Genomic DNA, 72,089 nt, shown 5'->3' on the forward strand with positions numbered 1-72,089 from the left:
CAATTTTTATTGGGTCTTTAATTTATGATAGCTTTTATTCTTTCATACTATAGCTAAGGGATTTTTGTTTTTCATTACAAGTGTGTAGAAATGCAATTGAAATATATTTGATCTTCAATTCTATCACCTTGCTTAGCTTTAATTTGAATGGTTTTTTTCGTATATTTTTTTCAGATGCAAATACGCATTTGCTAACAGATGAAAGTATAATAAATCTTACTTTCCAATATGGATGTTTTTAATTTCATTTTGATGCTTGATTGCACTAGCTAGCCCTTCTAGTTCTAAGTGAAAGTCAGGAAGTTGAAAGTTTGTGTTGTTCAGCATTATAGAGGAAAAACTTTAGTCCCCCATTAAGTGTGATATTGACTGTGAGAACTTTTTAATCCTGTCATTTTATAATTAAAAAAGTATTCTCTCTTCAGAGTAGTTGAGAGGAATGATTTTATTTTAAAATCATAAAATAATGATTAATAAATATTTTTATAGATAAATGACTACTTTTGGAGACTAGGTCCTGCTATCCAGTTCAAGCTGGCCTTGAACTCACTTTCAAGTTCAAGCTGGTCTTGAACGTCCAGTGATCCCTCTGCCTCAGCGTCCCAAGTGCTGGAATTACAGGCATGTGCCACCCCACTTGGCAAGGGGTGGGGTGATTTTAATTGTGGTATTGACTTCGGTAAAAACCATTTAGCAGATTAAGAAAGTTCTGTGTGCATCTGAGGACCATGGACATGTAAGCTAGAAAACTGAGTGGGGAGTGAGGGAGAGACCAACCCAGGATATGGATGGCAGCAATAATTAGTGTTGTGGCCTGCACAGAATGAAAACATAAAGAGCTGCTCATTCCCTTTTGGAAGCTCTCCAATCTTTGCTGCTGCCTCTTGACCATTGTCTTCTTTCTTCAGCCTTCCAAAAGGGGCTCTCACAGATGACTAGATGACTCCAGAGCATTTCTGGACTGCACTTCTGAATCCCACTACATGCTCAGGCCCTTTGGTAGTGAGATAATAATTTTGAGCTCTTCGGCTATTGATCCGGAAAGAGCAATTAATACATTTGTATGGTTATGTACAATTTTTACACAATGTTGTTTTGAAAACTAATTAAAAAGGAGTTATAATTTGTAAGAAATGGCACATGAAATGTAAAATAAATGATCAGAATTATTTTAAAATGTTTATGGATGGAATGCTACTATTTATCACACTTCCAGCATGACACAACACAGAGAGATAGCTCTATATGGTATTTACTTGCGTAATTCATTTGTCTGGGATTTCCTGTTCCTTTACATACAATAGATGAACAGTTGGGACAAAACTGGACATACGAGGATGAAAATTTAGAATTTTTTTCTCCACTGTTGGAACTGAAAATACTCGTAACAAATACTTTCTTCCTTTTCTTGATAGCAATTCTAGAAGAAAATGACAGAAGGAAATCTTTCAACAGTGACAGTGTTTATTCTTGCTGGGTTAACAGAGAAAGCAGAGCTCCAGCTGTCCCTCTTCCTCTTGTTCTTGGGAATCTTCATGTTCACAGTGGTGGGGAACCTGGGCATGATCACCCTGATGGGGCTCAGTTCTCCCCTGCACACCCCCACGTACTATCTCCTCAGCAGTCTGTCCTTCACTGACCTCTGCCATTCCACGATCATCACTCCTAAAATGGTCAACTTTGTGGCAGAGAAGAATGTCATTCCTTACCCCATTGTTTGACTCAACTCTACTTCTTATCAACGTTTACTCTCTCTGAGTGTCACATGTTGCCTGCAATGCCATGTGACCGCTATGTTGCCATCTGCACCCCTTGCTTTACAGTGTCACCATGTCTCCTCAAGTCAGCGGCTGGAAGGTAGCTGCAGTGTACAGTGTGGTTTTGGTTGGTGCCATGGCTCACACAGTCTGCATACTTAGGGTGCTTTTCTGTAAAGCAAATGTAATGAACCATTTCTTCTGTGATCTTTTCTTACTACTAGAGCTCTCCTGCCCCAGCAGTTTTATCAATGAGGTCGTGGTTCTGTGCTTAAGTGCATTTAAAATTCTTCTCCCTGCCTTGACCATTCTTAGCTCATATGTCTTCATCATAGCCAGAATCCTCCGCATTCGCTCCCCTGAGGGTAGATCTAAAGCCTTCAGCACTTGCAGCTCCCACATCTTGGCAGTTGCTGTGTTCTTTGGTTCTGTCACATTCATGTACCTGCAGCCCTCATCAGTCAGCTCCATGGACCAAGGAAAACTGTCTTCGGTGTTTTATACTACTCTTGTTCCTATGATGAATCCCCTGATCTACAGCCTGAGGAATAAGGTTGTGAAGTTTGCCCTAAATAATACCTTCAAAGAAAGAAAATTCTTATGAAACAGAATTTTATGTTTAGCAAAAATGCAGTATTTCTGTAGATTTGGTAAGAAAACAGTGATACAGCCCTGTATGTACCCAAGTCATAGATTTGATGCTGGTTCTTATTTAGACAAAAGGTACAATATTGCAAAGGTAGGATAGGTTTTAGAAGCACATATAAAAGACACTTGTGAGATGGCCCACAGTTTCCTGCCCGAAGTTATTTCTATTACTACTAGTTATTTCTATTACCACTGTTTTTTTTTATTTCTTTCTTTTCTGTCTTTCATGTTTTTAGAAACAGGGTCTCACTGTATTTTTCACACTCTCTTGGACTAACCATGTACTGAAGCTGGCCTTGAACTTGCAATAGTTCTCCTACCATATCCTCCTCTATACTAGGATTATAGGCATGTGGTATCACACCTGGTACCCATCATGCTTTAGAAATAATCATAGTGTATGATTGTCTTACAATCATCCCAAATTTTCAACATATATTTAAAATCAGGTCATAATCCTTTCTTTAATTATATATATCACTTCGGTTTTAGTTTTTTAATAATTAATACTTATCTACTCAATCATAAGCCCCTTAAATGTCTCCATATGACTGATTATGCTTTATTTTTATTGAACATTCTTGTTTTAATGCAAAACTTTTCTATCTTTATTCATTAAATAAATTTATTTGAGCAGCATCATGTTTTCTCAATTTTATATACCTAAGTCTTATACTAAGTGTATTTCCAAGCATTTATGAATTTGTGATTCAAAAAACAAATAATTTTTCCTTTTGAATATGTGAAATATATTGCCAACATTACTAAATGTATAAAGGTGCATTAGGTAATACATGATTCTGTGGTACATGATAAGACACTTCCTAATTACAAGGCAATAGTAGTGCAATGGAGGATATAAGTATGATAAAGACATATGGATATGTTTGATAGAGTTATAATTGCACGTAGGCAGTCTTCTTTGCTCTGCAGCTTTCTTCTCAGTGTTCCAAAAAGAATAATACTAGAAACATCACAACATCTGATATCTATTCATACTGTCAAGCAATAGTAGCAAAAATCCCAGATATTAACATAAAACTTGTCCTGTAGATCACTGGAACTGAATACAAGACCTAGAAATGGATTCTCACATATTCAGTTGGTGGAAGATCGTGCTGTTGATGAAACAGTGCTGGGAAAACTAGATATTCACATGCAGAAAATACAAACTGGTTCTCACCTGATGGAAGGAAGACAAATGTTACATATTTTCTACGATGTATGGAAAAAATAGTACCTGAATACAGAAGAGGGACTACTATTGTGTAAAAGCTAGTAAGGTGGGTGGAGGGGATTGATTGAGAAGGGAAACCTGAAAAATGTACAAAAATATTTGAGAAAAGAAACCAAAGCTACCCAATTGCTAATATAAAATGTCACAGTGAAACTCATTAAACTGTACAGTTAACGTATTGGTCTTTATGATCTTAGCAAACCTTAAAAGGATGTCTTTAGCTAATTGCTAAACTGAATTTATGAGCTGGGAATTTATCTCAGCAGTGTAAGTGCCTGCATGACTAGTGTGAGATCCTGAGTTCAATCCCCAGTACCAAAAAAAAAAAAAAAAAAAAAAAAAAAGGAAAGAAAGAAAATGTATATATCAGATTAAATGTTCACATGCAACAAAAATTTAAAATATTTCAGAGAAAATTTAGCTAAGAAACTTCATTGCAATATCTTAAGATTATGTAACATTTAATTATTTTGAATATAAAAAATTAAAAACTGCAAACATTTTGGCGTGAAAATAATTTCTATTATATGTTTTCACTGTTATTTAAAGTTTCTCTTCACTTTTAGAAGGGAGACACTCCTCCTCTCTCTGTAGCATTCTTCTGCAGACCCATGGGTCTCTAGTAATATCCACGAGTTTCATTTGGGTGCTCAATTAAAGCTGCTTTTCTACAGCATGCAAATTAAAATGTTCAGAGAGTATCACTTTAAGAAAATATATTAATTTAAGAAAAATTAATAGAAACAATGCAACTATAAACTTCAATGACCTTGGTTCATTCTCCTCAGTAGTTTTCTCTTTGAGACAGTATCATAGAAAATTCCTTTCAATTCTTAAAATCTTTCTGAAATTTTGAATTTTTAAAGTCTGGGTAAGAAATTCACTGGTGTTCTGATAATGCTTCCATCCATTTCTTAACCATATTTTAAAAAGAACTGAATTACACATATGTGACAGTGTTAAACACTTGAGAACCAAATGAGGATAATAAGAAAGTCTTTATTGTGTCTTTCCCCAGAGTTGATACTCGTGGGAGAACATTCTGGTGGGAGATCATTATCATCATTTGCTCCTAAATTAACTCTTGTACCCAGGAGATGAAACTGTTACACCAAGCCACCTCTGCATAAAACCAAATGGCCTTGGACTGCACTTTCAGTAGATGTCAGGATTTGTGACTCAAAATATAGATTTGGGCTATCACTGCCCCACATTATCAAAATTATTTTTCCTTTCAGAGCAATGAAGAAAAGCCTAAAATGCTGAATTCTGGGAAGCAGAAGGAGTTTGTCTTGATCCCTGTCCTTGACTTTTAAAATTCCAGATTCTTTTCCTGCATTTCTTTCACAGTGTTAGCAGAGATGCAGATGGGATGGATCTGTCCCTCCAGGTCCTCATTCTGAGAGCCACACTTCCTGATGAGAACAGATTCCACTATCATTTTCTGTCTTCTACAGCAAGGAATTATAGCAAACACTTCTTTTAGTTAACTTCACCCAAGGAGGTAAGAGCTTTACTCAGTCACTCTCAATTTGTTTTAACTTATCTCTAAGCTTTTTCCAACAATTTTATCAAATGCATTGTTGAGGCTTGCACTGCCCAGAACCCTGTGCCAGCAGTGCATTGAGTTTACAAATCAGAGTGGGAGAAAAGTCAGTAATGACGCATTGCTCACCAAGCTAGGTATGTGCCACATGTGACCATAAGGAACATATCTGTGTGCAGAGAGGAAATGGTCCTGATAACCTGAATTTCAGTATCAGAGATTCCAATAAAAAGATGTGTAACTGTGTGTTCATATACACTTCAATATATTATGTGTTTAGTTAGTATTTGGTGTCCTGACACAGGCTGAAAGTTTGTCCTTGGTGAAAATATTTTCATTTATTATTGATAACTCATGTATCTCAAACATGACAATGTTTATTGAGATCCTGAGTCACCGTTAAACTCAGTTGTTGATGCTTTAAACAGTTATGTGTAAGAATCTTTAGAATACTTTCATAGTACAGTTATATTATCAGATTTTTTTTCTTCAGGTGTTGTTTTCATCTTGCTGGGTAGAGATTTTTTAATGCACAATTTAAAATTTTTTTTAAAATGCACAGTTTACTCTTTCTTCAAATGCTAAGTTATGCTTTGAGTGTCTCACCAATGAAACAGTCATGAAATTCAAAGCTACGAATACTTAGTTTTATAGTTTTTGCAAGTGTTAGTTTTTAAAAATCTATTTTACAAGTGTTAGTTTTCACAAGTGTTAGTGTTTAAAAATCTATTTTATGTAACCCACATTTAATGAATTAAGGGGAAAATTTGATAAAGATTTCTAAGTTAATTCTCATAACTGTACTTACTGAGTTTTCCATTTCAGCACACATTGTTGAGAAGATTATCATTTTTCCACTGAATTATCATAAAATGCTTATAACAATTGAGTTCATCATGGCTATAAGTTAATTTCTGGACTATCACCTCTGTTCCATTGGTCTGTATGTTTATACTAGTAACAGTCCTATGCCGCCTTGTTCACTGTAAAACAGTAAGTTTATAAATAAGAAGATGTGACACATCAAAAGACACTTATCTTACAATTTGCTTTGATTATTCTAGGATCTTTGTCTTTTAACAGAGATTTGTATGATCATCGTGTCATACTGGAGTGGATATTTTGATAGATGTTACACTGAATTTTTACATCGGTTTGGAAAGTATGTCTTTTTCACAATGTTGATTTTTTGATTTGTGAAGATCTGTCTTTCCAAGTTTGAAAGACTTTAGTACTATTCAAAAACGTTTTGTAATTTTATGTGTGACAGTTTTCATTTTGTTTTAAAGTTTGTTCCTATTTCATCCTTTCATGTTACTTACTTTATTATATATCGAAAAATATAAAATACTATAACTTACATCTCCAGTCTACACTTCCACATGATGTTTAATTGTAGTTCTACAATTTTGGTATCAATTCTCTTGGGCTTTTTCTGCCTAAGATCCTCATTTAACTAGAGTGAAATGATAAGGAATCCTGGCTTTCCAATATGGATGCCATTCGTTAAGTTTTTAGCCTGACTTTTCTAGTTAGATCTTTTGGTGCACTATGAAATGAAAATAGGTTGTGGACAACTTGCATTATTCAGTATTTCAGGGGAAAATCATTTGCCCTTCAGCATTCTAGTTAACAATGAATGTGTGTCTTTCCCTATCTCTGTGCGTATGTGTCTGTGCATGTTTTATGGATGCTGCTATTCTAACTCAAAGTGATTATTTTTCACCAGAATCATTCTGAAAATTATAATTAATCAGACACATTAAAAATTAGTAGAAATTGTTTTTGTGAGTGTTCCTGAAGTTGATATTAATAAGACTCTTACAGAGTGAAATAAGAAAACCAGAGTTTTGTGTGCTATATATTTACATGTCTCTTAGAGATCTTAAGATTGTTGATATATTTATATGAAAAGTTGGCCAAGAACTGGGCATATTTGGATGAATAGAATAAAGTTCTACTTCACATATAATTGTTCAGACAATAAATATCTATTGGAAAACTTTTCTTCCCTTGTTACATAGATTTTCATAAAGAAATGACAGAAGGAAATCATTCTATGGTGACTGAGTTTATTCTTTCTGGGTTAACAGAGAAACCAGAGCTCCAACTGCCCCTCTTCCTCCTGTTCCTGGGAATCTATGTGTTCACAGTGGTGGGGAACCTGGGCATGATAACCCTAATCAGGCTCAGTGATCCTCTGCACACCCCCATGTACTATCTCCTCAGCAGTCTCTCCTTCATTGACCTGTCCTATTCCACTGTTATTACCCCCAAAATGTTGACAAACTTCATGACAGAGAAGAATGTCATCTCCTACGCTGAGTGCATGACTCAACTATATTTCTTCTCAGTTTTTGTTATCTCAGAGTGTCACATGTTGGCTGCAATGGCATATGATCGCTACGTTGCCATCTGTAACCCCTTGCTTTACAGTGTCACCATGTCTCCTCAAGTCTGCTTCTGGATGATCACTGGGGTATACAGCTTGGGCTTGATTGGGGCCACAACTCACCTTATCTGCATTCTGAGGGTGCTTTTCTGTAAGGCCAGCATCATAAATGATTTCTTCTGTGACCTTTTCCCACTTCTGAAGCTCTCCTGCTCCAGCACTTTTATTAATGAGGTAGTGCTTCTGTGCTTCAGTGCATTTAATATTCTTCTTCCAACTCTCACTATCGTTCCTTCCTACATCTTCATCATAGCCAGCATCCTCCGCATTCGCTCCACCGCGGGCAGGTCCAAAGCCTTTAGCACCTGCAGCTCCCACCTCTCAGCAGTTGCTGTGTTCTTTGGTTCTGGCACATTCGTGTATCTACAGCCCTCATCAAGCAACTCCACGGACCAAGGGAAAGTGTCCTCTGTGTTTTACACCATTGTTGTCCCCATGCTGAATCCCTTGATCTACAGCCTGAGGAATAAGGATGTGAAAGTTGCCCTATGTAAGATCTTTCAAAAATATCAATGTTCTTTGAAATAGAGTATTTTACTTTTATAATGAAGTATTTCTGTATTTTAGAGAAGGAAGTAATCCAAGGACTAATACATAACCTCATTTCTGGTGATTTCTGCTAATGCTTAAATATTTGGACAAAAAGTACCACAGATAAGGCTAGGTTGATTGCATCAAAGCCTCATAGGATGGTGATTCTCTAGGGTGCCCCAGAATCCAACTACTTAGAGTAAGCTGTATCTCAATTTTATAAATTACAAATTCCTCGTATAATTCATTATGTTTTGTGTGTGTGCAGTGTGTCTCTTCTAATTATGATATTTATATTAGTTCAGAAAATAAATATATTTGCTTCACATTTTCTTTTTTCAATAGTTTATGTACCCAGCCTTCTAAATCAAGTTAATTAGCAGGCATTTTTTTGAAGATTTAACCTCCAAAATAAATAAATTTAACACTTGAATTATACAAAAAGTATAATCCCCAATAATTAGCAATTGTGTACAACTGGGTTAGTGTAATATCATGGCATCAGATGGAAAATAAAACATCGCATACCCTCATGGAGATACTCCTCATGGAGCACGTTGGAAGACACTGACAGTAATAAACAGACCCATGAATGTTAGGCACTTTATTTTACATGTATCTATGTACCAGTCTTGAGATAATGCTGTCATTCTCATTTCCTGAGAATTCTATATTCCTTTTCCCATGTTCCAAGGAGGTTTGACTCTTTAAAAAATTTGCACCCATAGAGAGTGTCTGTTACTTTTATGTGCTATTCATTTACTATTTACTTCATACGGGTTCCTCATTTACGTGTAAAACTTAGCGTTGACAAATATTTTCCTGACTATTGACAAATTCTTCTACTACATGAAACTCAAATTCTACTTGAAAAACAAATGTTTTTTCATTGGGCTGAGGTGCAGACTTTTGACAAGTAAATTTAACTTTTTTTTTCAATTGAGATCTTATACAGTCTCTTGGAAACCCTTACTAGAAAGCTCCAGGCTGTGCTCCGGGAGACAACTGTCCTCAAGAGCAAATCTCAGCATTTCTCACACCTTAGTTTTGCAAAAACTTTTCTTATGTCTCCTGAGCAATAGCCTGTTGGCTACCAGATACATCCATTCAGTGTCAGGGCCACATTTTAAATGGCAGGTCCTGGCTGTATTCATTCCGTGCCTCTGATTTTTTAGCCTTAACAAAGGGTTGCACTGAGACAGCATAGACACCTGCAAGTAGCTTCTTGTTATTCCCTGCCCCTGTCTGTCACGGTGAGTCTGTGAGTGCAGCACAGAGGTGTTTATTGTTCTTTAACACAGTGTAAGCATTTGACTTGGTTCACATGCATTTATAAAATCCTTTGTCTCATCAAAAAGGTATATAATAAGATATAATGCACGCTTGGTTTGTCCTCAGCTTGCCTTCAAATACGTCACATGAACAGCTAAAAGTAAGGTTGCCTTTAACTTACCTTCTAGAATAAGAACTATTAGTGAGATATCAGATTCATTGCATCTTCGAAAACAAGCAGAAATCTTTGTTAGTTGTGTTGTAATTTCATATCTTCACATTTCATTTTTTTATCCCACAATAATTTCATGTTTGTATCTATCTCATTATTGACATATATTATGTGATTCATAAATGGATGCGTGCAAATTTGTAATATATATGTGTGAGTAATAAAATTGTGCTGTTTGTCCATTTTTTCAAAGTGTTTGTATATATTCTTATGGTTACTACTCTAAATACTGAATAACATTTACAAAATTTTTCATGTTACTGGGAATACATGTTAATTATTATTTATGAAAATTTATACTATTTCAAAAAATTGGAGCACTAAAATTATAAAATTGGAGCATTAAAAATATAAAATATAAATGTCTGAACTAATTGTAGTCATTCTCTGAACTGTGGGGAGATAAACAGAATATATATATATTAATTTTATTATTTCATGGGAAAGACGTTAAAATTCATAACAAAATAGTGAGAAAATAACAACAGTTATTACAATGCATGTTGTTATCTCTAAAATAGTTGCTCAGGGTAAGAGATATGGGCATAAAAATTTTCCACTTGATATTAGCACAAACCTTTTAAATTATCTAAGAGGCATGAATGGTATAACTTCTTTGCCATTTTTCCTTTTTTGCTACTGTTTTTTGCCCTTTTACACATCCCACCCACTTTTTCCTTCTGAACAATTGCTTTCCATTTCACAACTTCTATTGTACACTTTAGACCTATTAACTGTTTTGATTACTTATACAAGGCATACAATATGATATTGAAACATGTGAATCTGAATCTTACTTCACTTATACGTATGATCTAAAAGCGCATCCACTTACCTGTAAAAGTCTCAAGTTTACCCTTCTTTAAGGCTTACTAATACTCTGTTGTATAATTTTTTAATCCATTCTTCAGATGATGGCCATTTGAGTTGTCCCCATGATTTAGCTATAAAAATTGCTTTGATATAAAACTGGGTGAACATATATTGCTGTGCTATGATGTTTCAATTGTTCTGGGAAAATACAAAGAAGGGAAGTAGCTGGATTGAATAGATTTTGCAATCTAGGTTTTTAGAGCAACTTGCACACTGATTTTACACAGCAGTTGTACCATGTTACATGCTCCTCAGCAGTGGAGAAATTTCTTTTGTCCCCAAAGTCTGTGGAGCACTTCTTATTTGGTTGACTTCTTTATGGTAGTCATTCTTTCTGATGTTGATGCAATCTCAGTGTTGTTTTAATTTGAATTTCTCCAATTGGCAGTGATGGTGAACAGTTTTCAAATATTTATTTGTCATCTGTATTCCTTCATCTGAAAAGTTTGTTTTTGTCCCAAACGCTCATTTTTGGATTGGATTTTTGAATTTGTTCTTGATAGAAGTCTTTGAGGGATGAGTATTTAAAGCTATTTACCATTCTGTGTGTTTTGTTTTCTCTGTATTAGTGACTTCTGTTGATTTTCAAAAGATTTTTAATAATATGAAATTCTTGTTATTGATTCTTGAAGTGTTTTCTGTGCATTCTGGGTTTTGTTCATGAATTTCTGCCAAAATCTACATCTTCAAGATTTCTATCTAATTTCTTTTCTCGTAGATTTAGGGTTTCTCTTTTAATATTTAGATTTTTGATCCACTTTGACTTTAGTTTAGTGCATGATGATAGAAATCAATCTAGTTTTAGTTTTTGGCATGTGGAAAATCAGTTTTACCACACTATTTATTAAATAGGCTATGTTTTTTGCTGTGGAGAAGTTTGCCCTCTTTGTCAAAGTTAAGGTCTTGAGTATATTTTCAGGTGCGTCTGCATCTTCTAATCTGCTCCACAGATCCTGAGGTATGTTTTTTTCACCAGTACAATGCTGATTTTTATCACGGAAATTTTCTAGTATAGTTTCAATTCAGAAATCGCAATGCTTCCTGCCTTGCATTTCTTGCCCAGGATTGCCTTTGCTATTCTAGGTCTCTTCTAGTTCCAGATCAATTTTAAGAATGTTTTCTTTAGTTCTATGAAGTATGGTAATGGTACTTTAATTGGAATTGCATTAAATCTGTATAACAATTTTGAAAGCATGGACATTTTGCAGTGTTGGTTCTTCCTATTCAAGAGCAATGGATTTCTTTCCATTTTCTGATATCCAGCTCAATCTTATTTTTCAGAGATAATATATTCTAATTTTCAAGGCATAAATCCTTTACTTTGTTAGGTTGATTGTTAAGTATTTCATTTCTTTGATGCTATTTGGAAGGGTGTGGCTTTTCTAATTTTTTGGACAATGAGTATGTTGTTTGTATACAGGAATCCTATGGATGTTTTAATATAGACTTTGTATCCAGATATGTTACTGAAGTTGTTTATTACATCTTATATCAAGAAATCTTTGCATGCTGTTTTTGAGGTCTTCTCTGTAGAGTATCATGTCATTTGGATATAGTTATAATTTAACTTATTCCTTTTCTACTCTTATTCTTTTCATTTTTCTTTTTCCTCTAATGGCCCCGGCTAAAATTCCCAGAATTACATCAAGTAGGAGTGGTGGTAGTACACATCTTCTTCTTGCTCATAATTTTAGATTTAAAGCTTTCGGTTTTGTCCACTTAGTATGATGTTGGTTGTTGGTTTGTCATAGATGACTTTTATCAGATTTAGATAAAGACCATGTATTCTTTTCCCATCAGGTTTTTTTTTAAATCATGAATTAATATTTGACTTTATAAGATTTTTCTGCATCCAATGAGATGATCATGTAATTTTTGTCTTTGGCTATGTTTCAATGTAATATTACATTTTTGATTTGCATATTGTGGACTATCACTGTATTCCTAGGATGAATATCACTTGTTCATGATGTATAATCTTTTTGATGATTTACCAGTATCTTATTAGGGATTTCTGTATCTATGTTCAGGGAGATTGACCTATAGCTCTCCTTTTTGGTTGGATCTTTCTCTGGCTTTTGTATAAGTAAAATACTTGACTCCAGTAATGAGTTAGGGAGTATAATTTCCCTTTCAATTTCATTAAAGAGTTTGAGCAGTATCAAATCTTCTCCAAATTTGTTGTAGAATTCATCAGTGACTCTCTCAGGACCTGGGCTTTTCTTTGTTGCTTAGTTTTTAATTACATTATCAATTTCATTGACTAACATTGAATATTCAAAATTTTTATATCTCCTGATTCAGCTTTAGTAATTTGTACTTATCTAGGAATCTGTGCATTTGTTCTCTATTTTCTGTCCTTGCAGAGCAAAGATATTCAAAATAAGTATTGACATTTCACCCATTTAATTCCTCATTCCATGAATTTGAGTCTCTTCTATTTTAATATGGTCAGTAAGGGTTTGCTATTTTTATTTATTGTTTCCAATAACCAACTCTTTGATTTGCTAATTATTTGTATCATTTTATTATAGCAATAGCAGTAATTATTTCTCTGATCTTTATAATTTCCTCCTTGTATGGGCTTCGGGCTTGAATTCCTCCGCTTTTCCTAGTAGCTTGTAGTACAGGATTAAGTTATTTGTGCTTTTGCTACTTTCCTGATGTGAGAATTCATACAAGTATCCTCCTTAGGACTGCTTTCAATCTGTCCCACTGGTTCTGCCAAGTGGTATTTGCATTTGCATTTGATTTTAGATGTCCTCTAAATTCTTCTTAAATTTCACCATTGGCCCATGTGTTATTTAGGAGTGTGTTACATAACATCCATATTTTCATGGAGATTTTGTGGGATTTTTTTTTGTCATTAATCTCCAATTTTATTATACAATGATAAAATAATATATATGGAATAATTTGAATTCCTTTGCATTTACTTAAGCATGTTCTATGGGCTAGTATATGGTGTGTTTTAGAGAACACTCCATGTACACCTGAGAAGAATGTGTATTCTGATACTGTAGGTGGAACACTTTGTAAATGCTTACTAATTATATTTGTTCACAGGTTTTGTTCAGTTCTGATATATATATATATATATATATGACTGATATATATATATGACTGATATATATATATTTATATATATATATATATATATATGACTTTTCATCTGGTTGATCTCTTTTTTTAATGGAGTACTAAGTTCTATATTACAATTATGCTCTTGCTTATATGATTTTTCATGTCTATAATTATGTGCCATATAAATTAGGTGTTTCTATATTTGTTGCATATATATTTATGATTTTTATCTCATCCTTTTCAATTTTTCCCTGAAGAAACAAGCATTGACCATTTTAAAAATCTCTTTTGCTCAATCTTTGTTTAAAATTCACATTGTCTACAAACAAAATAGCTACTTCTTTTTTTCTGGCTTCCTATTGTATAGAGTACTGTTTTACATTCTTTGACTATTAGTCTATGAGTTTCATTTTGAATTAACTGTTTTTATTGTACGCAGGTTATCATTGGATCCTGTTTCTTCATCCATTTTGTCAGTCTGTTTCCTTTGATTGGTGAATTGAGGACAGTTTCACTGATGCTTTTAAGTGATATGTACTGACTTCTATTTCTCAGGTTTTTTCCTGTTTTTGGACCAGTAATTTTCTCCTCTGTTTGATTGCCTGTCCTGTCTGGTGGTACCTTTCTGTTGCTGTTCTTCAAATTGTGTTCATTTTTATTTTTCAATATGTCTGTAGTATTGGTTTGTTGGTCATGAATTTTCTCTGTTTTTCTTTGTCATGGAATATCCTATTTCTCTATTACTTTTGAAAGGTAGTATTGCAGAATCCATCAGTCTGGGATAGAAGCTGTATTTTTTTTCCATAACTTGAAATACTTCAACCTTCTTGTCTTGAGAGTTTGTGTTAAGAAGTCAACTGTGATTCTGATGGACTTCCTTTTATAGATTGTGTCTTTTATAACTTTTAATATTCTCTTCTTGTATTGAATTTCTGGGTCATTGATTATTATATGTCTGGGTGTAGATTTATTTTAATTATGGCTAATTGGTGTTCTATATGCCTCACTTATCTGAATGTCAGATACTTTCCCCATGCTTGGGAAGTTTTCTGATATTGATTCTCAAATAATTTGTTTTTCTTTAATGTTAGGTTTTTAAATGTCATTTGTGTTGACTTCTGCTTCTTTAATTGAAGCCAATCAAACTTATATTGTTTTACTTCATATCATTAAGGTCTTAGCAGTGGCCAAGAGAAAGGGGCGTTTCCCTGTCCCAAACCAACCCACAAGGCAAGACATGCACTGGCTTTGAGCAGACCCTAGCACCAATTTATGATTTGTGGTCCCCAACATTTCTCCTTTCTGTGTATTTGATTGTAGAAGTTGAGTCAGAGTTAGCTAGGGCTGGAGAGCCACTAGACATTGATGAGTTTGAGCTCTTCCATGGCTAAGAATAAAATCAGATGACATAAACAAATCACTATGAGTGTAACAACATACAATCGGAAGTGAGCCTTGAGATATTTAAAAGAATCTAATTGGTGGAAGGTATCAGAAAATTTACCTCAATCTTGTATTTTTTTATTCAAACCTTACATTTGTTCATCACACTAATTTGTAATTCGGGCTTGGTATCTATTTTGTGCTGCATCTTTTAAGCCTGCATACAGTGAGCATGAGCAGCAGAAGAGACAGCCACCCAGATCTATAGCACTGAAGAGATGATTTTAGCAAAATTAGAGTTTGTATGGAGATCATATTAATCTACATTTTTGTTTACAGTATTAAATACCTCAGTACTTGCCAAAGCATCTTCAGACTCTGACCTCAGGGTTTCCCAATCTAGATCTGAAGTTATAAAAGTAGGACATTTCAATTTCCCAACCCGCATACCTGAATCAATACAATTAGCATTCTACACAATTGGGAGATGTCTACAAAGACGTCTATGAAGAGGTCTCAGGTGTAGAAAGCACTCATAGAAATGGCTCCAAACCACTCCACACCATGATCCTCTCTTTGCTGTCCTCTGAATGAACATTTTGTGTGATCCTGGACATTTTCAGTGTGGATGAGACTGATAGAAATCTGGTGCCATTCTTTTCTTTCTAAAGCACAGTTTAGACTTTCCTAGTTCCAGAAGCACTAAAGCAGTAGGGTTGCCTTTCAAGCATTTAAAAAATAGTACTTCCCACCCTGATGCATCCCTCCTCCTGCCCATCATCCAAGACAAACCCTCACTGACCTTCCTTCCAAAGGGGGTAGAATAAAACTGCAGGTTTTACTAATCATTGACAATTTGTTCCTAAATTCCAATCAGAGCAGAAACATTTCATATTGTCTACAGTATCATGAGTGGTAATTATTCATTGAGTCATTTGAATAGTAAAAAAAGTTCTTTGATTCATAATATAGCATCATCACTGTGACATGGCTTTAAATTCTATTTTTCGGAATGAGAAGAATCAATGTATATATTCCATATGTAAAACAATAGCTTGCTTTTATTTTTGCACAAAAATAATATTTGAGATCACAAATGTATGAAAAGTTGCTAAGGAATATTTTCATTGTATATTGAAATATACAGTTGAATATTGAAATATATAGTTGATTTAAAGGCAGAATTAGATGAGGCCCTATCTCCAAGAGCACATGAAAAAAGTGCGAGGTCTCTGATTGCAGAAAGTAAGATTCTATGCTAAGAGAAAAAACATCCGAGAATCAACATTCAGCTCCAAGTAGCCCCATCATTAATTGTGAAACTGGACCATCTATAGGCAGATGCTCTGAACTTGTTCCTTGAATCTTAAGAATCAGAGTGATAAAACGGATTGAAACAAATGTCAGCATACTGTGAAAGTCAGCCCAGGCAGTGATGGGTATTATGGATTTAGATCCATTCAGTGGGTACCACAGTTTATGAATGGATTTACACAAGCTAACAAATTCCCTTTCATAACCCCAAATGATACAAAATTTTTCCATGAGGAAGAGTGGTCTAGAGTCAGATCCACAGAATATATGTATCTTTGTGATGGAAAGATTTTCCTGATGATTTTGAGACTAAAACTAGTGATCTATTAGGGCAAATAAACTAATTAGTGTTTTCTTTGCTGAGCTCGGTAGTTTGAAGAAAGTAACAGAGAGGTAGCAATTTTTATGTGTCTATAGATAATTGCTGAGTCACTTAAAAATTTCAAAACGAAACGTGTATGACTAAACACATTAAAACACCAATGTAGCACAATATCAACATGTAATATTCATTTAGTAATGTTAATTCACTTGGCCCACATTGGTAATCTGTACGACCCATGAGGAAATAACTTTTCATATGCTTGCAGGCATAAAAGAATGAAGCACTGAAATTGAAAGGGGTGGGGAGGGTGAAGAAGTTGTTAGATAAACCTGCGAGCAGCAAGAAGAGTGGTGAATAGCCACATGGAAGAGCTCCAGAAAACTATTTTTCAGTGGTAAAAAGAGACCCTCAAGATAAAAAGTTATCTAATATGCCAGAAAATTTGATCATGTGAAAATAGACATAAATATTTATGATAGTCACGTGCAAAACATTTGGTCCCCTGCCTCATCCATATGAACGTTTATTTGTTTTTAACATATTCAGCTCAAAGAGGCAGGGGAATATAAAATGTGCAATATTTAAATGTCCTATGAAAGTAATTGAATTAGCCCCTTATGGATGCTCAAAACTAATAAGGCATTCACATCTATGCAATTTCACTGAAAATGAACATTTTTTATAACCAATGAAAATGAAAATAAGCAACTACTGTTTGTAGTACTCTCTATAAGCAGAGAAAATGCTGCTTTATAGTTCTGCATACTTTTCTCCCCCATGTTTAGTGATCTATGATGTTATCACCTTTGAAGATTTTTCTGTAACTATAGTATAACACATAAAAGTGAGTGCTTTCTGTTCTGAGTCACATGAAACCATTACCAAATAACGTAGCTGGTTGTTTATTGTATCTGCTATTTAAGAATGGAAGAAAATACACTGCTCATCACATCCATCATCAAGTCACTCATAAATTTAATATATACATAAATATAAAATATGTATCTGTCTAATGGGAAAAAATAAAATTTAGTGTTTACTCCTTTTATCTAACATGTATAACTGTACAACAAACATCACAAATCACTAGTTTTTAGATATACTCTCTAGAGTAGGCATTGATGTTATTTTCTTCCATAGGAAAAATAGCATTTAATAAAAATTAATAACCTAAACTAATTTCTTTCTGGCTACAGAATACACAGTTATAGTAATTACATAAGTCCTACTGCTTTCCCTTTTAAAAAATAATTTCACTTAAAAGACAAGAAAATTGGAAAGTCAGAATTTCACATTGTAAAATCTCTTGTATTCTCTTAAAGCAGGTGTTTTTGTCAAAATAATAGGATGCTTAAATTGAATCCTTTAGGTGGTGAATGTTTTCTGAGTTTTCATGAGATTCAAAGACAGTGGGAAGGATGTCTTCCTATACAGAATGTGCTGATCTGTCCCAAGATAATGTTATGAAACACCTGTGTGGAAGTCATTAGAACAAGATCTTTATTAATTTCACATCTTTTGCTCTATGACTGAATGGTGGCATCCAAAGAAGAGTTTCTTACTTGGAGATAGAAGGATGGACTAAACCCTGACTGCACTCCAGGGTGTAGGTCTGTGTGACCCAAGTATATTATTTACCTTGGGGTTTCATTCCTCCCACAATTGAAGAAATAGCTGATGAAATAAGATCTGCTCAGAACCTTATGAATATTAGGCCCCCAGATAATTATCAGTTACTCTTGTCTTATTTTTTAATTCATACAATGCTTCATGAATTTGATTTCTGAATTATCCCAAAGCAGCAAGTACCTTAACTAGGGACTTGAATTGGAAAAGAAGCAAATGCCCTCATTGCTTGAGATGATGCAGAGAAAAGAGTGTTTGTTCCTGGTTCTCAGCAAGAAAGCATTCTTTCATTTGGAAAAGCAAACAAAACCAAAACCAACACCCAACAGAAGAACCCTTAGGATTATTTTGAAATAAATACGGATTGAAATATTTCGGGGGTTTCTACGCTGGTTGTGGAAAAATGGTCAAAATTCAGTGTTCAGGGAAGGCTATAAATAGGACACATGAGTTAGAGTGCAGAAGCTGTGTCTGCCTTGTGCCTCCTCTCTCTGCCCCGTCAGGGACATTTATGGTAGTAAAATGCTCACATTAGCACTGGGAGCAACAGGAAGATGCACACACAATTACTGTCAGCCTAGCTGAGCCTGTGTCAGCCTTTCCTGATCCAAATGATCTCAGCCAATTATTAAACACTCACCACATGGTTAAGAGCCCGGACAGAGCTTTATTTTGTTAATTTAGTAACAGGATTGCCAACTGTGCATTTTGTATGGCATGATTTAACTATTCAAAGAAATCTACAAAAATAGATTCACAGTAAACCAATATGACAGACTTCAGGACAATCAGAGATTGAAGTACTTATCTCGTCAAAATGTGTTTGACTCATTTGCGATGTTTCCAACAGGAAATAGCAACACTGAAATCATGGAATAACGAGCATTTAAATTAAGTCACCCACTTATACCCAGACATAAAATAAATAAATGAATCTGTATTACACTCAGGGTTATCCTACTCCAGTCAAAGTCTTTGGTTTACTTAGTCCTTTTTACAATGTTTTGCTGTCATTTAGAAATAGATAAATAAAATATAAAACAATAAATAAATACTGCTAGGAGCCAGTCTACCTGGAATAAAATCTTCACTTTGCCACTCGTCAGTTGTGTGACTGAGGTCGAATTGTACTACCCAAGATCTATAATATCCTCAATATTCTCACCTGTCAAGATTGCAGAGGTTTTTTTTTGTTTGTTTGTTTGTTTTTTGGTTTTTTTTTTAGAATTAAGTGAGTTATAATAAGTTAAAACATTTTTAAAATCTAGTATGTATTAATTGTAATAAAACTGGTAATACAAATATAATATATAGAATAACTAATATCGATTAAAACAATCCAAACACCATGCAGGACTGCATGACCTGCTGAGAAAGTGAAACTCATCTTAAAGCAATTACCTTCAAAATTTGCCATTCTACATTATTCAGAAATGTTTTGATGGGATTCCCAAATATACAACTAGTTCCCCAAAAGCATATGAAATCTCTCAAGACTGCGGTCCATGTGCAATATATAATTTTAAAAATGCAACATGCAGTTTAAATCTCAAAAGCTTTCATTGCCCATGGGATTGGTCTCTGTTAGTGAAAATGATTGATAAAGTATATTTTGTCCATGTAAATAACAATAGAATTTACTAAGTGTTTTGCCTAAAAGTATCATTCCTGACAAAGTTTTCTGTCTGAATCTCTTACTCTAGTTTATTGAAAAGAGCTCTGCCCGGGAAAACTCTTGAATTCTTCCTGTTTAGTAGCCCACCTGATTTCTATCATACATTCAATAAGGAAATACCAGGTGCCAAGTAGAGTTATTACTGGAACAAATTTAGTTTAAGTATCTCTCTTCTGTTAAGAATAATATTAATAATTTGATTAGTTTAGGTCACTTGTTCAAATCCCTACTTCTGACTCTTTGAACTTTTATCAGGTTATTTACAGATTTCTGTAAAACAACAATGTAAATAAACTGTTGATCCTTTCACACATGTAACTCCATCAGCTCTCCCTTCTCCTTATCTGTGCATGTTGTTTATGACAAGTTAATGCCATCTCGTTTTTACATACCCACACACACTTCTCATATTCTGTGTACAGTGAGCACCTGCTTAAAGTCACCATAACGTTTACTGCTTGCTACTCCATGGTTTTCTGTCTCAGCGCTTCATTCCTGTGTCTGTGTCCTTAACTTTAAAGTGTGTCTGTTGAAGGTTCTTGCAGTGAGAATGTGGCATAAAGTGAATGGAAAGTCCTGGGTCTTCCTCTAAAACTGCTGGATTCACCATCATACATCAGCGCTCACTTCCCTGCACATAGGACCCCAGACTGACTGCTTACTTCCTCACAGCCCAGGTGACATGTTATCCCAGGGCTGTGGACTGTGCTTTTGCTCTAGAAACTTTTCTTACTTTTTGTTTCTCTTTCATGTAGAAGTTTCTCTTTCTCTGTCTCTTGCTTTTCGATTCTTACTATCTATTTTCCTTGGAAGATATTAAAATTTTGCTATAGTATCTGCAGTTTTTGCTTCAAGTTTATTTTTGTGAGTGTGTGTATAAGGACCCATGAGATTTTAAATTTAATTCTTCCTTCCTGGAACTTTTTCATTCAGTATCAGACATTTTTTTTCTTTCTTTTCCACCACTTAGGTTATTTGTCTGGTTGCTTTTTCTTATATCTTCAGCTGCTCATCATATAATTTACTCAGTTCAATCTTTTATCTGTTTGTTCTTCAAATAAGCCTAATGTATATCTTTATTTTTCCATACACTGTTTATATTTCAACATTTGCTTATTTCTTGCTAGAAGATGCATTTAGCTCTAATTGAAATATGTAAAGATCCTTGGTTATCTTTAGTATCTCATTATCATTTTTATAACTTTATATTTTTTCATTGCTTTAGTATCTTCTAGTCAACACTGTTTTGTTTTTCTTTCTCCTTTTTGCTTTCCTTAGTACATCCTTAGAGTAGGTATTTAAGAGCACAATGCATAACATCACAGTTTTCTGAGTTCTGAACTTGGAAGAAGTACGACATGTATTTTAACACATACATTTGGTGATTTTGCTTCTATATCTTGACACAATTTGGCTTTATGGTGCTCTCAAGTACATGATTAAGTTTGTGATGTGGTTGCAAGACACATATCTTTCTACAGCGGTGTGGTAAATGCTTCTTTTAGAATTACTAGCTGTCTAAAAGAGAAAGGAGGAAGAGTGAAAGTTATTTATTACTAATCAGAGACTTTCACATGGAAAGAAACTTCAGCATTCAAGTGTCCACTTCGTGGTTCACAATAACCTTTTACAGGTTAACCATACCATGCGAACAGGATTCACTGAGTTTTTAATGTTTCTCTTTCTTGTATATAATTCTTCCCACTCATAAGCAATCATTTTGTTTTTAGATTATTTGCTTTTTCTGAAGTAATCCCCTGAAGCCTGATTTATTAAATGTTTCTAGAGTCGTTTTGAATTTTCAGGCAGCCAGGCTTATTTCACAGAATGTTGGAACAAGAGAATTTCAAAGTAACAAAGGCATGAAATAAAGACACAAATGTGAAAGCTGTCAAGAGAATTAGAAAAGTTTCTAGGGGGAAAATAAAAGTACGACTCTTGGAGAAAATGGTGTAGATTTGATAAAGGCAAAATTATGAAAGGCAATATTGATCATGGCATTACATCCAAATATTTCTACTCTTTGACTGTGATTTTTAATTTTACTCATGCAGTAGGTCTCAGTCACTTTCTTGTCTCTGGGGAAACTGTCACATATTTCACAAGCTGAAGTGAGTTTTTGTGTTTTAACTGATGATTTTAGTCCATGATGAGCTGACTCCCAGACATAAACAGCACAGCGGAGGAAGATGGTGAACAAAAAGGTGTACAACTCTTGGCAGCCACAGAGAGAAAGGAGGAGCTGGCCACAAGAGGGCGCCCTTCCTGGCCCAGCCCCTGTGACCACCTCCTACCAGCACCTTTAGCTGCTGAAGTCATCCATGGAGGAAGCGATCTGCGGAGGAGTGTAGCACACCTGTGCGCAGAACACCTCCCTCACACGTGAACATTCTGGTGAGCATTTTAGTCTAAATGGTAGCCTCTTACTCTACCAACGCAGTGTAGCTAGGAGTCCTCAAAGGTTGTGTCAAATGATTTGCGTTTAAACGACTACAAGACAAATTTGGTAAAACTAATAAAATGTCAATGTCCTGAATAATGATCCTAAAAGTTTTAGGACTTCTTGGGCAGTCTTTCAAGATAATTTTCTTCTATCTGGTGAAATAAAGCACTCTTTTAGAGACAACAGCTTATTTTCATTGTAGAGAAAAAATTGAAAATTGCTGTCACTGAAGAATTGTTGTTTCACTACTTCTAAAATTTCTTTTTCACTTATTCTTAAGAGATTTCCTGGTTCTTTTTCCCCTTCTCTAGAGATGACAAAAAAATATGCTTACCTTTTGAAAAATCTAATTTTCATTTTCCAACAAGTTCTAGGACAATTCATACTTAGCTAACATCCTGCCAGTATTCATAGGAGCCAATTTTTTGGCTCTCACATATTTTATTTGTACCTTAAAATATGCATCCATAGCAATTTTAAAATGATTTCTTAAGCTTCATGCTCTGAATCCATAAAAATGGAAATGTGCATCTATAATATATGTTGACTTTCTGAAAAGTTATAATGAAAGCATTTATTAGGAATAGCTACAAATATCAACATTACAACGATTTTATTAGCATTTTAATTATTTCTTACATTTTTATATTAAGTAATTTTACAGAATTCATTATATTTCACCTTGCAAAGAGAAAAAATGAGTTTCATGTTTTAAAAATACAACAAATCTTTTTATACTACAATATTCAGAATAATGATTTTGTCTTGAATTCAAAATAAAAAGTGTGGCAGACACCAGCATACACATGTGCAGAGATAGCACCCATTTCTCCAGATGTTCATGGTTTGTTAAGGCATCAAACCAACAAATCTTACTCAGAGTGAACTATGTCAAGTGACAGTGATTACAAAATGCTAAGAACTGTAAGGGGAAAATAGCTTCATACTGTGTGGGTAATTTAAGACCAAATTGTAAAGGCCAGCTATCCTCATGGGTTTAATTTCAAACTATGTACACTCTGGCTATCATTTTATGTTTCCCTCTAACAAGGATAAGTTCTAATAGAAATTAATGCACATTCTGCAACTCTTTACAAAACAAAGAATAAGAAGCAAATTACTGTTTGTAATTTAATGAGCAAATCTGAAATGACATTTTCGCCACATAAACTGTACTATCACACAGAAGACACATCTAGCAGAATCAGGCTGTCATCAACATGTCAGTGTGGTGCTTTGATAGATACTTTGTGATGTTAATCTGTTAAGGCATTTTTTCAAGAGATAGAAAACTTTCCAGCCTTCATCTTTATTATAGCGATAGGGTCTAAACAAGTCACTAAGTCATCCAGGATGGCCTCAAATTTGCAATCTTCCTGCCTGCACCCCCCCCAGATTGTTGGGATTAAAGATATACTCCACCAGATTTGACTTAGAAATTCCTTAAATACAAAGGATTCTGAATCAAAAGACCAATGTCTTGTATTTGATTGATGGGAATATTTAGCCATGAAGAAATCCTGGTAAAAATCCCAAAACTTCCTTGTACAATTTCCTTCCACCTGCTCAAGAAAATACCTTTCTCCTTAGAGTCTTCTTCAGAGCAAGTTTGACATCTTTGTTCCTCAAGCTATAGATCAAGGGTTCAGCATAGACCTCATATTTGTGTAAAATACTGAGGCCACTTTTCCTCGTCCATAGACTCTACATCAGAAGGTTGGAGGTACATAAATGATGCTGACCCAAAGAAAAGAGAAACAGTCACTATGTGGGAGCTGCAGGTGTTGAAGACTTTAATCCTGCACTGCATTGAGCTGATATGGAGGATGCTGGAGATGATAAAACCATAGGAGATAAAAATTTTGCTGGTAGACACCAAAGTGTTCAGGCCAACCAGAACAAACACCACAAACTCATTGTCATAGGTTCTGGTGCAGGAAAGCTGGAGCACGGGAAAGATGTCACAAACAATAATGGTTGATGGTATTGGCACCAAAGAAAGTCAGTCTCACCATACAGAGAGTGTGGACTAGAAAATATGGAGAAGAGAGGGAGCTGGAGCTCTGGGCTGTCTGTTAGGCCCTCCAAGATAAATTCTGTCACCAAGGAGTGATTTCTGTCATTCTTCTATGGGAATTCATCTACAAAGATGAAAGAAGAGCCAATTAGAGGACAAGTGAACTGTCCACGTCACTTCTTATACATCAAATGTTCATACTCAAGGGCACTTTGGACTCTGGATGTGCAGTGACATCTTCTGATTTTGCAAACTGCAGCATCAGAGGATGGTTCCGGATGCCTGAAAGTGAGAAGTCTGAGAAATTGAGATTTGCACAGAGCTTCTGGAAGGCTTAGGATTTGACAGTAAGGTTGGCATCAAGCAAGCACATGGTAATTTGGCACAGCTATTTGGATGAGGTTGATATTTTAATCTGCACATCTGCTTCACAATGTGAAAATATTAAATATTAGCAGTTTTATAACCACTAAATCTCCTTACATCCCTAGCTTTCACTTGGGTAGGTGGAATTCCATGGCAGGGTGGGACAGATCTGCAGATAGTGGACCTTCGAGGCCTTGTGGGTCAGATCCTCAGATAAATGAGGGTCAGCACTGTGTGAGGTACATCAGTGCAGAAAGGAACGATGGGAACTTCCAGGATTATTCTGCAGTATTCAGTAGGTCAGATGGTCCCAACAAAATCCTACTTCTGCAAACACCAACACTCCTCCGAGACCCCCTCATACAGGTGGCCTTTTTTTATTACTAAATGCCCAAGTATCTTTGTATCTAATATCTTGACAAGCAACAAATGATCAGATCATGTTAACTACATAATCCACCCACAATGAATATTTAATATTTATAAGAAGTATATCAAGCTGGAACTGGGATACTTAATTCAAAATTGACCTTAATTTATAGTACTCATTACTTGAACACATCTAAGAAAAGATACAATTGTGAAGAAGGTTAAGGCAAAGCAAATAATTGAAGAAAATATGAGGCAGTCTATTGTATTGCTGATATGTTAATACTTGAGCATTATAAAATATTAAACATCAAGAATTATCCACAAATCATTTTGGTGGTAGAAGCTGAAGAAAGAGAAAAGAGGACAGAAATATTCGGGGTCTCTACTAGGTCCCAGAAATGGTGCTAGATGCTTCTGATTCATCACGGTGGCTTCTCGGTTGGACAATCACTACAGATACACAGCAATGGGAAATGATTTAAGAAGGCAAAGAAGTAAAAGGGAACAGAAAAAAGAAAACCGAACGGGTTCTAAAATTCCCTATTGTCCAATACAATATGCGTAAAAAAAAGCAATACCAGATGGCAATGCCAAAAATATTGATGACCTTCTGTGTGTCTGTCACTGTTGTGAAGTCTTTCCACATAGCATACTTTGGAAATTTCATCTCATTTCCCTTTTTAAATACCATGTGTGCTCTGGTGACTCAAATAATCATATCTTAGCTAGAACTTTTTCCTGAATCCCTGACTCTGCACCGTATTTCCCACTCAACATATCTGCTGGCCATAAAACAGACATCAAACTTACTATGTGCAAACAGAAAAAATACCTCGCAATTCTGGTCTTTTACCATCACTATTAACCTGTCTGATACCACCTTCCTTGGTTCCAAAAATGTTTCTCTTCTCAGGTACAACATTCAGCAGGTGCCATCCACAGAAAGTTTCTCTGACTTCATTTTGTCACTTCTCTCATTACCAGCTGGATTGTGCATTTCTTTTAACTGAAGTATATTCTGTCTATATGACTCTCTGATTGTGTTTCTGCTTGACTTAATGAGTATTCTTGATATTATAACCTGATCTTAAGGGATCCTTTAAAAATATGAGTCAGAGCACATAACACTCTGCATACTTCAGACTGTCCAAGAGTGTCCCATCACACCTCGAATAAAAGTTCTCAGCAACATTGTCTATTAGAATCTAAATCCACCTAAAATGCCTCATCCTACTACTCTCATTTTCTTTCTTTCTGTTCCTAGCTAGCCTAAATATCTCTCTCTCCCTCTCTCTCTCTCTCTCTCTCTCTCTCTCTCTCTCTCTCTCTCTCTCTCTCTCCTCTCTCTCTCTTTCTCTCTCTCTCTCTCTCTCAACTTGATATTCCCTCTTTTGAAATGTTCTTTCCTCCAAGCACTCCTCTGCTGCCTCTTTCACTACAGTGTGTACTCAGCTCCAGGGCCTTCCCTCAGCTCCCTCCCCAGTCACAGAACTTTACCACTCACATTGTCTCATTTCTTTCAAAATAGTTCTCACTGCTTCATTCCAAATTCTCTATGCCTTTTTATATTATGATCTTCCATTAGAATGCCATGATTAAAAGTGTAGAAATTTATTTCTCAAAATGAACGTTCAGAACACAGAAAATTCTCAAAAGAGTCCTGGAGAATAAAAGACAGCACCGTACTGTAAAAGCTACATATGGTAGAAGCTGTTGTCTTTTATTTGGGAAGAAACTGCAATTCATACAGGAGGGAAACCCCCATGCTTGAAAATCCAGTTTTTTCCATTTCCCTTTCAGCCACTGGCGTTTTATCACCCCTGATGACTAAAGTACAAATGTGATACAAGATAATTTTAACGTTTTACCAAAACGTTAAAAAAAAAAAAAAAAACTTTAGGAAGGAAAACTCAAAAGGAAAATACTTTACATGGAATTAGAGACTTTGTCATCTGAGCAAAGCTTTGGAATCAGCCATGTAGCCTGGTGCACTCGGTCAGGGTGCATCACATTCATGTAGGCACGGGCTTGTTTTCTTAGTGGAAGTGCTGTTTGCTCAGTCACTTCATTTTCATCTGATAACTTGGTTATAATTAGAAACAAAGGCACATTTTCATGGGAACTTTGTGTGTGTGTCATGGGCACAGGTTTAGCTTCCAGGTTTTTTCTCCCTTAAGGCTGTTGAAAGGACAGGAATCTGCTTGAACTTGAACGTGAGGTCAAAATGCTTTCAGTGCTTATCAAAGTGGAAAACGGACTACCCTAGTATTCTCTAGCCAAAGGAAGATAATATTAGAGGAGATTATTTAGAAGTAAAATTATGAGCGACGTAGTAACTAGACCCATGCAAAAGTTACTGGAGTTTTCAGGGTTAGGAAAAAAACTGTGATTTACAGGTCACATTGATGTTAAATCAAAATGGGTAAGTCCTGAGTCTAACATTTACTGGATGACCTTGGAATGTTTTCATAAACTCATTTGTAAAATAGTGAAAAAATGTTACCTTAAAGCTTTGTGACTTACAGTAAATACTTAATCTCCTTCTCATCCCATTCATATTATGGAGATAATTACATGAACTTTGAAGTTACTTTGAAGGTTAGTAACATCATTAATACACTGCTTTTTCTACTGTGCCTGGCTCCTTTCCTTTTCACCCAGCTTCCTTCAGCGCATTACAAGAGTTGCTTTTCAGCAACCTAGTGTCACGTTACTCCTTCTATTTTCACCCTGACTCCATTCCCCTTGTTTCCACATGATAACATAATAGAAGAGAAGGAGGAAATGAATTCTCAGGACCAGGAATGGAGAGGGGCAGGAAGTAGAAATCCTATGTGTGTTCAAATCCCTTTGGGATTACAGCCCAGAACTCAATAAACTATATAAACATGCTGAAGTCAGAGGGGAAATCCAAGTGGCCTCAGTAAAGAAGTGGTCAAGCTTCAAGACATCAGAGAAAAAAATAAAAATTACTGCAGATAAAAAGTCAACTAAAGAAGAAGCACTCTGGACAGAAATTATTTGAAGGTGACTAACATAAAGATCATTTTTTTCTTTTCTATGAAAAGCTAAATTTGGATTTGTGGAGATAAAATGAGTTACACTTCTAAATGTGAGTAAAAATAGGCATCAAAAGTATCACCACCTTGATAATAATCTAATTAAAAATATTTTATTTCAGTGGTTTTATCCTATGAAATTCTGAGTTGTTAAAAAGTGTGTCATTCCTCAGATTCTAGGTCACCGAGTCCTAGTGAATGACAGTGCTTGTCTAACAAGGTGCTCTCTCGATACACTCAACTATCACAAGTGGGCGAGGTATGGAGACAGGAAATCATTCCTCAGTAACAACCACATTTGTCCTAGAGGCATAAAAGGACCATCCAGGGCTCCAGCTCCCTTTCTTCTTCCTGTTCATCTACTTAGTCTCTTTGGTGGGAAACTTATTTAATCAGGGAAACTTATTTAATTAATTAAACTCTGTTTAATCAGGAACAGCCTTCTGCATCACACTCCCATGTATTAGTTTCTCAGTCACTTATACTTCATAGATCTCTGCTACTCCTCTGTCATAATTCCAAAAATGTTAGAGAGCTTTGTGTTGGAGAGGAACTTCAGATCCTTTCTAGAGTGCATGACTCAACTCTTTTTGTTCTGGTTCTTTGGCACTGATGATTCCTACATGCTGGCAGCCATGGCGTATGATCGCTATGTTGCCATCTGCAATCCTTTGCTCTATCATGTCACCATGTCCCACAGAGTCTGTTTGCTGCTGGTCACCAGTGTGTATGCAGCTGGGGTTTTGGGAGCATTAGCTCACACTAGCTACATTTCCACTTGCTCCTTCTGTGGAACTAAAGTCATGTGCCACTACTTCTGAGACATCCTTCCTCTTCTGAATATATCTTGTTCAAGAGACTACACCAAGGAGCTGTTGGTGATGATGCTGCTTGGATTTAATGTGCTCACCTGCGCTGCAGCCATCCTCATCTCTTGTGCCTTCATCATGTCCAGGTTTCTGCATGTGCGCTCAGCTGCCGTCAGGTCCAAACCCTTCAGTACCTGCAGCTCCCATCTTGCAGCTGTTGGGATTTTCTGTGGCTCCATCACCTTCATGTATCTGAAACCAGCTACCAATGATACAACCCACGAGAAGGCGGCTTCTGTGTTTTACACCACCGTGGTTCCCATGCTTAACCCTCTGATCTGTAGCCTGAGATACAAGGATGTCAAAGAAGCCCTAGAAACAGATCTGAATTGTAGGATGGTCTCCAAGTCTGCATAGAAAATGACACATTAAAAACATGAAAACAATTTTAAACATATATTTTGTCTTTTATTTTTGCTTGTTTGTCATTGTAACTAGTATCGCATTTCAGGGTCATTTTAAACTAAAACAGCTGAGTGATTTATTTTCTCCTTTTAGTCACCTTACTGTCAACACCCAGCTCACTCTTTAAATCTCCCCAGCCTATTTTACTACAGCTTTAGGCTCCTGTTAAGTCATTGTATCCTAAACCTAATCTTGAAGAAGAAAGAAAGCAAACGCAACTTGGAGTAATCTGTACAAGATCGGCATGTTTTTGTTTTAAATATAAAGGCAGAAAATGTTATAAAAATAATTCTAGTTTAATGTACACCATAGGAAAGTGACAACTGTTCTGCAAGTTAGATGTTGGATTTTAAAACGGGAGAAACTATAATAAACATTATTGGAGCAACTAATAATGTTTAAATGTGGATTATCTATTCAAATACAGTCAACTATACATCATTATGATACTAAATTTCCAGAGTATCACAGTTGCACTGTGTTAACGTAGGCAAATGTTTCCATTCGTAGAAGATGCATGCTGGAATATTTAAGAATGCAGTGTCCTTTTGTGTAGTCTTTTCTCAAATGGCACAGCACATGTTTGCATAAGTGTATGTGAGTGTACATGTATATAGGATGACCCAGTAAAAGAGAACACTGAAATCAATATGACTAAATTTTAATGAAGAATGGAACTGCTTTTTGTTTTGTTTTGTTTTTTGTCTTTCTTAAAGGGTCTCATTATGTAGTTCAAGCTGGCCTTGAGCTCACTATGTAGCCCACACTGATTTCAAACTTGCATTGATTCTCTTGCATCAGCCTCCTGAGTGCTGGGATTACGGATGTGTGCTACCATGTCTGGCATATTCTTGGAACTTTCTCTAGGTTATACATTGAAATAAAAGACACAGTATACAGTCCCCAGTGTGCTCTGCAACCAATAAAATATTGTAGGACTGGAAGCAGGCAGATCAGTTAGGAACCTATTAAATGAAAGAATGAAAAGTGACATAGGCCAGGATGGATATAAAATGGCAATGAGAGAATCCTGGATATATCTTGAAGATTAAGCCTTGATTTAGTGATGGTTTGGATGAGGATTATCAATAAAATAAAATAAAATATAATTGAAGATTATCCAATATTTTACACTCAGCTACTAGAAAGATAGGGTTGCAATGTCCAAACACATAGAAAATTGTGAAAAGGACAAGTTTGGGCAGGATATGTTTAACCCACTTGCAATGGTCGTCTCTCCCTTACTAAAGACCTTCCAGTGCACTACTAATGTTGTAATTTCATTTATATGGCATAAAATATCAATGAAAAAATTTGGCACAAAAGGGGGACAAAATATTCTAGATTTCAATAATAAACCAATTATTAAGATAACAGTAACAAAAAATAGTGGGTGGATCATAACTCAGTCACACTTGTACTCACATAATTGTGAAAGTTGTATAGTTGTCACATTGAACAGAAAGACCTGTTGCAGTTAGATTGAGATAAAAACTAAGTTGAAAGGCACAAGGATGGGCCAGTGTTGCAAACAACAGGAACAAATGAGGTTGAAACAACATTTTCTCCTTCTAGGATGTTCATTCTTCACCTTGAAATTTATCAGAAGAAAATCTTTGTAACTGGTAGGAAATGGGAACAAACATGCTCCAAATAGCTCTTTAAAACGTTATGGTTTTTGGTATAGCTTCAGGATGCAGCTTATTAAGTTTCACAAGTTATCTTATTGCTTTTATTTTCTTAGAAAAAATAGATGAAGTTTTGTGGCACAAGAATTCATAGAAAATTATACTTCACAATAGCATTTATTACACCTGAAATTTAACACTTAATTCTAACAATAGTGGATAATCTCTGTCTACTCACGTAGAATGCAAGCATGATGACAAGAATGGCCATATGTGTCTGGTATGCCCTTTCCCCACAAGTGCTTGTTTTATTGTAGAACAAGCAATAAAATTGTTTCAAAAATATGTTTCTACATACCATTTAACAGATCAGAGAAAGCGGTTAGCATAAGTTTCCATACACCCGCCTTGGGCTCAAAGGGAGTGTATTTGACCACCGAACCATACTGGTCCAAAGAGACCATGACCACACTTCGACAAGTCCTGTACCTTGATTGAAACAAATGAAGACAGTGAAACAAGGACAAGGAAATAAACTTGATTATTGATGTAACTAGAACCTGTATCTCTTCTAGACAGGAGGAGATGAAAGAGACAATATCCACCATAAAGATATTGGACCAGTTTTTTTGTCCAATTCTTTGTTCAACATGAAAAGAACACAAAATCTAACTCGAGAGGGAGAGATCAGTAACTGAGACCCTGGTAACAATTAGTTGGTGAGCCACTTTCAGAGGTGGGTTATCCAATAACAGCTCACCCCTTGTCAACTTGGCCACCAGACATATTTCTTTAAAACAGCCTCCAGATACAAAGACATACTTATTTTTAACATTCTGTAGATTGAACATTATAAGACAGCTTAAGAATCCTAAGAACAAGCACTAAGTCTATCAACAATGTACTACATTAGTAGTAACATAACATTTTGTCCTCGGACTCTCAAAGACTCATTCACATTCCTCTATGTAAAAGGCATTTAGTCCATCTGCAAGAGTTGCCAAAGTCCTAGTTTTAGCATTCTTGCAAGCCATTGTGTTTCCTATTTCTAGTGATAAAAGTGAAGTGTTGATTTTCAAATAATATTTATTGGATTAATAATAAATAAAATCTGTAAGACTTTAAAATATATTCTCTTAGCAGTTTTGGAATATAGGAGGAATATCTAGGACCATATCATCCTGAACACACTTGATCTCATCTGAAATACAGGAGGAGTAAATTTTAGTGACCTAGCTTCCAGCATGAAAACTATATGTAATGGTTGATACATAGTGTCACCTTGAGAAGTTCAGAAGTCTAATGATGTGACTCAGTAGGGGGCCAAGGTGTTCACTTTTTAAACATCTCTTCCTGTGCAAGAGGGTGGAATAGGAGATGCTGTGAGTTTTACACCCATCCTAGGAAGTAGCCTATTACACTACAAAGAAGGAAAAGAGGCTTTTTCTCCCCCCTTTGTGTCTCCTTTTGCTTTGCTGTCTTCTGCCGCAGTGCACTGTTGTCCTTTTGCCATGTGCCACCCTGCCTTGCAGTCAGCTGATTATGAACAAAAACATGGAAAAAATGTGAGCTAAATAAACTTTTCCTTCCCCGATCTTTAGAGTGAGGTGTTTGTCAGGAATAGAGAAGTAACCAAGAAACTATAGGTACTAATAATATAGTATAAATTATAAAATACTCGTCTCAAATAAAAACACTTACAGAATTCTACACTAAACTTTAAAAATGAGATGAATTACAAAGTGATCTATTATAAAAAGTATAAATTGTGCTCTTCAGTATGTGTAGAAAGCTTGATTTACTCGTAAAACAAAAGCTCAGAGGAAAAGTACAAGGACTAATGCCTCAAATATAAGCTACATACACAAAACAGTTTCAAAGTCTGGCCCCATACAAGAAGGTATAACAAAAATGGACAAAAATATAATAAAAAATATAATAAATATAATATAAAAAATAAAGCCCCAGAGGGGTCCAAAAATCTATCTAACAATCTGTGAAGAACGTCATGTGAATTTTAGGCCATTCCATCATGACAAATGAAGGAGATACACAGAGTAATCAGAGTGAATGGGGAAGCGAAATGTCGCATGGTGACTTCAAACATTGTATTATACTAGAGAATGGGAGGAGGAGATGGGTTAGGGTTAGGGTCAGGATGACAGAACTTTATACAGGCAACGTTTTATATCTGTGAGCTCCATATTCACAGATTAAACCAACAATCTGTGAAAGATATTTGAAAGAACAATTGTAATTCTACTAAGCACACAAAGACTTTTTCTTCTCATTTTCCTTAAAATGTTGTAATTTCTTATGTAGAATTTGCATTAAATATCACAAGTAATCTAAAGATTACATAATTATACAAGAAAATGTATTAGATGCAAATATTATACATTTATTTACAATATTTGAGAACCTGTGGTTTTTGGAATATGGAAGTTTTAGAGTGAAGGTGCCATGGACATTCAGAGAGAGCTGTCCAATGTATTTATTTATTAAGATATATAGCACAAGCTTGTTAATAATTTTTGTCTGCCTTTCTTGAATAGAGCTCTGATTACTCACTTTATTTGATTATTTTTGTATATATCTATCTGTACACAATAGAATGTGATATGACTTTTGTTATTCATCGATTTTATTTTTTGCCCTGTTTAAATGTGTTTGAATTAGCATAATTTTGTTGTTTTAATACAATGGTTACACAATTTAAAAATAAGTTTGACACAAAGTAAAGTGCTGTAGAAAAGTCACCATTTCTCTGTGAAGTATGTGAGAAGTTTAGAGAAGAGGGCCTAGCATAGTTTCTTTTTCACTAATTTTAATTCTAATGTTTTTAAATTACATGGCAATATTTATTGTTATTTATTATATTTTTCAGATTGATGAACCACAGTTGCAATATAATACAATTCTATAACATCTCCTTATTTTTTTACTGAAAATTAAATCTAGCCTTGAAACAAAATAAGAATAATACTGTCAGGTTAAAGACTGGATATGTTGCTTAGTGTTCCCTGAGTTCTATTCCCAGTACTACAAATATATATTTCTGAAGAATTATAGCAAAAATCAAGAGATAAACTGAATGAAGAAATACTTACAATTGAGTTATTTATTTTTGTCCTGGAGAAACAAGTCAAAAAGATATCCAAAGCAGAGAAGCAGAAAGTGACAGAGACCAACAGATAGACATTCCTACCGACACACAGTCATACCCCAGAGGAGAGTGAGGAGAAGAGAAAACACTGAGGTAGACACAGATACACACACATGCACACACACACACACACACACACACACACACACACGCACGCACGCACACACACACGCACGCACGCACGCACACACACACACACACACACGATAGGCAGAGACAGACAGAGACAGAAATGGAGCACAGACACAGACACAGATCTAGAGAGACTGCTGGGTGCACACAGCTCTTTAACTTCTGGATGAAGGTTAGTGGAGGATGAAGAAAAACAAGAGTCAAAATGCAGAAAGCTAAGATCAGTTGAAGCCTACTCTCCTGGTGAGAGAGAACTGCCCAATGACAGAAACACATTTATTTATACATTCAGATGGTTACTGCCCTTTGAAACCCCTCTGCCTAACAACTTGTTTGCCTAGCTTGGCTCACGCATCTTGCATTCTTAGAGCTGGAATAGCGTGTTCACGTGGCTCACCTCCGGCACTACATGTGACAAAGTCTGGCTTTGCTTTATACCTGCATGTGTGATTGACTTCCAGCTTCCTCACATATCTCTTTTTCTATCTTATTTTTGCAAGCAATGAGTGATGAGTTGAAGGTGGAGGAGGTGTGATTGGAGGACTCTATTGAAAACCTTCTGATTTTTGAACACTGTCCATTCTAAATGAACTTACTTGTTTAGGCTAAAAGATTTAAGTCAAGGATTTCAGGTGTGTGTATTCATCAAATTAACCCAATGCAGCACATTAACCCATAACAGTAGTCACTTACCAATGTAACTGCAAATTATCAGAATGCATTTGTGATTTGGGTTTTATAGCTGACATATTACTGTAGCATTGTTTTATACATCTTGTGGTTATACTTTTGTGTTGCATATTCAAACCATGTTAAATCAATAACTGTATTAATCAATTTTTGTGCTATCTATCAAGTTTCATTAAGTCTCCTCAGGAATTACCTTGGAACCATGTACAGTGTTAAGTCTCCTCACGATTTACATTGGAAGCATGTACAGCATCTCTTTCTTCTGTCAGTGCCAGACAGTTGGAGTAGCCCCAGCCACTGCTTGACCAAGTAGTTTTCTGTGAAAACTTGAAAGACTTTTCTTTCCTAATATTCTCTTTAGGCACATCATTCATCTCCTTCTGGAGTCCAACAATCTCCAGTCAGAAGATCAAACACTCCAAGTTGTAGGATGTCACAGCACATTTTCTCTTAGTCTTGGGTCCTCATTGAGCTTAAAGGGCCAGAGTCAAATTATTGACTGCCTTCCTAGCCCATCTATCTTTCTAGTTTTTGGTTTCTAAAACTCAGTTGTTGAACATTCAGAAGACATTAATTACATTATAGTGTAATAAGAGCAGCGATCTTAATATTATAATTTTATCTGAATATTGACCACCTTGAAATACAATATAGAAACATTATGTCCTACCTATCATGGATATTCTAGTAGTGGAGACACTATAGAATGTTAACAGACAACAGTTTTACACATAAAATTTGATATCAAAAGCCATGCATAATAATGTAGCCTGACAACCGTGATGGCATTTTTGTAATATACCTAAGTTCCATTTCAAACTTAAAGAGCCTTCTTAGTCAATCATATTTATCTTGTACATAAGAAGGTTTTAACTAACTTTTTGACCTTGAATATAATGCCAGTGAAGAAATTTGTGACACTATCTATACTGTTTATTGTCTGGGCTTTTCTACGGCACATACATACCATATACATCACAAAAGATTTTGTTAAAGGAGGATGTCTGAGCCTGAAAGAAAAGTTTGTCAACATCAAAGATCCCTATGTTACATTTTGAAAGAGCTGTATATCTGAATCCATCTGTTTAATTCATCATGAGATTAATATCAACTGTCATAGCCACATGAAAACTTTTGTTGTCTAATTTAGTTTTGCACCAAAGTTTTTTTGCTTCCGAAAACCTAATTCATTTTTTACAAAAGTAATTTTTGATGATTATCAATGGAGACATATCAAAATAATACATTTTAATATTATTTATTAGTGGGTCTCCTATAAAGTCTATGGGGAACACTGGGACCTCCCAGTAATGATCAAGATTGTTGATAGCCTTATACTCTGTTCTACATCATGTGCTATGTCTATCCTTGGTTTTGACTGACAGCTTTGTTTTGCTATATTTGACTTTATTCTCTCCCCCACAAAAAAGTAATAAGAACTAAGGAGTAATAAAATCCAAAATGTGTAAATTTTGTTGTAAAAAAGAGAGGGGGAAAAAAAGAGCTCTAACGGATATAACAGCAAGTGTGTTTAGGGGTGTTAAATAGCTGACTATATTAATGTTTTTGGGTCATTGAACACAGCTGTTTGCAGTCTCTCTGTTTGAATGTCCACTTTGTATTCTTTGATACTGTGATTTGAGCAACTATTTCTAAGATGATAATATGTAATCTATTAACAGATATTTCTTACTGTTTTTTTTTGTAGTTCTGTATTACATGTACCCTTATACCGCTTTGTTTTGTTTTGTGTTTCTCTCTTTTTTTCCTCTTAAATAAAATTTTAAAAAAAGAATTGGATAGTATTTCCAGCAGCTTTTTATTTATACATCAACTGGAGTCCTGTCCAAAATTTCTCACCAGCCTAAAGAATTTTTTGTTTAATTGTCTAAACAAATTTTGATGACTTGTGAAAACTATGTCATAACACATTATTTTTGAACAATGAGAAACTCTCAAGTTATAATACAACATTAAAAACTATACAATGATATGGGTCACATTTATAAATCCAATTTTAACATCATTTTGATCATCTGGCAACTTTGGTGGAAGCATGTCAGACAAACACTTCAAATATCCAGTAGTACAAAAAGAAAAATTTGTTGAGCTCAAAGAAAACAGCTGTCTACAGATTAGACAGACTGACAAACATGCATAAGATAAATCTGTTTATAAAATTAGAGTTCAGTGAAATGTATTTTGACCAAATTGAATTATACTTTTATTTAATCTTAAGGGAAATAAAGTAGAACAATAAAACTAACAAAAAAGAGCTAAAACAGTAGGAAATCCAAAATAGTTTCTATGTTGCATATTGTTATCCTCTAAACAGTTGCTCCAACTACCAGCTTAAGGCTTGAAAAGTCAATTGAACAGTAAAATAATTAGGTTGTTTATGTATTTCCATTTTTATTATCTCAGTCTCCGGAATGGAACTCCATTCCTCTGAATCATCTGCTTGCTTATGCAGGTGAGAGGTGGAAGTTAACATATCTTTTGTAATGATCATGTTGTGAGAGGCATTGATAGTGGCTTGATCCATGCAAAATTCAAAAAAAAATCATTTCCACAATAAATAATCCCCCAGACTTAAAACATGTTTAGCTATTCCTTTCCAATAATTTGGGACCATAATATATTGTCCTAGGAGCCTTAAAATCAACAGGTAAAAGGTGCTGCAGGGTGAAAGGTATGGTCACTTGTTTTAGTGCTTTTGAGGTCTTAAAAGGCATAGCTTCATGAAGACATATAATGTGGGTTGGATCTTGGAGCTCAGCAACAGGGCAGGCATGCTGAAAGCCCTCTAGAGACTCTCCTGTCCACCTTGCTTTTTTAGCACTGACTGCAAGTGTGAAAGAAAGGATGATTCTATTCTGTAAGGATGGAAGTCTCAGTCCATGATGCAGCATAAATTTTCTGAACTGAGAAAGTGGAAGTAGCCTCTTGTTGTGAAGTTAAGGTTTGTGGTTCTACTTTGGACAGTTGTCAGTTGGAAGTTGCAGAGAAATACTCCTCTAGTGGGGCAAAATATTCTCCTGCCAATGCTCTTTTTTTTTTTTTTATCTTATTGAGCAGAACTAGAAAGGTCAAGTTCTACCTGGAGGAGGCAGTGAGCGCTGTTTCTCCACTATCCTTTTTCTTGCTCAGGATTTGGTGTTAAGATAGTGCTTTGAACCAAACCCTGTGTGGTTATCTCAACAGGTGCACAGTCATTGAGGTAGTGCCTGACTCAGGTCCACAACAAAAAAGTAGGTGTGGGAATCAATAATACAACAAGCATTAATATATCTTTCTGATGTTCTTGAGAACCTGCTTGCCTCACATTTACACCCGATGAAATTGGCCATGATGTAAGAGGCACTGATAGTGGACTGATCCACTTGATAATGTCAAGACATCTCTCTTTTCTATGCTCCTCATGAACCTGTTTTGTTCCTTTGCTGTCGTGAGCCTGTTTTGTTTTCACACGCATTCTCAGAGCTGTCCTCCCACCTGTTATGACAAGTTTCCTCGTAATCCAAGTTCCATTTTAGGTGCCAATTGCCACATCCAGCACAGCTCTTGAAACTCTAGAGGGAAGACAGTGGAGAATGAAGAAAACAAGAGTCATTACACACAAACCTAAAGCCAAGTGGAGCCTCTTCTTTCAGCAGAAGAGAAAGTACTGCACGTTAGGATAGTTGCTGCATGTTTATTTATACACTCAGAAGGTTATCATAACTTGAAACCTTTTTGCCTAGCAACTTGTTTGCCTGCCTTGCTTCAGGTGCCTCACATTCTCAAACATGGAATAACTTTTTCACATGAGTTACCTTGGGCACTCTGTGTTCTCAAAGCTGGCCTTGCTTTGGCACCTCATATCTAGCTTTATATGCACCCCACAAGAGACAAAGAGAGACATAGAAAGAAATAAAGATGGAAAGAGAGAAAGAGAGAGAGAGACAGACAGAGAGAGAGAGAGAGAGAGAGAGAGAGGGAGAGAGAGAGAGAGAGAGAGAGAGAGAGACTGTGTACTGCAGACAAGTTTTAGGTTTATAGAAAAATTGAGCAGACAGTAACAAGCTCTCTCAAGTTCCTTTTGTTCAATTTCTAGTGCAGTTTCCCTATCATTATCTTCCATTCCTGTGGTATATTTATTGAAACTGAGGCAGAATTATTGTGTTATTTCTGACTGAAATCTGTCATATGAATATGGGTGCACTCTTTGTGTCATTCTTTCTACTGTTTTTTTTTTTTGTTTGTTTGTTTGTTTTGTTATTGTTTGGGGTTTTTTGTTGTTTTGTTTTGTTTTGTTTTGTTTTGTTTTGTTTTGTTTTGTACCGGGGATTGAACTCACAATCTTGTGTTTACCAAGCAATTGCTTAAGCCACCGAGCTATATTCCCAGCTTATTGTACTGGTGTTAACAGGTATATAATGTAATATATCCACCATCCACATTATCATGCAAACTACCTTCATTGCCCTAAAAATTCCCCCTTTGCTCCACTTATCTATCTTTCCTATCTTTTCTCCACCCAAATATCTGGCAACTGATGATCTTTTAATGCATTTCCTATTTTTTTCCTGGCATTTAGGGATGGACCTAGGGCCTTCTCACTGAGGTACATAACCAGACCTTTTCAAAAACTTTTTATTTTGAGACGAGATCTTCCTAAATTGCCCAGGCTGGGCCCAAAATTATGACACAGCATTATTTTTTTTCAAAAAGTAATAAAGTTAGAACCTATAGAATGTTTTATACCCAAACTAGCTTTTTCTTTATAATGATTTTGTGTTTACTTTATGTTACTTTCTGTGGTTTGATAGCTTAGTTTGAAAAGTCAATTGTTATTGTATGAATGTACTACAAATTGCTCATTCAGGTGCCTTTTAAGGTCACGTTGGGTTCTTCTAAATCTTTGTCTTCCTGTTATGAAACAGATTGCTTCAGGTGTCTATGTTGTTCTGTAGACATCAGTTTTCAATTTAGTTTTATAGATGCCAATGAGCTTGACTGTTCATTCAAATTGTTAGACTATGCTTGTTTTTGTTAAGCTTGCTGTGCTATCTTAAGAAGTGGTGTATACTTTTGCATTCTCACCAACGAGAGAGTTCCTGCTATTTCACATTCTCATGTTGGGTGCAGTAAATTCTTTGAAATTCAGCCATTTTAACAGATGTGGTATGGTTTTCTATTGCTGTTTAACTTAAAATTGCATGAGATACATTGAAGATTCTTTTCATATGGTCACCTGCCATCCGTATATCTTATATACATTTATACATATGTTATTGTTGTGGACTTATGTCTGGATTCTCTATTCTATATTTTATGTATTCCATTGATTTGCCAGTGCCACACTGTTGATTACAACAGTTTTATACCTATATTTAAGTCAGCTAATGTTGGTTCTTTTCCTTCAATATTGTGCTGGCTAACCATAATATATCTGTAATATATGCCAAAGTTCTTCCCAGAAATAAAAACATGTCATACAACACTCATTTAAATCCCAGAGTTCCTATCAGAATACAAATGCTTCAACTTTGCTACTACTAGCATATTCATTCACTATTTCAAGGTGCTAAATGTTATTTGACCATAATTATAATATAGAGCTAAAAATTAAAAACTGGAGTTACTATGCTATTTTTAGAGCTTGTGGATGAGAGCAAAACTCTACGTGCTGGCATCAGTAAAAACTATTTGTAATTAATCTTACAATAATCTTCAATGGGAGCAAATTGCGCTTTGAACAAAAATTTCTTATTTCAAATAAAAGAATGCCAAATATCCAACTTTGTACATGGAACATTTCACTATTCTTGGTGTGTGTCATTATTTTGGTATACATACAATATTAATTGTGCTTCTTTTTCTCAGGAGATTTCACCTCTCAAAGTCCCCCGTGGATTCTGTACTCTGGAGAATATTTTACCTTTCCCACTCCATGGAGGTCATCTATAAACAATGAGGTGTTGTACTCTCTTGCTGAGACAGGACCACCAAGATAGTGAAGTGATTTCCTTTGCTGCTCATCCAGTCTCTTTAAATCTTTGAGCTACAATTCACCTTCAGATTATCAGCCCTAATCCTTTCTTTAAAAAAGAAACATTCGAACTTCTCACAGTCACAGAGTGATTTAGGTGCAGCGTAAAACAAACTTTAGAGATTATTACAGACCTTTATTTCTTGTTAATTTTCCACTTGATTTTCAGTGCTGATGAATCACATTCTCAGAACATCAAGTAGGCACTGAGTGGATAACATTTTCCATGAAGCTATTGATGTAATTTTGTCATCTATTACAAGACATAATATGTGAATGCAATTGGAGCAAGAATTCTGCTACTCATTACAGCATGAAGGTAAGCATTCACTGTAAAATGGAATTTCCAAGGGGCAGTTGTAAATTTATCTTCCTCAAAAATAGCTGTATCAAATATGTGGATTTTAGTTAACCTAATGCAAGGGAAATTGGAAGAAATAAGTGATCTGTTGCCTATGATGTGAAGTGGGAGGAAAGCTGTCTTAATTTTTCTAATTTTTTTAAAATGTTTCCCAAAATGCCCCCAAAATATATCCCAAAACATTTCATAGAAATACAACTGTATGGTGAAATACTCATTTATCTGAATCACAGAATTTTAGAATGAAATTCAAAATCCCCTTAACTTGGAGTATGGAGGCTGCTGAGCTCAGTGTCTGATTCTGAACCCCAATTCTAAGTTATGCATTTTCTCCCAGTTCTCTTTTTTTCTGTGATAAATTACAACATAATGCTTGAAAATACCTTCAAATTACTTTTCTAATTCTGAATAAAACCCTGATGTCAGCAGCACTCAAGATTTTAGCATTCTGAGGTGCAGGTCCTATTCCTGTTTATTTCAGACAACAACGTTATTTCTCAGAGTACAAGAATAGTAGGAAGATGTTTGGAGAGCTTCTACATATTCTTTCCTTATTTTAAAAACAAAAATGAATAAAAATGAATCTGAATTTCAAAAATAGGAAATGAATACTAGTTAATAGATTGCATAATTTTATCTCAACAGTACTTGTTCAGATTACAAGAGCTAGTTTCCAATTGTTCTTATGACCGTATTGTATTATTCGTTGTTTCTGCATTGTAAAAGTCTGACTAAAACTCAGTATTGACATGAAAAATATTTTCTCTAGCATATTATTGACAATCATTATAAACTTCTTCCTGTTTGCATGTTTCTTTCTGTTCACACCAGTAATAAGAGAACTACCCACCACAAGAACATAGGTTTTTTTACTTCTCAATTTTTCTTTTTCTTAGTTTCACATCCTATTTCCTGAAGGAAATGACCGCATATAATTACTCTACCGTGACTGAATTTGTCCTGGCAGGACTGACAGCACAACCTGAGCTCCAGCTGCCCCTGTTCCTCTTGTTTCTAGTTATTTATGGAGTCACTGGAGTGGGGAACCTGGGTATGATCCTCCTAATCTCTCTCAGTTCTAACCTTCAGTCTCCCATGTACTTTTTTCTCAGTAATTTGTCATTTTTAGATCTCTTTTATTCCTCAGTTGTTACCCCCAAACTGCTGAGAAACTTCATGTGGGAGCAAAATATTATCTCCTATCCTGGGTGCATGACACAACTTTTTTTCTTTTGTGTTTTTGCTACTGCTGAGTCCTACATGCTGACTGCCATGGCCTATGATAGATACGTAGCTATCTGTAAGCCTTTGCTCTACAATGTCACCATGTCCCCAAAGGTATGCAAGGCACTGGTGGTGGGGGTCTATGTCATGGCAACATTTGGAGCTGTGGCCCACACTGCCTCTATGGCTAGACTTTCCTTCTGTAAGGACAATGTCATCCATCATTACTTCCGTGACATCTTTCCTCTCCTAGAGCTGTCCTGCTCCAACACCCACCTCAATAACCTCCTGGTGATATTCATAGGTGGATTCGATATGTTGGCCACAACTGTGCCCATCACCATCTCTTATGCCTTCATACTCAGCACAATTCTTCAGATTCCTTCATCTGAGGCCAGGTCCAAAAGCTTTAGCACATGTGGTTCTCATTTCATGGCTGTTGGAATCTTCTATGGATCTATAATATTCATGTATTTTAAACCAGCGTCTCGCAGCAGCAACATGGCCCAGGAGAAGGTAGCTTCTGTGTTCTATACCACAATCATCCCCATGCTGAATCCCTTAATCTACAGTTTGAGGAATAAGGATGTTAAGAAGGTGTTGAGCAGAGTGCTGAAGAAGAGGTGTGGCTAAGTCTGAGCTACTGTCAGAACCACTAAAGGTGATGAAGTTAAATTGTCGCTTTCCTTTTCTTAAGATTAACTACCTTTCCTGATTTTTGAATCTATATCCTGGTCCTTTGAACACATGTGATAGCTATTAACTTTTATTGAATGTATACACACACACACAACTAGCATATACCTTGGGCAAACTATCACAAGATAGTATGATTCCCTGTATCTGTGATAAGTCTTAGAGATATTTTTTTAAGTTACCTGAATTAATCTTGTGTGTCCCTTCTGCCTTGCTGAGGAAAACAAGATAGATATTTTCTTCTATTTTTGACAAACTGATATTTATATTTTTCCTTATAATATAACTAGCCATAAAATACTCAGAATAATTCATATTAGATCAGAATGTGATGGAAAGTAATCCTGTCATTTGGGGCAAGATCATGGGGCAAGACCAAAGAATACATCTGTTTTTTGCTAATATGTCTATTGTTTTTAATATTGTTTGCTAATAAGAATACGTCTATTGTAGAAATCTCCACCATAGATTTTCTCCCTTTCTTTGTTCTACCATGCATCTTTGTTTTGAAAAGTAAAATATTTAAGTTAAGTAACCTTTATGAGATTGTAAAAATAATTTGTTAACAGATAAATAACTACATGATAGGACAGTGGGGCCATTATATGGAAGGAAGATTTATCCTAGCAAAATGCATAGAAACTGATGATTCCACTTTCAAAGCTCAGTGTCCTACGTGAAGAACTTGTCTCAGGATACTGAGATCATGGTTAGCTCCTAGAAAGTTGTCCAATGAATTCTTTTCTTTACCTCATTCCCACCTATTCCATTTCCAGACTGCATTTGCCAAGCTACTACCTGATCTGGGTGGGGGTAGAGTAGAGAGTAGAATGATGGTGCTGAACAACCTCATCCACTCAAGGTGTGAGCACCCTTTCATTCTCCGCTGTCAGGAAGGGAATGTCCATTTCCAGACCCCCATGATCCTGTGAGAGACCTGCGGAAAAGAACTTGTCCATTCCTTCCAATCTTTCTCTGGAGTCCCTGTAAAAGCAAGAGCAACTATTTAAAAACTATGTTTGTTAGGAAGCACTGAGATGAAGCTTAGATTCTATTCTCCATTTTTTCTTATTTCCAAATAGTATTTTTAAGCATCATAGACACAGAACAAACTTCACTATATGAAGTTCACAATTGGCTAAATGTTAGCACACGCACACAGATACATAGATGATAGATAGATAGATAGATAGATAGATAGATAGTCATCACAGTCATTGTAGCAAATCTACCCAAAGTCAAATGTTCCCTGTATCGCTTGTTAATATCTTCCTCATGTGTTCTCATGCTTTTAAGCTACGTTTTGTTTTTTTCAAGAATTTTATATGAATGAAACTGTGTGGGAATTAGTCTACAGTACTTGCATTACTTAGTACAATAATTTTTGGTTTAACACAATGTTTCAGCTTTCAATTGATCATTCGTTTTTATTGTTGTGATAGTATTCCATTGTGTGAATGTATTGTAATGTGTATATCAAGTTATCTGGTGATGGACATTAAATTGTGAACAGTTAGGGGTTTAATGAATTGAAATTCAGTAAGTATTTGGACACAATTCTTCATGAGAACATATGCTTTTAATGCTCTTATTTCTCTTGGATAAACACATGATAATGGCAAGTCTAATCACACTTCGGGTGTATATTTATTTAGAAACTGAAATCTTGACTTCTAACATGGCTCCCCACTTTCCATTTTCTTTAGAACTTTAAAAGAAGGTGAGTACCTCCGTTGCTTCAGCACCATTTGTGGTGATCTTTCTTTTTATCACATATTGCTCTTTCCTGATGTGCATATATTTTTGATGTGATTTATTTTGCAGTTCCCTAATGAGTACAATGTTGTACATCTTTTGTAAAAAAAAAAAAAAAGTACATGCAAGGGCAAAAACAAACACATTTTTTTCCTCATATATTCTGCTTCTTTTTGAAGATTTTTCTTTCTTACTGTTGCTTTGAAAAATATTTATAAATTCTGGATATCATGCAATAGATAACTAATTTGGAATGTTTTAGCAATGCATGTGGATCATTTTCATTCTTTTGGGAGGCAAAAGCTCAGAATTTTAATGAAATCTAATTTATCAATATGTTTTCTATCATGAATTATGCTTTCAGTTTCAAATCTAATATAGCTTTGTCTAAGCCAATGACAAAAATATCTTAAAATTTGAATTCTAGAAAATCCACAGGTTGATGTTTTGTATTTACCTTTATGATATCTTATGACATTCACTGCAAATGATAAATCTAGAGAAAATTTTTTGCTTTATTTTGGTCTAATTACTTCCAAGTTTTATTGAAAAGACTTTTTTCACTGATTTACCTTATGTAAAAAATAATTTTTCCGTTAAATATATGAATGTATTTCTGGACTCTCAAATTCTTTTGTAATATTTTTCAATCTTGACATCAATATGACACTGTCTTGTTTCACTAAATTTATAACAACTAGAAATTGAGCCATGCATGGTGGTGCATGCTTGTAATCCCAGCACTCAGAAGACTGAAGCAGGAGGATCTTTGCGAATTCCACACCAGCCTGTGCACCCAAGTGAGCTCAAGGCTGACCAGAATTGCATAGTGAGATCTTATCTCAAAAAGACAACAAGATAAAAAGAGAAAGAAAGAAATTGGATATTGATAATGTTACTAATTTTTTGCATGTTTGATTATTTTGGGCATTTTTATATAGAAATCTTAGGATGTTGACTTTTAAATACACAAATTTTGCTGATTAATTAATTAATGTGTTGATGTAAACATCACTTTGGAAAGAGTTACCTACAGAAGGATATCAGGTTTCCAATGTAGGGAGGTAGTATACCTAAACACTGAGTTAGATCTTTCAACAATATTTTGCAGTTTTGATTTTAGAGATTTTATATTTTGTCAGATGTATACATAAGTATTTCTTACTGGCTTTATGCTCCAGTAATTTGTTCTCCATTTCAATTCTTGGTTGCTCATGGTTATTATTTAGAAATATCATTTCTTTTTGTATACAGATTTTTGCCTTAACTGAAATAAATTGATTAATTGAATAAATTATGGTTGCTATTTGGAGGATTTATTAGATTTCCTACAGACAATTTTCTTTCTTTTCAAAATTGTCTACTATGTCCCCTATAATTTCTCAACTTATTGTAATATTGGAAACATCTAACATAAATTGAGTGGAAGTGATAAAGGCAGGCACTTTTATCACTAATGTTCTTAGAAGGAAATCATTCGTGATTCACAAACTTGATGTTACATGTTCTGCGTCTGACTGTGGAATTTCTCTATTATTACAGGTTTGTTGAACAGTTTTATTTTTAAATCAGAAAATAGTGTTATTAGATTAAATAATAATGCTTGATTTCATCATTTTGAGATTTTTGTTTCAAAAATATTTTAAACATTGATTGGTTTTCAGAAATTTTTAAAAAATAATGAACTATTCAACATAATCCCACTGTGACATGATTTTGTATTATATTTTAATCTTGCATAGCATAGGGAGATAAGTATAATTTGCTTTTTGACACAATGGTCATTTAAGGTTACTAGCATTATTTATTAAAATAATCAATATTTTCTCTGCTACTTTAGAAGCTATTTATATTATAAATTTAATTTTTGCATATTTTAAATTCATTTTAGACATAATATTCCATTATTGTTACTGTTTTTTGTGGCAATTTTAGCATATTTTTTTTTAATTTCAGAAGTTATGTGATGTTTTATTACATAATTTTTCTCACTCTTCCTATACCTTTTAGCTTCATCTTGAGATATTTTTGCATAGATGTTTTTCTACATAAAGTTAGTATCATATAGTCTTGCTCTCATGCTACAGGAAAAGCTCATTAAAGCACATTTTCTCAGTAATTACAAATATTTATCTAGACAACATAAAAAACAGTTATCAGAAGACATTTAAAATAAACAAATCTAGCACCAAAATGTTCTCAAAATGGATCATATGCCTAACCATACAACCTAAAAAGCTTTTAGAGGGAAATGTATGATCATAATTTTATAATTTTGAAGTATATAAGTAATTTTCATATAAACAATTTAAAAATGATAAATTGAGATCAAAAGTAAATACATGTTTTCTCTAAAAGACACCATTTAGAAAATGCTGAAGAAGTCATAACTTGGGATAAAATACCTGCAGAAGACATCTTATAGAGGTTTTGCACCTATAAATGGTATGCATCTAGGATAATATTTAGGTACAACTCAATGATAGGAATTCAAACAATAAAAAATGAGTAAATAAGCAAAAGAATTTAATCAAACACTTCCAAAGAAGATAAATAAGTGAATACTAAGATACTATGTATCACTAGTCACTATGAACTAAGAAAGCAAACAAATGTCATTATGTGCTAATACAAACTGATTAGAATTTATAAAAGTAAAACAAAGAAGTGAAATAAAGTATTGGCTATGACATAAGCTTGCAGCATCTCTCACAGATAGCTGATTTAAAGTTCAAAATTTCCATGTTAATCAGGGTGGCAGTATGTCCATAATACCAGCACTTGTCCGGCTGATGAAGGAGAGTGACCCCAATTTCAAGGCAAGTCTAGGCTACATAATGAGAGTAAGGTCACCCTAAATGGCCTATTTCTAACCTCTCTTATTAAACCAGAGCATACATACATTTGAAAAAAAAAAAAAGAAAGAAATCTGCCACATGAGAAAACAGTTTGTATACTTTTTACTTAAGCTTGTAGCCACTGTATTATCCAGCAACTCTACCTACAGGTGTTTTCTCAAAATAAATGACAGTATGTGACCAAAATGACATATTGGAAGATTCAATAAGGCCTCAAATAATCAAATGATTAACAACAGTGAAATTAATATATTGTAGTATATTCACAGAATACAATTCAACTAAGCAGCAAAGCTGAATTCCTGAGTGAATATTTAAACCACCATTTTGAGTATTTAATCAAGTACAAATTAATGCATACTTAATTTCATTTACATAAAACTCTATAAAATGCCATTAGTTCACTCTCATAAAAATGCAAATCAATTACTGCCTTTGAGAGGCTGAAAGAACAGAGACAGAATGAAATTGTGTTATGCTGAGTGTGGTACAGGATTCAAAGTTTTACACACATGTCCACACTAGTGAAATTGGGTATTTGCATTCATGCAGCTTTATGTACTTTAACTGTACCTCATTAATTCATGTGTACTAATTCTTCAATAAGATTGAAACATTTTTAAAAACCAAACCATGAAAGATCTTTTGATGATTTTATTGAATTTGCAGTAAATATTTTTTTAAATATTTAAAAGGAACCAATATATATTTTTTAAAATTTTAGCGAGAAAAAAAGCACAGAAAAAAATCAAGAAGCAGACAAACAAACAAAAAACCACAAAAGCAAAGCAAAAACAACAAAAGCAATACAGGATTTCAATCCAAGACGATAGAAATTTAACAATGGTTGTTCTACTGCATATTGTAACCTTCAAAATAGATGCTCAGGTCACCGGCTACTAGCATGCTAAGTTGATCAAATAATGTAATTTCCCTTTGAGTGATTTCTTTCCATTTTACTATATCTATTGTAACTTCTGGATTCTACTCACTCTTTCAGTTTCTCACATTAGTAAGACAATACAGCTTACACCTGTGAGTCTGAATTATTTCTCTTATGAGTATAGTTTGTAGTTTCATCCTTTTACCTCAAAAGCCTCAAATTTATCATTCTTTATTGCTGAGTAGTACTTCACTTCATAAAAATAACACTTTTTTATCCATTTCTTAGTTGATGGGCATTTGAGTTGTTTCCAAGATCTGGCTATTACAAATTGAACAACCATAAACAAGGGTGTACATATATCACTGTGAGAACAAGTATCTTAAAATGCTGAGTTATTCTGCCCCAAAAACCCAGATATGTATTTTGCTCCAGTCCTGGCTTATATTGTTTCTCTGATGTGAGAAACTGAAAGGGTAAATAAATACCAAAATGTATAATAGAAAATGGAAAGCAGGAAGAAAATGTTAAAATGGTAAGGAGAACAAGGGATGAAGAAAGGGGAAAGAAAGGAAAGCAAAAGAAAAAAGGAAACAGAAGAAAAAATGGAATCAAAGCTTTCGTAAATAAGGATGTAAAGAGGAGATAAAGGGAAGAGAGAGGATAGTGGGTAAAAGAAAAGTCAACATACATCCTGTACAGGTACAAACTCCACTGATGGATGTGATCATTACGTTTGTCTCAGTGTACCAGTAAAATTAATCAAAAAGTACTTGAATGTTTCCCTAATACAGGATTTTCATATTTGTAAAATATGATCACATTTATTTCATCTAGTTCCTGCTACTGTAAAAAATGTTCACAATTTTTAACTAGTTTGTGTACTGCCTTCTGTTAGTTTAAATTTTGTTACCATACTGAATTCTCATTAGCTTATCATTAGATCTTCATAATTTTTGAGTTAAACGATTCTGTCACCTACAATTAAGGGCATATTTTCTTTTAATTCTCATGTTCCCAACTGGTTTTTCCTAACTGCTTAACAGTTTTTATGCAATAATAAAAAATAATAAATGAACAATATAATTAAAAATTTTTGTACAATAATAAATCAAAATGGGTTTGGGACCACACATCTTTCGTTTTATAACTTAAAAAGACACAAGTGTTCCATGAGAGTGAGTGAAGAAATAAAAATAGATTTTCAATAACTTGAATAAAACAAGTAAGAGCATGAATAAAGTTATCATTCATTTCTGCAAAGAGTTTTCCTGCTTTTCTCCTTTTCTAAATGCATTTGTCTTTTACTCTCAAGGATAAGGACTGATACTGAGGAACAAGTGCATGTCTCCCCATATTAACACCAATAGAAACTCAGCATCTCACTCACAGCAGCCATTCGTAGGCAAGCTCAGCTATCAATGAAAGAATAACTCTGAGGGAAATCTAAATTTTTATTCCTTTTCTTTCATACTAAATATAGTTAAACAATCTAAAGATCAATGTTCCTGTCAAAATATAAATGCATTAGTATAAATTATATATATTTAACAAGTTTTTGCATTTTAATAATAATTTTGAATCTTCTGTGTGTTAGACAGCAATATTAAAAGGCTAAGTGGAGGGGCTGGGGATTTAGCTCAGTGGCATAAGTGCCTGCATTTCAAGCATGCAGTCGTGAGTTCGATCCCTGGTACCAATTAAAAAAAAAAAAAGGTTAAGGGGAGAGATCATTAACAGAACACTCACTTAGCTTATAGGAGGCACCAGTTTGGATCTTTAGCAAGCCAAAAATAATCCCAGCTATCACTAAGATTGTATTTTCGTCTGAATTATTGATCTCCTACCTATCAGGTTTTGAAAGCAAGGTTCATCTTCCCATCCAGACCATTCTGAGTGCTTTCTTCACATCCTGGTTCCACAGACTGTAGATCAGAGGTTCAACATGGGGATCACTGTGATACAGAACACGGAGGACACCTTCTCTTGCTCCAGAGAGTTACTTGAAGGGGGCTTGAAATACATGTAGGTGATGGACCCAAAGAAGATGCCCACAGTCATGAGAGGACAGCTGCAATTCCAAAAGCTTTAGACTGTCTCTCTGAGGACTGGATGTGAAGGACACTGCAGAAGATGAAGATATAGGAGACAGCAACAGCGAGGGTTGGCACCAGTGTGTTAAACCCAGCAATGAAAAACAGTAGAAGCTCATTGAGGTGTGTACTGGAGCAGGAGAAATTTAGGAGGGGAATAACATCACAGAAGTAATGACTGATGATGTAGGATTGGCAGAAGTTTAATTTCATTGTGGCGCTTGTATGGGCCACAGCAGGCAGAATGCCCAGGTTGAAAGAGACCAGCACTAGCAGAGAGCAGAGCCGAGGTGGCATGATCACATGATAGAGAGTGGGTTGCTGATGGCAATGTAGTGGTCATATGCCATGGCAGTCAGGAGGTAACCCTCAGCTACCGCAATACTGCAAAGAAAAAGAGCTGGGCCATGCACTCAGAATAGAGGATTGTATTCTTCCTTGCCAGGAAGTTCACCAGCATTTTGGGCATAATGAGAGAGGAATATCAGAGATCAATGAAGGACAGGCTGCCAAGGAAATAGTACATGGGAGTGTGAAGCAGAGGGCAGGCAGCAATCAGAAGGACCATGCCCAGGTTCCCCATCACTGTCACCCCGTAGATCCCCAGGAAGAGGAGGAAGAGGGGCAGCTGGAGCTCTGGCTGCTGATTCAAGCCTACTAAGACAAACATGTGCACTGTGGAATGATTTCTGCTAGCCATTGTTCTTTGGAGATTTCTGTAAAATTGAAAAAAGAATTGCATCAACATGGACCTTTAGTATTCTTCCCTAACCATTACAAATGATAGCAATTTTGCATAAAAGTTCAGCAGAACAGAAAGACTGGACAAAGTTTGCATTATCTGTGGTCCTCACACACTTTCCCCTTCAAGTGAAATCTTCTGAGATTGTCTCCAAATTGGCCCAAATGTTAAATCACAAAACTGCCCCTTAGCTGACCTAGAAGATTTTATCTCATGAATTTGGTAGTAAAAATAATTTTTATGTGAGAAAATTACTGCCAGCCATTTGCTCACAATTAAATAAAATAAAACATTGATAAATACATTATCACTTCCAATTTCCCCAGGTTCTTCAAATCTGAGACCTCTAGGCAGCTCTTACAACTGTGGACACAGGGCAGGCATCAGTACAGAACACTGGAAACTCTCTCCCTTCTAGCTGGAGTCAGGGTGACCATGAGACTGGGTGTCAGTTTTCTACTTAACACTCTGTGAAGAAAAATGTCTCTAATAAAACAGAATAAGAGCACGGGACAAGTACTCCTCCGACACGGGCTCCTCTTGCACTCAGTTGGTAAAGCATGGTGGGGCAGGAGCTCTAACCTTGTGACACCCAGTGAAGCACAGGCCTCTGCGACTCGTTCTCAACAACAATGTTCATAAGAGGAGTCTTCAGTCGTCACTCCCTGAAATCTGGCTTTCTTGAGCACTAGCAGTGAACTAGTGAGGCCTTATTAATCAGACTCCAAACTCCTTCACCAACCGGGTGAAGAAGACCCTCTGTGGTTGCCTGAATGAATGTTGGTAATGGGGAAACCCTTGGTCTTCCCATTGTTTGACACTCATGACAGCTGAGATGCTGGGTGAAGAAATGAAAAGATATGCTGTATTATTTGCCGAAAGAAACACTGGGATCTATTTGTTGCACACATTTCACTGTGAACAAGCTCCCTGATGGAGTGGTTTTAGGTGCTGTGCATGGTGTCAGGGTACAAAGTTTTCCATTCTCCATTTGGAAAAGTCAACCAGAGATGATACCCCCCCCCCCTTTTTTTGGTCCTTCTTCCCTCTTCTGTATCCTCATCTTTCTTTCGGACTCCAAATTAGTTGTATGCTTTACATATGCTCTACCATTTAATTAATGAAAAATGCTCAACATAGAATTTCTTACTTTCCTGTTTTGCCCATAAAGGAATGTGGGTTCAAAAATTTCAGAGTCAGGATTTGAGTCCAGGGAGTACAGGGACAGAGTTCCCTTATTTTCAGCTTTTTAGAGTGATAGATTAATGTCTTCATACTGATCATCTTCTAACTCATTGTAATACTCATGGAAATGTGAACACTGTTAGATGTTATGAAATGATCCAGGCTTTTAGTCGCTTCCTGGAAAGAACATGTCTAGGTGTACTACAGGTGGGTGGGACTCCTGAACAGTGAGAAAACTGGGATGACTGCACTCGGAAGTTTTCGGAAGATGAGAACCAGAGACAGAGAATGAAAGTCTTTTGTTCATAAAGCTAAAAGACACCTGCAAAAAAATACAGAAAAAAGTTTCTTTTGGCGTAGAATATTAAATATTAAAAGATAACTACTGAAAGAACATTTTGCTATAATGCCTTAAGAGAAGCACTTGAAGCACTGTGTTCATAGCTGTGAGAAACATTCTCTGAAATAATAGATTTCTTGTAGAACAAAAACCAAAGAAAAGTAAACAGGTGCACTTGAATTCTGCTGTAAATATTTTTATACATTTTTCTGGAAGTTCACAGTGACCATTTATATATTATTGCCCTTAAATAATCCTGAGAGACAGAAATCACACCAGCTCTTAAACTCAATATTTCCCATGTCAAATTAATAATTAAAAAGATAAACAACCTGCACAAGACAAACTTACACTTTACAGAGTAAACTAACCAAAAGCTTCTGGTGGCAAAAGAAGTTTAAGGGCTGAATTTTTTTGGTAACAAGTTTGCAACATATAAGATATTCACAGAAATAATATTATGCCAATGTAATATTTTATTAAAATAATTTAGCATAAATTTTATGTTACATGTAAATTGAATATATGTATCATTAATATATGTCACTGTAACTTATAAAACGAAAATCCAGAAAGTATAAATAAGAATTTTTCAGAGTGATTTTACTATCAATTAAAATAATAAATTGAAAGATTCATTACCTAAAAACATGCATCAAAATTTATGTGCTATCCAATTTTAAATTACAATGGGAAAAGCAGGTAATGTGAAGAGATAGAAATATAATATTTTGATATGAAGATTCTCTGCATTTTGTTCATTTGTATTCTGCACCGTGGCTTCAATAATGAAAATATATTACATGTTTAACACTGCTTAATTGTGTAAATATTTGTTCCTTTAGATATAAAAATCGAGAAATGGATAAAGGGTGGGGAATTTAGGACACTGCAGCCTCTTTATCCCATAGGGAAATCACTGCCCAGTGTTGTCAGGTTCATTGAAAAGCAAATCCAAACTACAATCGCTGAACGAACTATAAGTCTAGAGCTGCAAGTGCAGAGCTCCAAGGGCACCGTGTAACCTTCAGCAGCCTGAGTGCCTGCTGTCAGGACAGATGAGAATGTAGATACTTTCGTCTAATATTCTGCCACAAGTTAATCCGGCACTGTGGATTGTACGTGCCCTTGTTATCTTTATCTCCTAGAGACTCATGTGTATTAGCTGGTGTGCAAGAAGTAAAGGAAACAAACAGAGAAGTCAGAAGCTCTTTGCTGAAGCAAACACTGAGGAGTCACAGAAACCTCAGTGAGGCCTACACTCCAGAGCTTGTTAAATCAACACTTCGAATCACTCCTCCAGAATGTGGTGTGGAAGCCACAGAGAAGTGACAAGGTAAGATGAATAGAAAGGGAAGAGGGAGGGCACAGCCAACCAGAGAGGATGCGGCAGCGAATGGCCCTGTGTAGAGCCAGTCTGCTGCACACAGGCTGGCACTAGTGATGACCTTCTAGACATCACAGCACAGATGCTCTGCTGTTAGATAGGTCACACTGCTGTCAGAGAAGTGGACACACACCTTGATCCTGCACGGAGACCGAAGTTCTCAAAATTTGCTCCATGTATTCCTGTCAGAGATTCTTGCTACAGACATCGAAAAACAATTCTCTCCTACTGCTTCATGCAAACATTTATGTATCAAAAGTGAATTATTTGATCGGTAAAACATGCTATTCTTCCAGTAGTACAACCTCGCAGTACCTTCACATAGACCAAGGTGTCTAGCTTCCCCATTCTTCAAAGGAAAAGAGTAATATGAAAGACATCTTTTATCTGAGATTCAGTGAGCTGAGGGATCTCATTCCAAACACAAAATGTACATGTGAGAACAGAATCCCTCCAAGATTTATTGAGCCCAGAAATACGTGGAGTGTTCAGACTGTAATCATCCTATACAAAAGTACTCTGTCCCAAGAGTAAGTTTCTAGAAGTGATTTCTTATTATGATATTCTCAAGGGGTCAGTGAAGATTCTGTACCACAAAGGAATCAGATTAATAATTCACCAAAGCAAGCTGAAAATCAGTTCCTTATTATGTACATGGCATCTGTGAGTCAAAAAAAAACAAAAAAAAACAAAAAAAAAAAACAAAAAAGAAAGTGTTTGGGGAGCTGTGGATAGAATAAAGACATTCACAATTTTAATCTGTAAAATGTTCTTAGGATTGAGGATTTATTTTGTTTTTAAAATGGTCCATGTAAAAACAGTCTTATTTTTGTGATTGTTTGTTTGGTTATTTGATTATTACCTTTATTTCACAAATCAAATTTTGGCACTTCTGTGGGAGTCCTTCATCAGAATTTTGTGGTTGTGAAAAATCCTTTTTCTGAGAATTGTAGAATTGTTAACCTAAGTATAACCACCTGTTTGTCATTCTTATTCAAGAACTCAGGTAAGAGGTCTTATAGGACCCTTAGAAAAATTTCCCATGAACTTTTTCACAGGGAAGCAATCATTAATTTTGAAGATATAGTCATTATTTTTGTTCTACCCTTAGCTTATGTCTCTCATTCATGTCATTGGTGATTTAAGCATCTTTCATCAATTTTTGTCACTACATCTGTCCAAGTTAGCTCTGTTCCAGGACAGTCCATGTACACCCATTGTCAGAGATGTGACATTTATGTCATTGGAATGCATTAGCTTTGCATTGCTGTGACAAAAAGAAAAGCAGTTTACAGTAGGAAAGGTTTATTTTGGCTGATGAATTTAGAGGTGGGGTCTGAGACAAAGCAGAGCACAACAGTGAGAATGAGGGGGCTGCTCCTCTCAGCCCGCCAGAAACAGTGGAAGGAAGCGGCTGGTACAAGGCATAGCTCACAAGTTCACACCGTGACACCCTCCCTTCGACATTCTCCCTATGTACAAATATCTGTAGAACAACAATGTAAATAATTTGTTGATCCTTTCACACATGTAACTCCATCAGCACTCCCTTCTCCTTATCTGTGCATGTTGTTTTTGACAAGTTAATGCCACCTCATTTTTACACACCCACATGTATTTCCCATACTCTGTGTACAGTGGGCACCTGCTTAAAGCCACCATAATGTTTACTGCTTGCTACTCCATGATATTCTGTCTCAGTGCTTCATTACTGTCTCTGTGTCCTTAAACTTAAAGTGTGTCTGTTGAAGGTTCTCGCAGTGAGAATGTAGCACACAGTGAACATAAAGTCCTGGATCTTCATCTGAAACACCTGGATTTCACCATCATTCATCACTTCCCTGCACATAGGACCCCAGAGTGATGCTTCCTTCCCCACAGCCCAGGCGACACGTTATCCCAGGGCTGTGGGCTGTGCTTTTGCTCTAGAAACTTTTCTTAGTTTTTATTTCCCTTTTATGTAGTAGTTTCTCTTTCTCTGTCTCCTGCTCTTCGATTCTTGCTATTTTCTGTGGAAGATACAAAAATGTTTCTACAGTGTCTGCAGTTTTTGATTTAAGTTTATTTTCGTGTGTGTGCATATAAGGATCCATGAGATTTTAAATTTAATTCTGTCATTCTGGAAATTTTTGATTCATGATCAGACATATTTTTCTTTCTTTTGCACCACTTAGGTACTTTGTCATGTTACTTTTTCTTATATCTTCTGCTGCTCATCATATAATTTACTCAGTTCAATGTTTTAACTGTTTGTTCTTCAAATAAGCCTAATGTATTTCTTTATTTTTTCCATACACTTTTTGAACTTCATCATTTACATATTTCTTTCTAGAAGATGCATTTAGCTCAATTTAAATATGTACACCATTTTTATAGATTCTTGGTTATCTTTACTATCCCATTATCATTTTTTATAACTTTACATTTTTTCATTGCTTTAGCATTTTCTAGTCAACACTGTTTTGGTTTTCTTTCTCCTTTTTGCCTTCCTTAGTACATGCTTCCAGCAGATATTTAAGAGCACAATGCATAACATCACAGTTTTCTGAGTTCTGAACTTGGAAGAAGTACAGTATGTATTTTAACACATACATTTGGTGACTGTGCTATATCTTACTGCAATTTGGTTTCATGGTGCTCTCAAGTACATGATTAAATTTGTGATGTGGTTGCTAAGCTCGTATCTTTCTTCAGTGGTGAGTTAAATGCTTATTTCAGAATGACTAACTGTCTAAAAGAGAAAGGAGAAAGAGTGAAAGTTATTTATTCCTAATCAGAGATTTTCACATGAAAAGAAACTTCAGCATCCAAGTTTCCACTTCGTGCTTCACAGTAACCTTTTACAGGTCCATGCCATGTGAAGAGAATTCACTAAGTTTTTAATGTTTCTCTTTGTTGTATATAATTAACCTCACTCATGAGCAATCATTTATGTTTGTCGATTATTTGCTTTTTCTAAAGTAATCTCCTGGAGCCTGATTTATTAAATGTCTCTACAGTTGTTTTCAATTTTTAGGCAGCCAGGCTTATATCATAGAATGCTGGAACAAGAAAATCTCAAAGTAATGAAAGCATGACATAAGGACACAAATGAGAAAACTCTCAAGAATATTAGAAAAGTTGTTAGGGGGAGAATAGAAGTACCACTTTTGGAGAAAATGGTGTCGTTTGAATAAAGGCAAAATTATGAAAGGGAATATTGATCATGACACTACCTCCAAGTTTTCCTACTCACTGACTGTGATTTTTAATTTTTCTCATGCTACCTTAGGTCTCAGTCTCGCTCTTGTCTCTGGGGAAAATGTCACATATTTACAACCTGAAGAGAATTTTTGTGTTTTAACTCATGATTTTATTCCATGATGAGCTGACTCTGATACATAAACAGCACAGTGAAGGAAAATGTGCTTCAATTCATGGCAGCCGCAAAGACAGAATGAAGGAGCTGGCCACAAGAGGGCGCCCCTCCTGGCCCAGCCCCCATGACCCACCTCCTACCAGCACCTTCAGCTACTGAACTCATCCGTGGAGGAAGCGATCCGCGGAGTGTAGCACACCTGTGCGCAGAACACCTCCGTCACACGTGAACATTCTGGTGAACATTTTAGTCTAAATGATAGCCTCTTACTCTACCAACGCAGTGTAGCTAGGAGTCCTCAAAGGCTGTGTCTAATAATTGGCATTTAAACAACTATAAGACATATTTGGTAAAATTAATCGAATGTCAGTGTCTTGAATAATGATCCTAAAAGTTTTAGAACTTCTTGGATAGCCTCTCAAGATAGTTTTCTGCTATCTGGTGAAACAAAGCTCTATTTTAGAGCAAACAGCTTATTTTCGCTGTAGAGAAAAAACTGAAAATTATTAAAAGTGTCACTGAAGAATTGTTTCACTTATTTCTAAAATTTCTTTTTCACTTATTCTTAAGAGATTTCCTGGTTCTTTTCCCCCTGCATAACTTCTCTGGAGATGACAAAAAATATATACTTAACATCTGAAAAATCTACTTTTCATTTTCCAACGAGCTCTAGGACAATTTATTCTTAGCTAATATCCTGCCAGTATGCATAGGAGCCAAATTTTTGTCAAAAACTAAAGAATCACTCTCACATATTTTATTTGTACCTTAAACTATGCATCCATAGCAATTTTAAAATGATTTCTTAAGCTTCATGCTCTGAATCCGTAAAAATGGAAATGTGCATCTATAATATATGCTGACTTTTTGAAAAGTTATAATGAAAGCATTTATTAGGAATAGCTACAAACATAAACATTACAATGATTTTATAAACATTTTAATTATTTCTTACAATTTTACATTAAGTAACTTTAAAGAATTCATTATATTTCACCTTGCAAAGAGAAAAAACGAGTTTCATGTTTTAAAAGTACAACAACTCTTTTTATAGTACAATATTCAGAAAATTAATTTTGTAGTGAATTCAGAATAAAAAGTGTGGCAGACACGAGGATACACATGTGTAGAGATAGCATCTATTTATCCAGATGTTTGTGGTTTGTTAAGGGCATCAAACAAACAGTGACTATGTCAGTGTGAACTATGTCAAGTGGCAGTGATTACAAAGTGCTAAGAACTGTAAGGGGGAAAATAGTCATACTGTGTGGGTAATTTAAGACCAAATTGGAAAGGGCAACTGTCACTATGGATTTCATTTCAATCTGTGAACACTCTGGCTGTCATTTTATGTTTCCCTCTAACAAGGATAAGTTCTAATAGAAATAAATGCACATTATGCAACTGCAAAAGCAAAGAACATAAAAGCAAATTACTATTTTTAATTTAATGGGCAAATCTGAAATGACGTTTTTGTCACGTAAACTGTACTATCACACAGAAGACACACCTAGCAAAATCAGGCTATCATCAACATGTCAGCGTGGTATGTTGATAGATACTTTGTGATGTTAATCTGTTAAGGCACTTTTCCATACTGGTATTAATTAGTAACAGCTCTAAAATCCTACAATGCTGTCAAAGTTAAGTTTTTATAAAAATAGGTGATACTATATTTAACTATAATAAGCCAGTGTGGTGGTCAAATCTATTGAAAATAACAAGAGAAAACATAGTAACTACAGAAGATCATCTATATTGTGGCCTTATATGTCTTATCCATTGCATGTTTTTCTAGGAAATTGTTTTGCTGTCTTGCTATGACTTGGTATTCCCTATAATACAGAGAGGATAGATATATATGTAGAAATTCACACATTTTTTTTCTTTTTAATTATTTACGGGAACAGATTATATAATGCAAGATGTAATGAACAGATACTCTGAGGAAGAGACGCTAAGAAACCCGAGGCTAATTTTGTAGCATTATGATAGAAATTCTAGCAATACTAATGTTCGCAGATTAGAATGACATTGGACTGGTTTCTTGCGTTCAATTTCAGCATATGTAGAGATGGGGCCAGCTATCACAAAGAGAATGAGAGATGCGATGGTTGTTACTATTGTCTTCCCTATCTGGAACTTGAGGACCTAAAAGGCCTCCAATGATTTGATTAGTTCTATAATATACAATAAGTATATAAGGTGGTTGAAGATGGGGACAACTATTTGTAAGAAACTAGAGACAGTTAAATAGACAATGAAGATCTCCAGTGGGCTTGCTGCGAAATCTGTCTTGCTTTAAATTGTTTTTTTAACTGCTTTGTTTTGTTTTGATATGTTTAATCTTACCCTCTTTGAGATGTAAAACAAATGTGTAGTACTGACAACCATATTACTGAGCTTTTGTTCGATCATAGAGCAGAAGGGTTTGTAGTGTCACTTTATGAATGTCATTCTAAATACTTTAATTCTATAACATGAACAGCTATTTCTAAGATGACAATGTGTAACTTACCAACCAGCAATTTCTTACCGTTTGTTTTTCTGTAAGTTTGTATTATTTCTACCTTTTTTTTAATCTCCATGTATTCTTTTGTTTCCTTTTCTTTAAATAAAAAAAATTTTAAAAAAAAGAGAATAAGGTTGGCATCAAGCAAGTACATGATAATTTGGCACCACTACTTTTTAATGGTGTTGATATTTTAACCTGCACATCTGTTGCACAATGTGAAAATATTAAACTTTAGCAGTTTTATAACCACTAAATCTCCTCCCGTCCCTAGCTTTCACTTCCAGTAGGTGGACTTCCATGACAGTGTGGGACAGATCCGCAGATAGTAGACCTCTGAGGCCCTGTGGGTCAGATCCTCAGATAAGTGAGGGGCAGCACTGTGTGAGGTACATGAGTGTAGAGAGGAACGATGGGAAGTTCAAGGATGGTGTAGACCTGGGGGATGTGGTGATTGACAAAATGAGTTCTGCAGACAGGGAGGAGGACAAACCTGAGAGAGACTGACAGGTAAGGAATGGATGGACCTGGAAAGTTATCTAAGGCTGAGGGTTAGCACAGAGTTCGGAGGTGGAGTGGGGGATACAAGAGAGAGTGAGAATGGCGAGGACTCAAAGTTCAGGACGACGGATGGGGTTAAATCTGGAATGCAGTAAGGAAAGAGAGATAGAATAGGAGCCGAGGCAGAGTGAGGGATGAGGAAAAATAAGGAACCAAGTGTAGAGAGAAGTGTCAGGTTTAAAGTGAAGGATAGAGTGAAATGTATGATAAGAAAGTGAAAAGTGAGGCAGGGTTTGAAATGAGTGGGGCTTGTGAGACTCTATGATAAACAGAATGTCAGAGTTGGGGAGGTATTTTTATCATTAGTTTCTTATCTCTTGCTAGACTATAACTTTGCTGAAGACAATCTACCTCACTCACTGTATATCCCTTTTACAGAGCATAGTCCTGACCCCCAGTAAGGGTGAAAAACACATGTGTTATTACCTGGGGAATAAAAGGTCCTTCAAATGGCCCTTCTGCAGATTTGACCCAAGTGTTTCCCTTGTTTATTTTCAATGTCTTTGTGTTATTCCTTTCAGCTCTGCTCTGCAGAGGTGTCATCCCCACCTCAGCAATGATTGGATTATATAAATACTGGCCCTTGCTTAAGGTTAAATAACTAGAATACCAGGAAGTTTAGATCTTGTCATGTAGAAAATCCACAACAGACAGAGAATATGTCTCACCTCATAGTGACTGGAATTTTCATTCTGTGCTGTCCATCCTCCCAACTCACTGCAGGTCCTATAGTGACAAATTTCTCAGTGCTGCCCTCAGAAAAAGCACTGAGTTTTCCGGAGCTTTTCATGCCATCGTTTATGAGGTCAGAAAGAAGAAATTTTCCAAGAGGTATTAGATTCCGATACTCACAGATTTTCTTTTTGAGAACTTGGTGCTGGTCATTATTTTCTCTCTGTGGCAAATGCTTTGAGAGAAAACAATTCTAATCATATCAGCAAAAAAAAAAAAAAAAAAAAGAAAGAAAGAAAGAAAGAAAGAAAAAAAGAAAAAAGAAAAAAAAAAAAGTCCTGCCAGAATTCTTAGGTACACAAAGTGTTGAGCGCATCAGGACACATATGCCAATGTGGAACAGCCCTGTGACTACTCCAGGGAGAAATAGGAAGAATTCCTCTCACTGGACTCTTGCCAAGGAGTCCTCCCCAGTTGTAACAGAAGAAAATAATCACTTCAGTATCAGAAGAACAACCCAATGATATAGCACATAAGAGTTAATTTCACATTTGCAATGTTGCAATAACTGTTTAGTCCGCAGAGGCAGAGCCTCACACTGAAAACTGACACCATGTTTACATCTGACTGTGATAATCAGTGTCTCCTTAGAGACGCCATCTTTCACTCAGATAGCACCTCTGCTCTAGAGATTTTCTGGTCCCCAGTTCCAGGAAGGAACTTCTGTGTCCTGAATCCCAAGTGATAAACGTTAAGGATGCATTGCTCCCCCAGTGCTTGACATCTATGAAAAGTCAACACTAGCATTTTACAATAAGTTAAAATTTGTGAAGCCGGCATATAAGAACTATAGGTGCCTGTCCACGGACACACACAGATCGTGCCTAGCCTGATTATCGGCTGTTTCCTTATAATGGTGTCTCATAGCTGTCGGCTCACTGCACTAGAATGGAAATGTCTGTCTCCTGTCTTCGTAGAAGTTACAGCTGCAGCACTCCCAATGTTGTCCTGTATGAGAAATCAAAGTTTAATAGAATTTATTCTCAATTAACTCAACTAACCATCCTAAATGCCCTTTAAATTTTCTGTTCTTTCATGTTAGAAAAAGTGCACAGCATGTATCAAACATCAGAGTACCCTGCTAATATAAATATTTTATGGATTAATTAAAATTTAAAGAATAAATTCTCAGAAAATTACAAAACTAAAAAGGTCATAGATGTTTTCCTTAATAAGTGTGATTGAACAGGCACAGAGAATAGTCATTTGTTCCTACCCAATGTTCATATATAGCACCGTCTAATACAAGAATAACACAGGCCACAGAGTAAGCCACAGAGATATTTTTAGTAAACACTTTAAACAAGTAAAAACAAACGGGTAAAATTAATTTCAATATGTTGTATCTAACCTAATCAATATATTGTATCCATATCAAAATATGTTTGTTCAGACTGTGTAATAAGAAATGGACATATTTTGTAATTCTGAAAAAAAAATTGATGTTTATTTCACTGAGCATCTCTGTTTACACTTCAGCACTGTAATGGCTCCATAGAGCACAGGGCTGCTGCCCTACCTACCACAGTCCTAGAACCGTTTTGACTAAATGATATGAATTATGACATTTCTATGTGTTAAGTAAATAATGATACCATATGTTATGGTTATTTGAAAATATTATGGGGAACTCTTTATTTCGGTCTTGTGTTCATTTTTCCAGGTTTATTGAAATGTAGTTGGTATAAAGAGCGGCATCTCATTAATGAACACACTCTTGTGAGTTTGGACATGCATATGCCCTCATTTTAACATCAAGAGAGTCAAAGTAGTAATAAGGCTCACCATCTCCAAACTTTTCATACAACTTTGGTTTTGTTTCTGTTGTTGATTTCATTTGGTAAGAATATTTAACATGAGGTTTACCTTTTCAATACATTTTAAATGCTTAATATTATATTTTTAAATCCACGCACTGTATTGTATAGGTGATCTTTGGAATTTACTGATATTATACAATTACAATTTTATCCTACTGAAAAGCCTCCATATAAAATTTTTCCAGACCTTGCAGGCCACAATTCTATCTTCTCCTTTTATGTATCTTACTATTTAAATGAGTTATACAAGTAGAATCTTACAGTATTTATTTTTCTATTATTAGCTTACTTCTCTTAACATAATGTCTTCCCGGCTCATCCAGGCCACAAAGAGAATCTTCATTTTCAAGGCTGAATTTTGTTCCATCGTAAGTATATTCCATATTTACATAGCTAGTCCTCCATGTTTGGGCATTAGGGTTGCTTCCACCTCTTAGCTGCAATGAACATAGTGGTAAACACAGCACTTTGAAATCCTGGTTTCAATTATTTTGCATGCATTTTTAGAAGTGAAATTGTTGGATCATAAGATAGTTTTACTTTTTGAGGAGTTTCCATTTTATTTTCCATATATTTATCAAATGCAAAGCATGGCTTCACTGTGCACTGAGAAGAATACAGGGAAGCATATCTTACCTTGAGACAAAAATTTCCTGAAGATCGCAATTTCGTTATGAGATTTCCAGAAGAAAACCACTACTAGAGCTAATAGGTTTGAGAAGGGGTACAGAAGCAGAGTCAGAGAAGAGTCTTGAGACAGTAGTCAGCAGATGGCCCGTATAATAATGAAAAAAATAAAGAGCTAGGTCCTGTGAGACACAGGAAGACCTCACCTGACACACAAAACAGTGAGCAACGAAAAGTGCAAAATGATTGGAGCTGTTCTGTGGATCTTTGAAACCAGGACAATGAGGTTGCTATTAGCAAAGAAAGAGAAGATGATAACCAAAGTTAGTTGAGGGAATGCTCACGAATTCACCACTGTTAATATGAAGAATGAGAACAAAGCAACACATCTTCTGGTGAGCACGAAAAGGCAAATCGAGGTGCGAGTCTAAGTATTCACCTTCCCCACCCCAGGGTCATAGCTAGGTGAGCCCCCACTGTGCTCAGGTCCAATTACGTGTTTTCCTGGTGTTTTCTTGTTTGATCAACTATTTATGACATTTTTTTCAATTGCCAGCTTGAGAGAAAAAAATTGCATCCTTTTATATGCTTATTACTGATGAATTTGGCTATTTTTCATATATTTAATAGCAATATTTACTTTGGGAATAAATTTATATTACCAAAATTTTATGACTTCCATATAGATAGATACAAACATTGATTTTGTATTGGTTTCTAAAAATTTATAAATATTTTGACTCATATTCAGTGTTCAATTTTTTTTTTTTTTTCTGTACCAGGGATTGAACTCACAACCTTCAGCTTGTCAGGCAGGTGCTTACACCACTGAGCTAAATTCCCAGCTTAGATTTTAATTTTTTAAATAAATGTTAGATATGTTAAATGCTTATATATATGACGTGAAAATTATAAGGAATAGTAATAAAATACAATTGAAACTACCATTCATACTAAGAACAAAAAGCAAATAGCAAATGTAGAAATTATATTACTTATTTATATCAAAAGCACTGAAGACTGAGCAACTTTTAGATTTACAAGAAATGTATTTGTCATGGTTCTGGAGACTGTGAAATCCTTGTTCACAACAGAACTGGAACTATGTCTGGTGACATGTTGCCTCCTGAGGTCTGGAAAGCCTTCTTCAGGTACCATCTTCACATAAAAAAGAGCAGATACAGAAAATACACCCCTGTCCTTTCCTAAGGGCACTAATTCTATACAGGAGGGCCCCACCCTCATAGTTTTTGTACTTCCCGAGACCTCACCTTCCTATACCATTTCACTGGGTCTGGGTTTCAAGGTACAAATAGACATGGGTGCAAATCCCCAGTCCATGGCAGAGAGCCAGACTGGATGAAGTTTTCTGTGACACATTTTTCTCTTTGGTAACAATATTTACCACCTCTGAGAGGTGTGTTACATAATGTGCTGCGTGACATGCAGTACATGTTCTGTAAACTGCTGTCATAATCACACCATCCTCTTTCCCCTCTCACCATCAGGCCGATACCTCCAGGGCAGCTCTGAGTAGGAGCACTACAGTGGACATGCTTACCTTGTCCTAAAGGGCGCATCTCACATATAGTAAAACAGGTGATCCATTTAGGGGATTGGTAGCTACCGTAAACCCATTTAGAACTTTTTTAGGTTGGCCTATGCAGCGGGCCTCTAAAACCAGCACTCTGACAGCATGATGCAGGTGATCACACATCTGAATCTAAGTAAGGGCAGAGCAAATTGTTGACTTAATAAACCCTATTTAAAAAATAACAAGTCATAGTATGGGATGTGCTCAAGTGTGAAGGCCCTGGTTCACTTTCTAGCACCAGTAAAATTAAAATGAAAAATTGTGGTTTATAAAATTTTCAGACTTTTAACTATTATGATGAATAAGGAAGCAAATTCATTTTTCAAATAATTCTATTAAGACTCCTATTATTCTATTACTAAACCATTTCACTCAAAATAAAATTAATTGAGATGATTTTTATTTTTGACATAATTAGTTTGCAAACATATTAAGCAATGTTTACATCTACCATTATAAAAACAATTTCCTCAAATTTAACTTGTCTGGGGGTATTTTCAAAAAACCTTCATATAATGTCATTGTTTGATGGACATATTAAGTTCTAATATGCTATGAAATGGAAGGATAAATATAATTAGAAATAGTACATTACATATTTCACAATACAAAAGAGAAATTTAAAGAAATCATAAAAGTTTAAGTTAATAGATACAATAATTATACTGAGTTCATCACTATCCTAAAGTATATAAACCAAAATTCCACATTGTACCTTATAAATGTGTACAAATAGTATGTGGACACCAAAAAATAAAATGTAAGAATAAAAATATTTAAAGAAAGTTCGTAGCATAAGCAAAAGAAACATTTTGCTCTCAGAAAGTGAGGTACACAGATTCCTCTTTGGGTTTAGCCTCTGGGAAACTGATCAGGGGCATAATTTTCATCCTTTGACAGCTGTGAGGCTCACTCTATAAAACTATCTGAGCCAAACTGGTCTATGTGGAAAAGATTTTTAACCATGTGTTTGATTTGTCGAATGGGTGACATTTAAAAGAAGCCTTAAAGTTCTGCTTCTATTGTAAATTTATTTTTCCATAAATATTTCTATTATATGTTTGATTGTTGAATTTGTGCCTTAAAGTCTATCATAACATTCTCCTCACTGTTAATTTCTAGAGTACCTGTAGTTACATATTTGCCTAAATTAATAATTTCCACTTTTATACTATTTATATTCCTCTATTTTTCTTGTTTGGGCTATTTTTCTAATTCACAAATTTTACACATTTGTAATGGAAGAAATTAAGGTTCTTATTGCTATCTAAGGTCCTCTGGTAAGTCTTAGATTTTTGCATTGAAAATATCAACTGTTTTCCCTCTTGAGTCCATAATTTATTCATAAACATTCCTATAATATTAAGTTTCTAAATATACACCATGGTATTAAATCAGTAACTTCTAATATAATTCAATTTCTGGTAGAAAATGCATTCTACAATATTGACCTTGAAATATTTGTGCAATGATTTGGGCCCAGTAAATGGGCATTAAGAGGTTGTATTCTTGAAAATAATTTTGTTTTTTCAATAAAAAACCCACAATACTGGAGATATTGAGTAATAAAGTTTGTTACCTGTGATTTAGGTCTTTAAAATTTTAATTACATCTTTGGATGTGAAAAAGGTTGATAAAGGAATTTTCAAATCACCCACAAGAGGGTGAATATAACAATAATAGTTTTAAATCTGTGTAATGTTAGGAATACAAAGCCCTAAATCACCAGTCACTCAAACAACAATCTTATAATAACTTTTTATTTTTGTTTTTTGTTTTAAAGAGAAAAAACAGAAAAATTAAAAATCAAACAAAAATAACAAGAATAACAATGATAACAAAAAGTGACAAAATAGGATTTCAAAGCAAGATGATAGGAATTTAACAATAGTTATACAATAATTTTAAAAAAATTACAGTCTAGACAAGCGATTCCTGTTCACAGGTCATTCTACTGAGTAGAACTTAGATGTAAATTTGGAGGAGGTTTTGTCTTAAATATTTCAAGAATCATTCTGACATGCATGCAGGCTATGAATTATTGATCCAGAAAAACTCTACCTCTTTACAACTGAAAAACAATTCTCACAAGTTTCAAAAGTAGATAAAGACCAGGAAGACTCCAGCTCAACCTATTTTACAAGATCTCAGCCCATGGATCAGTAAGGGATAGGACACAGATGTAGTACAAACCCAGGTCCATTCTCAGAGCAGACTGAGTCCCAAGCAAGTCAGAGAAAATTTCCCAACTCCCTTTGAAGTAGGTAGTGCTATGTTTTTCATCCTCAAGATGAGGATGCTGGTCCGAATAAGTTTGACAACTTTTATTAATTCACACAATTAATACATCTTTCAATAGTTTCAAAAGCCAAGCGAGATAGATCTTCCTTATATTATACATTTCTTGAAACAGATTTCTTAGCATTTTCTTCTAACGAAGCAAACAGGATCAGATTTCAGTATAAAGGTAACATTTATTAAGCATTTTCTTTGCCAGAGACTTGATATCATGATGTGGGTAAGAGAAATAGCGCATCAGAGAAGCACCTTCCCCCCAGAGACTAGTGGGGGACACATTTGAGGAAGGAATGCTAATGCACTGGAAGTTGTGTCCAATGTATAAGTGTGGAATGCCATAGGAACGTACCCTGGAGTCTTCTGAATCTGCCTTTCAGTGTTGAAAGGCTTCCCAGAGGCTGTGTTAACTTCATACCTGCAGGATGGACAGGCCAAACAAGCAGAGATGATGGTGTGGTCAACAAAGGGGCCGCTGTGGTCACAGTGCTGAATGCCACAACTGAATGAGTCTGCTCATACAAGGCAGGCTCACAGGAGGCATAATCACTGCATCAGTTCCCACTGGAAGGAACACACGGAGAGAGAAAGTTCTAGGGGTTCCCTGTAATCAGGCACTGAGTGCTGGGCAAAGGTGTGAGTGGTAATGAATAAGAAGAGTAATGAAGGGAGACCCCATCTGAGGATTTAGCAATTAGGTAAGTGATCCTGCTTTCACTGTGATGTTGATCTTGGAAAAGGATGGAATTTCCTGCTATGATAAAGTTTAATTTCACACTTCAAATTCAGGTGTCTATGGAGAATTCAGCTGTAGAAATAAGCAATGAAATACACAGGTCCAAAGTCCAAATGTGAACTCTGAATCTATCTGAGAAGGAATTCTTTACATAATCAGTATATATTAGTTTATAATAAACTAGTAAATATATTTTTAAATGTATAGAAATTATCTCTAAAATGTAAGTAGAAAAAAATTGGAAGAGTTCAGGAGGAAAGTAAGAAAGGAAAGAATGAGGTAATAAATTTTGCAATTATAAGGCCTTTGAGCTACACACTGTAATTTGTACTGAATTAGTTCTTTAAAAACCCTATGAAATAATGAGATGTCTTTGTTTTTCAAGGGTTCCTGGCTTTCTGACCCCAGTGCTCTCTCAATTATTCCTCTTTTCTTTCTATATAAGAAAATTCCATGCTGTATGTGAGACGAAGGACTTTGAGGGGAAACCTGTATTCCTGCATAATAAATAATCCTGCTTTCAGATGGAAGATATTTTCCTCCTGAAGGCTTTTGTCAAGGCCACCTTGACCTTCCTATTCCTGAAGCTGTAGATGAGTGGGTTAAGCATGGGTACCACAATGGTATAAAACACAGTGGACACTTGCTCCTGGTCCATAGACAGGACTGCAGAAGGATGGAGGTACATAAATGCCCCCGATTCAAAGAAAACCGAAACAACGATTATATGCGAAGTACAAGTGCTAAAGGCTTTAAACTTTCCTTCAGCAGAACAGATGCAAAGAATGCTGCGGAGGAATGTGTAAGAGACCATAAGAATAAGGCTGGGCACACCCAAATCAAAGCCTACAATAATGAGCACCACCAGCTCATTGGCCTGAGTGCTAGTGCAAGACAGCTCCAGCAGGGAAGGATGTCACACATGTAGTGATTGATGGTGTTGGCCTCACAGACAGTCAACCTCAGCATGCACCTTGTGTGGGCCCAGGCACCAGCAAATGCTCCCACGTACACAACCACAGCCAGCAGGGAGCAGACCCGAGGGGACATGGTCACTGTGTATAGCAGGGGCTTGCAGATGGCAACATAGCAGTCATAGGCCATGACTGTCAACACATAGCATTCTGCACTGACAAAGAAGCAGTAGAACAAGATATGAGTCATGCATCCTGCATAGGAAATGGTGTTTATCTTCAAAATAAAATTTACCAGTAGTTTTGGGTAATAACAGAAGAGTAGCAGAGTGCAATAAAGGATAAAATGAAGAGGAAGTGATACATGGGAGTGTGAAGGTGGGAATTCCATCTGATCAGAGTGAGTAAGGCCAGGTTTCTTGCCACAGTGACCATATAGATTCCTAGGAAGAGAAAGAAGAAAGGGGGCTTTGTCCCTGAGTATTCAGTTAACCCCACCAGGATAAACTCAGTGACAAGCGTCGTGTTTCCAATGGCCATTCTCTTCATGCAGGATCTGGAACACAGGAAAGTGGAGTTTTATTTGATCCAGAATCCAAATTTGCCATGCAGTACTCTGCCCATTTTCTTCTGGATCCCAGAAGCCCAGAGACTCCACAAAGGTTTAGTTTGTTTTCTAGAAATCTCCATCAGGCTCTGCCTGTATGAGGAAAGTAGGTGCATGGGAGTGAGAAGCACAGCGTAACCATCAGAGGGTGATGTGTAAAGAGAGGAAGTGGAGCAGATGCTTCTTTGCTTCAGCTGTGGCTAACCTCTCCTCCAGTTTCTTTGCATTAATCTTTACTCACTGTACTCTGGCTTCCCTGAGCTGGAAATTGGGTCCTATGCAGGCCACATGCCATGAGCACTATGTCCACTGCAGACTTCAGGAAACAGACGCGAAGTTCTTTAACTCCCAAAGACGCACAGCAAGAGAGTCAGTAAGCCACCCTGGGAACCTGTGTGTCCTTTATAGAAAACTTGCTACAGGGCAGAAAGATTGAAGGCTCTGAAAATTCTGTTCTCAGCAGTACTTCTTACATCTACTTTCTTCCCACACAAACCTTGTCATTATCTGCAACTCACAGGGTAGAGAAAATCAGAAAAGGTCACAGGACATAAACTCATGAAGACTCAGTGCTCACCCTTCTTATGCCAGCAGCTTCTGAACTGTTCTTGTGGTATCTCCGCTACTTTTCCCCAAAGAGAAATAGCTCTGCAGCTGCAGGACATAATAATTCTGAACTGAAGCCTCCTCCTCTTTGTGTGAGGAACAGCTCACTACACTCATAAATCAGCCTTTGAGGTGCTCTGAGAGGTAAAGACCATGATTTTTAATTAGGAGTTTCCCAGCTATGATAATTAAACTACAGAAACAAAGCCCAAGGAACATTCTTTTCTCTCAATTAATAGCAAGAGGCATTTTGTAGATCATTTTATCCTAAGCATCAAGTACTCTGGGAATTAATTCTGAATCTTAGTCAGAAATCTCCACCATTAAAATATTTTAGGCAAAATGGATTTTAAACAAGTGTTTAGACAGCAATGAAGATGTTTTTATACTGGTATTTGTAGAAATGATACTATATTCAGATTTCAGCTCAGAAACTGCACATCCTCTAGGGTGCATGAAATAGAAAACTTACTCTATGTTCTTGTTTCTCCATGTGCTTCTTTGATTTGTACAGGCAGTTGTTAACATAGGTAATGTAGTATAAGATGTATTTTAAAATGTTACAGATTTATACATATCCTCACACATATGCAATTTTATGTTTTAACATCTATCAGTATATGATACATAGGGCTTTACACAGTTGATCACAAATTTCTGCCTTTTACCATTTTCAATAGTATTTCTTTTTCTTAATCAGCTCTATAATCCCATCTCTCCCCAGTATTCACGTGTATATTCTAGCATGCACATGCCCATAGTTTCCTAGTTACTCAAATAATCAAGCTCATTTCTGAGTCTTCACACTTGATACACAGAGTACACATTTTTTGTCTCTTTCTGTTGTTAGTTAAAAACACTTTATTGAGATATCTCCCATATCCTGGTTTATGGATATATCATAATATATGCAAGCATTGCACATCAATGGAATAACTATTTTTCAGGTTTTTAATCACCAAAAGCAATACCAAAATTATCATTACTAAATAAACATCTTGATATGACAATTTATTTCCATGTCATTTTTCATTTACTATCATGTAGTTTCTACAAAACCTTGTAAC

The 72,089-nt window shown here is 35.5% G+C and overlaps 2 protein-coding genes and 4 pseudogenes across 2 annotated transcripts; 4 read left to right on the forward strand and 2 right to left on the reverse strand.

The window, feature by feature from the left end:
* Nucleotides 1-1,430: 1,430 nt before the first annotated feature.
* On the forward strand, nt 1,431-2,361 carry LOC100726853 (olfactory receptor 8G50-like; annotated as a pseudogene).
* A 4,865-nt stretch (nt 2,362-7,226) lies between these two features.
* LOC134477487 (olfactory receptor 8G50-like) lies at nt 7,227-22,341 on the forward strand. The gene is made up of 3 exons (XM_063255598.1): nt 7,227-8,135; nt 9,018-9,087; nt 22,121-22,341. The coding sequence occupies exons 1-3, from the start codon at nt 7,227-7,229 to the stop codon at nt 22,339-22,341; spliced, it is 1,200 nt and encodes a 399-aa protein (XP_063111668.1).
* A 6,132-nt stretch (nt 22,342-28,473) lies between these two features.
* LOC100726764 (olfactory receptor 8D2-like) lies at nt 28,474-29,438 on the forward strand (annotated as a pseudogene).
* Nucleotides 29,439-42,418: 12,980 nt separating this feature from the next.
* On the forward strand, nt 42,419-43,354 carry LOC100726486 (olfactory receptor 8A1-like). The gene has a single exon (XM_003472579.4). It carries the CDS (start codon nt 42,419-42,421, stop codon nt 43,352-43,354), a length of 936 nt encoding a protein of 311 aa, XP_003472627.3.
* Nucleotides 43,355-50,783: 7,429 nt separating this feature from the next.
* LOC100726572 (olfactory receptor 8D1-like) lies at nt 50,784-51,706 on the reverse strand (annotated as a pseudogene).
* A 17,709-nt stretch (nt 51,707-69,415) lies between these two features.
* LOC100726212 (olfactory receptor 8B8-like) lies at nt 69,416-70,349 on the reverse strand (annotated as a pseudogene).
* Nucleotides 70,350-72,089: the final 1,740 nt, after the last annotated feature.

Source organism: Cavia porcellus, unplaced genomic scaffold (genome assembly GCF_034190915.1).
Source record: "Cavia porcellus strain 051 isolate PalLab524CR breed Dunkin Hartley unplaced genomic scaffold, mCavPor4.1 scaffold_9, whole genome shotgun sequence".
Taxonomy (NCBI): Eukaryota; Metazoa; Chordata; class Mammalia; order Rodentia; family Caviidae; genus Cavia; species Cavia porcellus.

Coding starts and splice junctions, on each gene's coding strand:
- LOC134477487 (XM_063255598.1), top strand. CDS start 7,227: ATGACAGAAGGAAATCATTCTATGGTGACTGAGTTTATTCTTTCTGGG. Junction 8,136..9,017: donor TGAAAGTTGCCCTATGTAAG/ATCTTTCAAAAA, acceptor AAATTCTTCTAC/TACATGAAACTCAAATTCTA. Junction 9,088..22,120: donor GAGGTGCAGACTTTTGACAA/GTAAATTTAACT, acceptor GCTGACTCCCAG/ACATAAACAGCACAGCGGAG.
- LOC100726486 (XM_003472579.4), top strand. CDS start 42,419: ATGACCGCATATAATTACTCTACCGTGACTGAATTTGTCCTGGCAGGA.